The sequence below is a fragment of the Eptesicus fuscus genome, chromosome 11 (assembly GCF_027574615.1).
Source record: "Eptesicus fuscus isolate TK198812 chromosome 11, DD_ASM_mEF_20220401, whole genome shotgun sequence".
Classification (NCBI taxonomy): Eukaryota; Metazoa; Chordata; class Mammalia; order Chiroptera; family Vespertilionidae; genus Eptesicus; species Eptesicus fuscus.
In genome coordinates, this window is record NC_072483.1 from 68,720,775 (window position 1) to 68,773,528 (window position 52,754).

The 52,754-nt window shown below is 42.4% G+C and overlaps 2 protein-coding genes across 3 annotated transcripts; one reads left to right on the forward strand and one right to left on the reverse strand.

The window, feature by feature from the left end:
- Positions 1 to 1,579: 1,579 nt before the first annotated feature.
- MRPL44 (mitochondrial ribosomal protein L44) lies at positions 1,580 to 8,196 on the reverse strand. The gene is made up of 4 exons (XM_008145100.3): positions 8,003 to 8,196; positions 5,492 to 5,960; positions 4,239 to 4,417; positions 1,580 to 2,136 (listed from the first exon to the last, which is right to left on the reverse strand). The coding sequence occupies exons 1-4, from the start codon at positions 8,176 to 8,178 to the stop codon at positions 1,965 to 1,967; spliced, it is 996 nt and encodes a 331-aa protein (XP_008143322.2). The 5' UTR covers positions 8,179 to 8,196; the 3' UTR covers positions 1,580 to 1,964.
- Positions 8,197 to 10,949: 2,753 nt separating this feature from the next.
- WDFY1 (WD repeat and FYVE domain containing 1) lies at positions 10,950 to 46,003 on the forward strand. 2 transcript variants are annotated; one of them, XM_008145101.3, is made up of 12 exons: positions 10,950 to 11,170; positions 25,137 to 25,204; positions 29,309 to 29,382; positions 32,352 to 32,406; positions 34,200 to 34,350; positions 36,120 to 36,232; positions 38,219 to 38,345; positions 39,482 to 39,587; positions 40,056 to 40,157; positions 43,538 to 43,668; positions 44,774 to 44,882; positions 45,601 to 46,003. In XM_008145101.3, exons 1-12 carry the CDS (start codon positions 10,995 to 10,997, stop codon positions 45,658 to 45,660), a joined length of 1,272 nt encoding a protein of 423 aa, XP_008143323.2. In that variant the 5' UTR covers positions 10,950 to 10,994; the 3' UTR covers positions 45,661 to 46,003. The 2 variants fall into 2 exon arrangements, with proteins under 2 accessions (XP_008143323.2, XP_054578877.1); XM_054722902.1 differs by lacking the exon at positions 10,950 to 11,170 and adding an exon at positions 20,521 to 20,614.
- Positions 46,004 to 52,754: the final 6,751 nt, after the last annotated feature.

A 52,754-nucleotide genomic window follows, 5' to 3' on the forward strand; every position in this document is an offset into this window, starting at 1 on the left:
TGACATCCTTGTAACCCACACATTCCTCTTGCCCACACATCAAACTCATGCAGGATATATCCTGTTAGAGCAAATTATTGTCCAGATTGGTTCCAAGTTTCAAGCTATTTCATATAGAACTGCAAGAGTATGTTAATAATTTGTTTTCTACTTTACAGCCCATCATATGTTCATGGGTGCTTTTAAAAAGTACTGCTTAATTCAGGTTCAAAGGAGACTTAACTTAGAAATATGTTGAACTCACAATCTCCATAAGGAATTTGGATCTCTTTGCTTGCAGAACAGTTTTTACAAACCAGAACTAGCTTTGCTCCATATGTAAACTTAAAAGCATTCAAGGTTTCAAAACTTGAAAGCCTAAGGGTGAGGATACTTCCCCTCCGGCCTTGTAGGTTAAGGTCCTGCAAACTGCCCTGAACAGGAGAATTTTGGGATCCCATTATCAGCACTGCTAATGGGGCGGGGCGGCGGGGGGAGAGAATTACTGAGTTTGCAACTAAATTCTTTTAAAAACATTCACCTAATATAAAATTCGAACACTCAGCTAGAACCTGAAGTTTTGCATATGACGGCTAAGTGGCTGGAGGACATTTATCACATTTTGCTTCCCAGAAACCTTCTGTAATCTCTCTTCACTTCTGGTGTCACTGGGCTGCTTGTCAAATCATGTTTGCTTATTGTGGGTGACACACTTAAGTGCAGCATTTTACTACTGAGTTTGGTCCTCTGTCCCTGTGTTCAATTATTAGGAGTTAACTCTCAAAAGGAAGGTGAAATAATTTACACCAATGCAACGAACTACGTAATTGTCAAACCTTCCACTCCAGTCTCTGTGTTAGCTGTGATATCTATAAACCCTCATACATGTGACATTAAGTTCCACTTTCCTAACCTGTCTCAGGAACGTGTCAGAGGTCCTTTATCTTCCCTTATAAAAAAGATTTCATGGCAACAGTCCTATCCGTTTAAACATTTTACCTTTTCTATTCCTGACTCCCCATTCCTACTTTTCTTATTAACCTCTGGGAGTGACTACTGGCAAAATGAAATTGAAAATTATTACTGCTGCCAAAAAGTTAAAGAGAAATAAATCAAAGGGAGTTTGCAGGTGGATTACGGAACTGAACACAAAGGATTAAAGAGCCAGAGGACACTCTTAAGATTTGTCCTCTACCAAATTAAATGTTACAGTAAAATACGAAGAGAACAGTGCTTGACATATAGTAAATATGATTATTATTATTATGAAATATTAAATTGATAAATACATACTTTATTTTTCCATTAGCATTGGCATCAATACTTTGAGCTGCTTTTTGATCTTCGTGTTTTCTTTTAAAAACATAAAATGTATCTTTTCTTCCATTTACATTATAGAAACGGAATAGCTATGAAATGCATTACTATACAGATTTTTAAACCTAGATAGAATCTAGAGATCATGTAAACACCTAATTGCTGTAATATGCACCCTACATTTCTAAAGGTTAAGTAATAACATTACTATTTTAGCTAAAATTATATTAGAGAGGCAAAGGTCACTCACCTGGGTATATCAAATTAAACTACAATGAAACAATTAGAGAAAGAGTACCTTTTTTTTATTGGTATTACAGCAAAGTTCACATAAAACAAAGAAAAAAAATACATTCAAATTATACCTCAAAGCTAGAAGGGAATAAACTACACCTAATTGTACAAGTTATATACAATAATAAAACCAAGGACCTAGAAAAAATTTACTGGGAAAACATCAAAAACGATAATGAAACAAAAATTATTTAAAAAAATCAAAAAACACAAAACCTGTACCCTGATGAATACTTGTTTAGAAACTGTTTTAGAAACTCAGTACAAGGAATAAAACATATTTCTTTACAATTTAAAAAATGTAAAGGTTTAGACATCTGACTCTTGTCTCAGTGTTTTGCTTACAACTTTCAGGTTCCCACATCTTTGGCTGGCTAGATGGCAGTGATGGTCTTTACTGCTCTGAAATTCCTTTTGGGTTTGGAATAGTCCCAAGGCCGTCTGTTCTCAGTGAATCCGTAGAGTTTCCTCAGTGCCACTCTAGCAGCTTCTTCTTCTGCAACCAGGACTGTCTCCCCAGGTCCTTCTGCAAGCAACTTTTTATCACTAGAGTAAAAACAACAGCAGTCCGAAATTATCTGGTGCATCACAAAGCACAGCCCACAAATCAGTTTTGCTTTGTAAATCTTATTTTGGCAATATCACCCACCAGAAGGAACAGAAATATTGTACTATTTTTTCTTTCTACCAGCAATAGTATGTGCACTGCTGATAAAGGATGTGTTCAAGGGTTGCCGATATGAGGAGTAAAGGAGTATCTTACATTTTGCTTTACACTTTAATTAAAAATAAAGGTGAAACTTTATATCACCACCCATATTCTCCTCTGTAATGCCCTCCGTTGCTTTTATAGCTAAAAAGCCCTACATCATATACGGTTAGAAAAATATTTACCTAACTTCTTAGTAATCTTAATATTCACTGTTTACAGTTAATACTCAAATCCACCTGAAATCAATTTGGGGCAGGTCACTGTTCCCTAAGGAAACTAAAAAGTTCTGAACATGAGTCGATTTATACATTTTGATGGACAACTAACCATTTCTTTTTTCAGTTCTTGGCTCAGCTAAAGCTGTTACAAGTGTGGTTTACTGTAAATCTGCAAAACTTGAATCAAAACTTTTTTCTACAGAAATATTTATATTAACATATATTCCATGAAATGTTATAGTAATAGTTGGTTATCAAAAGCTACTATTAGCCTGAAAAAGGTGAAGGGATTAAGAAGTGCCAACTGGAAGTTACAAAATAGTCATGGGATGTAAACACAGGATAGCCCAGGCAGTGTGGCTCAGCAGTTGAGCATCGGCCTATGAACCAGGAGGTCACAGCTGGGGCACATGCCTGGGTTGAGGGCTCAATCCCCAGTGTGAGGCATGCAGGAGGCAGCCAATCAATGATTCTCTCTCATCATTGATGTTTCTCTCTCTCTCTCCCCATCTCCCTTCCTCTCTGAAGTCAATAACAATATATTAAAAATAATAATAATACAGTACAGCATAGGGAAAAAGCCTAAGTGGTCATCATGCCGTGATACCCTCATGCCGTCACAAGATGACTGTGCGCACAGCAGGCGCACACAGGTGGGTGGGGGCTGGGCTTGAGGCTGCATGAGCACAGAGCCTGCCTGGGAGTCCCACCTCCTCCCAGCTCTGCATGGGGACCGGGGAGGAGGCGGGTCCCCCGGCTCCATACAGCGAGACCTGCCTGGGGGTCCCCCGGCTCCACGCAGCGAGGACTGCCTGGGGGTCCTGGCTTCATGCGGCAAGGCCTGCCTGGGGGTCCCACCTCCTCCCGGCTTCACGTGGTGAGGCCTGCCTGAGGGTCTGGCAAGGCCTGCCTGGGGGTTCTGGCTCCCCACAGCACAGAGGTGGGACCCCCGGCTCCGGCCTACCTCTTTGGGGCAATCCATCGAGGAGCCCGGGATGGGTGGGTGGGGCCTATCTCTTTGGGGCAATCGATCGGTAGGCTCCTGCACTGTGATAGGACACAGGCCAGGCTGAAGGACCCCTCCACCCCCCAAGTGCACAAATTTCATGTACCGGGCCTCTAGTATAGTCAATAATATTGTAATGACTATCATGGTGCCAAGTGGGTACTGGAAATATAGGAAGATCCCTTTTAAATTATATAACTGTCGAACCACTATGCTGTACAACTGAAAATAGTATAAAATAATATTGAATGTCAACAGTAATTGAAAAATAAAATAAAAATTAAAAAAAGAGCCTGGCCTATGTGGCTCAGTGTTGAGCAGCAACCTATGAACCAGGAGGTCTAGGTTTGATCCCTGGTTGGGGCACATGCCTGGGTTGAGGGCTTGATCCCCAGTAGGAGGCATGCAGGAGGCAGCCAATGAATGATTCTCTCTCATCATTGATATTCTCTCTCTCTCTCTCTCTCTCTCCCCCTTCCTCTCTGAAATTAGTAAAAATATATTTAAAAAAGAGAAAGAAAATCCAGGGTGGAAAGAATGATACTATTAGCAATCCACAGATGACTTACCTTTCCCTAAGTAGTACATAATCACAGGAATGAGATTTTAAATAATTTTTTTAATACAATTAGAGGTTATACTAAGGAACTATGAAAGTCATTTTTAAGGCTTTCAATCAATGTAATGAAATTAAGATTAAAATGTTACTAACCAGTATAAGCCAACAAAATACAGAGGCACAGCTGTGGTGCTTCCAGACTGCCTGGTAAGTCTCGGTTCAGGAGCTGAAATATTCCTTTTCTTCAATTCTTCCACCAGTAGCCCCATGGGATTGACGACCTTCCAAATCTCAAAGAGTTCTTTCCCAGTCAGTTGAGTAATTAAGAAGTCCTGCATATAAAAATAGAATTTATACATTTAAATTAGTGTAAAGAAAATAAGGACCATAATTCAAAGTACAATTTTAAAACCTGAATTAAAAACTGAATGGGAAATGAAAAAAAAAAAAGTACTATTCCTTTACATTTGCATGTAGTTTTCTCATATAAATTTTATTACAAAATCATGGTTGAAGGTAAAATCCTGTCTCATAATTTAGAAATATATTTGTCAGTAAGAAAAATAGTTTTACAAAGAGTTTAATTAATGAATAAACTAGTAACTTCTGACAGAAACTCTTATAAAAAGGCACTAAAGGTCTTCTGGATAGCAGTACTTCTTTGTCTAAGTTCATGATTTTAAAAAATCATTTAAATAATGATTTCAGGATTCCGGCAACTGTGAAGTTGGGAGATCACGGCCAGGCTGAGGACATGGGATCTTACTGTCCTCCCAGCCCTCGAACCTCCCCTGAACGCCCTCAGTAAAATGCTTTGATTTACCTCCCTCAACATATAATTTCACATTAACTGCCTTTTAAGTGTTTATGACTTACATACTTTCAGTTTATAAAACTAAAAAAAAAAAAAAAATGAGGAATAAATTATGATCATTCAAAGCACAAGAGAATTTTTTGGCAATAAATTATATTGTATGGAATTATAAAAATAAACATTTTCATAATACACTGCAATCAACTTGTGTGAACATTGCGTAATAGGAGGGATAAATGGGGACAAGTGGGAGAAAAAAAAGAGATTCCTCAGTTCACAAAATAGAGTCAATTTCATTACAACACTTCCCCAAGCTCTAGACCTCTATTTCAGCTTCATTGATAAAAAAATATTTCTAAGTTCATTCTCAGTTGGGGATTTTGAATATCTTAATGTACAGAGATGCCTTAGAAGACAAACATGGTTATTCACTATTTGCCATCAGTAATTCTCTGTCATCATTGATGTTTCTCTTTCTCCTGTCCTCTCTGAAATTAATTATATATATTTTAAAGACATATTTAAAAAAAAAGAAATTTTTCTTTCTGTCCACCTCAGTATGTCCCAGTATGTGCAATTAATAATGACCTACCCTGATGAAAAGTGCAGTCCTCCCAGGTCCGCTGCTCTGTAGCAGGGCTCCAATTACGGCAAAGAAAGTCTGCAGTAATACAGTCGGGGGCACTGGAAATTCTGCACTCAGCGTTAACTGCTCCACAGCCAAGTTTCTAGCCACATGACACACGACTTCCTCACCAGTGAGAAAGTCAACAAGACTCTGAATGCCTTCAATGGGCAAGTCTGGGAATTCGTTCTCAAGAAACTGTGTGAGGCAAGCTTTTGAAAAAGATGACCCCTGTTCAAATAGTTCTTGATTATCTTTAATATTCAGAAGAACAGCTTCTTTCTCTACTCCAAGTTTTTGGCGTTTGGCCTCCTCACTTTTAATATAGCAGCTATTAACAAATGCAGTTTTGAGAAGATCTAAGGAAAAGGTTTCCTGTAACCGATGTCCAAATGCCTGTATTTCAGCATGGTAATCCCAGTTGGGCTTCTCTGAACTGGAAACGTAAAACAGAAGACAGTAGTAACACATGGTAAAAAGGACAAATCCCACTTCTAGGAATATATCCCAAGAAACTAGAAACACCAATCAGAAAGGATATATGCACCCCTATGTTCATAGCAGCACAATTCACCATAGCTAAGATTTGGAAATAGCCTAAATGCCCATCAGCAAATGAGCGGATTAAAAAACTGTGGTACATCTACACAATGGAATACTACGCTGCGGTAAAAAAGGAGGTCTTACCATTTGCAACAGCATGGGTGGAACTGGAGAGCATTATGCTAAGTGAAATAAGCCAGTCCGAGAAAGATAAATATCACATGATCTCATTCATTTATGGAATATAATAAACAACATAAACTGATGAACAAAAACAGATCCAGAGACAGAGAAGCATCGATCAGACTGTCAAACCTCAGAGGGAATGTAGGGGAGGGTGGGGATAAGGGCGAGAGATCAACCAAAGGACTTGTATGTATGCATATAAGACTAACCAATGGACACAGACAACAGGGGGGGTGAGGGCATGAGTGGGGGAGTTGGGGGGGTAATGGGGGGATAAGGACACATATGTAATACCTTAATCAATAAAGAAATTTAAAAAAAGAGAGAGGACAAGATGTTGCTATCGTGCAAAAATTTTTGTGTTGCAATTTTATTAATTATATAAAGGAAATTTTAAAAGATTTTCATTTTTAATGCCAGACTTTGATTTCCTAAAAGTTAAAATTCAAGTCAGATAATGACTTGTTCTTTGCTAGCTACACTGCTGGATTAATTTTCCCTTTGAGCCAATTGCTACATTAAAGTGCTCTAACCATAGAACTACACTTAATATCTGGGTGTGAAATACAAATTATTAATTTCACAGATTCAAGCCATAAACAATAAGTGCATTGTATTTGTCTTATATTTTATTGATTTAAGTTTTGAAAACATCCATTTAAATGAGCAATTAAGTAATTTAGTACCATTATAAGTAGGTTAAAAGTTCATACCCAAGAATGACAAAAAGCTATTTTTTTTAAAGACAATGAACCCAACATAAAACTTTTAAATAAAAGAGGGCAGCAAAGTATAAAGATCTGGGTTGTAAATAATAAAATGTATATATAACCCTTAAGTTTCTTCCAACTATAAAAGCCTAAGATGACTAACTACATAATAACAAAGAAATGTGAATTAAAAATGCTATTTTTTTTGCCTATTAGAAAAAGAACTTAATATTTGTGTTCAAAGAGTATAGGAATATGAACATGTATATTCCTACTGGTAGGTATATAGACTGGATTAGGTTGTTTTTTTTGGGGGGGGGAGGGCAAATTAAAGTAGCTATCAAAATCCCATATTAAATCTTCACAGGAGTAATAGTTCAAAGCTATTCACTGTTACTTCGGTTGTAACAGCAATAACATGGAACTTAAATACACATAAATGGAGCCATAAAAGAGTGAAGTGCATCTATTTGTACTGGCACGACGACGTCAGGCACATTATTAAAGAGAAAAGGATGCAAAATCTGTGTGCAGTCGGATCCGATTTGGAGCTGTAAAGATCTTCGTCCCTTTCCACGGACCTTCTATTACTGGAGCAAGAACCCAAAGCTAAAATGTTTCTATTTTACGCTGGACAGTGGGTTGTGGTGGAATACACTTAATTTTTTTCTTCCTCTGAATCGCAACGCCCTGGAGTGTTTTCTCCCCTCTTGTCCGCACCCACAGACACCGCAGACATTACAAAGCAGAGGCCCGGTCACCCAAGGCCACCGGAAGGTCGCCCTGCAGCCGGCTCACTTCCCACGACTCGCGGGCTGGCGTCTAACGGGGAGTTCCCACGCGTCGGCCAGCCCCGCGCTGCACGCGCGGCCAAGTCCCACTTCCTCTGGCTCAGTCCACGCGTCTCCATCGCAAACCTCCCAGCCTCGAACCAGGCGCGCAAGAGCGACCACCTACCCTCCTCGCCGCGAGGCCGAAGCCCTGCGGGAGGCCCCGGGTCCTCGACCGCCACCCTGACCCTTCCCTAGGCGGCTCCTACCGGCGCACGGGCGGCGGCGGGTTCCGGAGCAGGCGCCGCCGCTCCAGCTCCTTTTGGAAGCGGACGGCGGCACGGAAGGTCTTCAATCCCCGAACCGGCGGGGCGAGAGCGGGGGCGACCGGGGCCAGGAGGCAGCGAGGCCCCTGCAGCAGCAGCCTTCCCAGCCCGGAAGCCATTGCAGGGGAGAAGGCAACGGAGGGCGGAAGGAAAAGCGGCGGGTCAGTGTCGCGGTAACGCGGTCCCCCCGGAATCCGAGCGCTGAGCCGGGCCGGGCCGGGCCGGGCCGGGCCGGGGCCAGCACGCGGTGGGAGGGGCGGCTGTGTTTTCTTCAACAAATAATTGCTGGGTGACAAAGAGGGAGGGAGGATCTATAGACAAACAGGGTCTTAGACACAACCAAATATGGACCTAGTTAGGACCCTGGTTGGAACAAATCAACTGAAAAAAATGAGATGTGCGTTATTTGAATACTGAGAAGTTTTTTAATAATATCAGATAATTAGGGGGGGAAGGGGGGAGAAGCCCTCAATGGTAGTATTTTAGTTTTTTCTTTAAGTCTTACAGATTTACACTGAAATATTTACTTGTGGAAAAGAAGGTATCAGATTTTCAAAATAATCAGGGTGGCAATAGGTGGGGTTATTCTTAAAATAAGCATGGCCCTGAGTTGCTATCAGACATAAAGTAAAGCCCTCACCAGGTATCTCAGTTGGTTAGAGCATCGTCCTGATACACCAAGGTCCCAGGTTTGATCCCTGGTCACCGCACATACAAGAAGCAACCGATGAATGCATACATAAATGGGGCAACATACAGATGTTTCTTTCTCTCTCTGCCCCCCTTCCTCTCTCTCTCTCAAATTAGTAAATAAAAATTTAAAAATAAATAAATAGGGCTGTTCCTAAAAAATAATAATAATAATAAAGTAAAATAAAATAAAATCAAAGGCAGATTAAGCCAGTCTGTTCAAACCCTCCAATGGTTTTCCATCTCACTTAAAGTTAAAAAGTCCTTACCATTCCCCAGGGCTCAATATGGTCTGCTTGGTGACCTTTCTGTCCTCATCTCCTTCTGCACTCCTCACTCACTCTGCTCCAGCCGCCTTGCTGTCTCACCAATCCTAGAAAACCCTAGGCATGTTCGCACCTCAGGGCCTTTGCACTTGCTCTTCCCTTTCCCAGGACAGCACTTGTCCCTTATTTCCGCACAGCTACTCCCTTCTCTCCTTTTTTGCTCAAATGTCACCTTCTCCATGAAGCCTTCCCTGGCCATTGTCTCAGGTTGCATTCTCTGCAAGCAGATGCTGACACGGAGGTTGGCGCACAGAGTGTTTATTAGGATCCATAGCCGTGAAGGAAGGGAGGTGTAACAGGAGTAGGCAGATAAAGTCAGCTGCAGTGCAGGCCTGGCAAAGCCTCATCCAACCCAGAAGAGAGTTCTGGAGCCAGTGTTGCCCATCAGAGTGTTCTGGGTCTGGTTGAAATGGCCAGGCCTTTATATTCACGTCTCATTTAGTTACCAAATTCAGGCTGCCTGTGGAGGGCATGGCTGAGCCACAGTGGCTCTCTGCAGCTAAGGCAGATCCGAAAGAGAGGAAAGCTAGAGACTACCTGCTAACCACCCTCCTTCCAAGAAGTCCCACGTGTGGAGTGTATCTCCGGATCTACCACACTATCCTATGTAAAATTGCAACACCTCCTAGAGTCCCTATCACCCTGCCAGTGTTATTTTCTCCACAGCATTGGGCATCTGTTAATATACTAGATGATTTATTTATTTTATTATCTGGTTCTTTCACTGGAATGTAAGTTCTAATGATAGAGCGATTTTTGTCTCACTTAAGCACAGCTGTATTTAGAGTGGTGCCAGGCTCACAGCCCACATTCAATAATAAATACATATTTGTTGTTGGGGGGGGGGGGAGTTGTTGATTAGCCTGTTTAGCCATTATACTGTACAAGCCTTACAAGAACCACATCTTATTCATCTCGTCAGTGCCTGGCACATAGTAAGTATACAATACATTAACATCTCTGAAATGAAGATGCCTTCCAAATAATGGCTTTTTAGAATGAATACAATGTAGTAGTATCATTTTCTGGTTTGGGGGACAATTCCTCTTCCTTGCCAACTGCTCAATCCATTCTTGTATAAAGGACTTAACTTTTTGTGGACAAAACAAAGGGGCCACATAATAAACCTGACAAGCTCAGGGGAGGCCTGTATGTCAGGCCTTACAAACTCAGAGATCGAAAGTAACTACATAGGATCGTTGAACATAAAAATTCCTAACTAAAAGTGACTCTTGGTGGGTAGTCACACAAAGGTCAATCTTTACCTTCAGTGAGCTTGTCTATTGTCTTTTTGCATCTAAATAATAGACTTTTGAAATGTCAGAGTAATCTCCTTTTCCAGATCCCACAGGGCACGAGACAACATCTTATTTGCCCCCCAATACCATCTCTGTGTGCTGTAAATGTTTACAATGCTGTACCCACCAATGTGAAAGACATATGTATATGCCTCTCCGTTTTACTTTTTATCTTATCCTAGAGATTTCCTTACATTGCTTTCTTCTGCCGCCTTAATCTACCACCCAATGGATTTCTTGTAACCCTCTTTATGTTTCCTCCTTTTATTCTAATGTGTAAAATAAGATGCAAAACTGCCATTCTTTGGAATATTTTCTCAATCTGTTGAGATTTTGCTTTCCGGAAACTGTCCTCAGTTGGGCTTAAATAAACCCCTATAATACTTTTCTTTAGGCTGGACTTTCTTTCCTCTACCTTTTCAACCTTTACAACTTTCCCTCCTTCTGGGCGGGCGTCCCCCTGTGGCTCTCCCTGGCCTGGTAAATGTGGCTGCGCTGCTTTCCCAGGCAATACGGCGTCGTCGCGCAGCACTCGGGAGCTTACGGTAGCGCGGCGCCCACGCGGCCGGGAGCCCCAGCGAAACCGGCGGGTCTGGCCGCCCCGCCCGCCGCGGTCAGCTGATGGGCCGCCCTCCCCGAGGCCGCCGCCGCCGCGCGAACATGGCGGCCGAGATCCACTCCAGGCCGCAGAGCAGCCGCCCGGTGCTGCTGAGCAAGATCGAGGGGCACCAGGACGCCGTCACCGCCGCGCTGCTCATCCCCAAGGAGGACGGCGTGATCACCGCCAGCGAGGACAGGTCTGGCGGCGCGGGGCCGAGGGGCGCCGGGGCGGCCCGTTCTCCCGCGGGCGACGGGGTGCTGGGGCGGTGGGGTCCGGGGGGCCGTCCCTCTGCGCGCGGGGGCGGCCCCGTTCCCAGGACGCGCGTCCCGCTGCGCCCCTGTCCGCCGGGACCCCCGGTTCCCACCCGCAAGCCCTCCAGTTCCCATCCCCGCCGCTCGGTCCCGGACCCAGGTCCCTGCCACGCCCCTCCACTCCGGGACCCTGACTCCCGGCACCCCCGTTTTCGGTCCCACTCCGCCCTTCCCCCCCGGCACCCCCCGTTCCTGGTCCCACTGCGCCCCTCTAGCCTGGGATCCCCATCCAATGCGCCCAAGACTCGCGTTCCCGCCGCGCCTCTCCAGTCTGGGACCCCCGCCGACCCTCTCCCTGACCCTCTCCCCGCTCCTCCATCCCGGACCCCAGTTCCGCCTCTCTTTCGTGGGAATTTGTTTGACCTGAGGGGGCTTTCTTTGCCCGCTCTGGTCAGTTCCAAGCCTCCTGCTGTGGGAGCCAACGGGAGGGGGGGGTGGGTAGGGACGGGCGGCCGTTCCCGCGGGCCCTGGTGTCTGGGATTCCCTGAGGGCGAGGAGCCTCCAGGGCTTCCACTCTCTTCCTTCCGCTTCACTCGGCTTCGCGGGTCTCTTTCCGCAGCACCAAGGTCCCTAGAGCATTTATTTTTGCACAGCTGCAAGAACCACCTGAACTCTTTTTTTTTACTAAATAGTGTGTGTGTTTTCTAAAAGGGACTTCTTTTTTTTAAGTCTTGGATGTTTTTATTTTCAAGGAAATTTTACATTCGCACCGTTAATGGAAAACCAGCATCACTTGTAAAGAATTAAACTAATAGCTAAAACATGTTAATCTGTGTGCACCTAAAGTCAATTCTTTCTTGTATTAAGACGTCTTGCATTGAATGCCCACTGTTCTTTGGGAAACACTGATCCGATCAGATTTTTCTCATTTTACCCAAGAAGAAACTGAGGCCCATGAAGAGACACCGAAATACTGAGATATTGGTGAAGCCAGAAATGCACCCTGGCACTCCCCACTCCATCCCTCTCTCTGGTCTTCCCAGGGCTGTGTGATTGATTGGAGAAATATATGTTAGAACTTGAGCGTTTAGAAACCATCTACATTTGAAGGGTTACTGCTTTACTGTGGGAATTTGGAGGAAATGACTTATGTTTATTGCGTTGAACTGTTTCCCTGGTACAGTGAGTGATATTCCAGAAGTTAAAAGGCTTTCTTTTGGAAGACAGAGATACTGCTGTTCTCTGAGAGCCGAAGGCATAGTGTCCAGCCTTTTGTAATCATATGTTTGGGAGTAACTAACATTGAGAGCCTGTCCAGAACTGGAAGCTCCCGGCGCCTAGTTGACCTCTGTATTTTGCTTTTGAGTGAGTTTATTGTGAGCAGGTAGCGGCCTCTTCCTGCCAGCTTACAAGTCACTGACCTCAAACAAAGTGGGGAGTGATTGGTAGGACCCGGGTGTGGGAGAGAGAGGGGTGCATGAGTCCTAAGGAGAAAAAGGGAATGTAAAAAAAGGTAAAGGACCGAATGATATTTGCATGATATGAGCGTAGGTGGATGCACTCCATAAAAGTTAGCTGGGTTTTTTTTTTTTATATTTTATTGATTTTTTTATAGAGAGGAAGGGAGAGGGATAGAAAGCTAGAAACATCGATGAGAGAGAAACATCGACCAGCTGCCTCGTGCACATCCCCCACTGGGAACGTGCCCACAACCAATGTACATGCCCTTGACCGGAATCGAACCTGGGACCTTTCAGTCCGCAGACCGACGCTCTATCCACTGAGCCAAACCAGTTAGTTAGCTGTTTTTTATTCAGTAAAATATTGTATTTATGACTCATGCAAGTTGGGTAAATTGCTGAATATTTGAGATTATTGGCCAGGAACAGTGCTGATAAATGTTTTATGGGAAGTGATTACATAGCTGCCCTGGGACAGAAATGTTCTGGGGCAGTGGTCGGCAAACTCATTAGTCAACAGAGCCAAATATCAACAGTACAACGATTGAAATTTCTTTTGAGAGCCAAATTTTTTAAACTTCTTCTAACGCCACTTCTTCAAAATAGACTCGCCCAGGCCGTGGAATTTTGTGGAAGAGCCACACTCAAGGGGCCAAAAAGCCGCATGTGGCTCGCGAGCCGCAGTTTGCCGACCACGGTTCTGGGGGATCCTTAGATCAGCTCACTTTTCCACTCATGCTCTGTAGGGCCCTGGTAGACGACTGGACCAGGTGAGGGTTGACGCTTTGGGATTCTGATTTGTGTTTCAGGCCCATGGAGCTTCCTTGGAGGTAGGACAGCCTTTTTAGCCAGTGCCACATTTTATGAGATTTAATGAAAGCACATGCTATGGGTTTGTGTTTTGCTGTTGGTCGTGGTGGTTTGTTTTAATATTGTCATAAATATGTATCATACTCTTCAATCATTCACCCATTCACTCATTCGTATATTTAGAAAAGCTGTGCTTATTGAGTAGCAGGCCCCGGGGACACAACAGGGATCAAAAACCTGCCCTCATGTAACCCCTGATTGATTGATTTTTATGGCCCCCTGACCTGATGGAACCAACATATTGAGGAAACAGACTGCTGACTGCCCTTATTCACCAAACAAGCATTTATTGAACACTTACTGTGTACGGACCTTTGGGATAAAAGACATCTGCCTCCAAAATTGCTATTTCCAAAGGGCTGGACAGTGCTCTCAGTTTCTAGCATGCTGGGAAGACAGAGGGAGGAGTGTCATTAGGCGAGGGCCAAGGTTCACGGAGAGCCTCCTAGGAGAGATGTCATTGGATAGAGGAGAGGTCGGTGTGAAGGAAGGAGGTTGGATATCTACCTTCCACGCCGAGGGAAAGAACAGGAGGGAATAAAGAACCAGTTATTTCTACGTGACCAAAGCAAAAGGTGTATTGGTGGCCATGGCAGGAGAGAGTAATGACAGCCGGAACGTCCCGTGTCCAGTTTTGGAAGGGACTTCGTTGTGGGCCACTCCTCGGAATTTGGACTTTATTTTGTAGGTAGTGAGGAACCATCAGAGTTCAAAGCAAGCAGATGACATGGTCAGAACTTGCAGTTTCGCAATAACAATAGCTAGCTAACCTTTTAAAAGTCCCTTCTCTGTGTCAGTACAGAATTGGACCTTATGTATGTTACCACGTCCAATCCTCACATCTCCTCAGGGAGTGGGAGCAGTCACCTGCCCTTACCAGCAGTTCCAAGACCCAGTATATTCTCAAAAGGTAAAAGTGTGGGGTTTTTTTTGTTTGTTTTTTTTTTTTTTTTTTGTAAATTGGGCCTGAAAACTCATTGGTGCTAAAACTTGACCTGAATAGGTGAGACTATTTGTAATCTTTATCCCATGCAACGTGAACATATGTTTTACTGCAGAAAAAGCCATGCATTTAATTGCAGGGTCTGTCCCAGGCCCCCTGGGAGTGTTATTGGATACGCATCCTATTGCAATGGACCTTTGACAGTTTAGAAACTTAGGTACAAAAGACATTGAAATAGCTGCCTAAGGTCACATGGCTGGTAAATAATAGGACTGAGATTTGAAACTAGGTCTGACTTTGAGGCTCTAGTTCTTTCTGCTATGCATCCAGTTTTTCTACACATTTGGAGAAACGGAGTCTAGGCAATATCAGTAAGTGACTACTCTGGCAGGAAGTATAAAATATTAGGATTGTACCTTTTGCTGTGAATCAATTATCCTTCCTTTATCCTAGTTTTCAGGGTTTAAAAAGATTGGCTCACACCTTTTCTCTACAACTTCTGCTTTAATGCTCAGAAAAGTAACATAACTTTTAACCATTGAAGTAGGGCCAGCTGAAGTTAATTCATTTACAAAGTTAAAAGCAGTGAGGCCCAGCTGGCATGGCTCAGTGGTTGAGTGTCGACCTATGAACCAGGAGGTCACAGTTTGATTCCTGGCCAGGGTACATGCTCCGGTTGCAGACTCGATCCCTGGCGTAGGGTGTGCAGGAGGTAGCCGATCAATGGTTCTTTCTCTTCATTGATGTTTCTATCTCTCCCTCCCTCTCCCTTCCTCTCTGAAATCAATTATATATATATTTTCTATAGTATATAGAAAAGCAGTGAGAATGGCTGATAGCATTTGGAGAGGAATAGTGGAAGATGTAAGGGTTATCTTTCTAGTCAGGAAACTGTAAAATAAAATAACCACAGCATTAAGTTGAAGAATTTCAACTGTAGCTGTCATTTTCATGGTGGGGAAACAGAAAGAGACTCTGCTTTCAGAACTGAACCGAATGTGGTGAGGCGGCAGGAACCGAGTCCCTCGACAGAGACTCGTTTGCCTTTTGAACTTCTTTCCTGAGGAATGCACCAAAAATTTAAACGTCAGTTGGTTGAAGGATAGAATTTTTTAAAGGTAAAGCTTTATTATAAAGCAGCATAAATAAGGCTGTAGATTGACTGTCTTCATGTTTGAAAATAGAGTTTGGATATGAGTGTCCTTCGGGGACAAGACTGATTTGCAGAAATCTTGCAGAAGAAACTCAGTTTTTCCTGGCCTAAGTCAATCATAGACAGACCTCGTGTTTGTTAAAATATTTTAGGATATTACACTTAGACTGATAAGATTACAGAAAAACAATTTTTAAAGCTATCCAGGTAGCATCTTTTCTGTTGTTATACCAGCGATTTAACTTCAAGCGATTTACCCCTTAGACATTGCTAATGATATGGAGACAGCTTGAGGGAAAAGTTGTATATTTACTAACTGTTCACATGGAAACAATCTTAAATAAACAATTTGATTGTTAAGTGTTTTGCTCAGAAGGAAACTGGGAGTTGCTAGTTTGTACAAAAGAAACCAGGCTGCTAAGTGCTGTATTTATGTCATCTCCAGTGCGGGAAAGTAGACCCCTAATTTGTGTTATAAAGTAAAGTGAAAGAGTGAGAAGTCAGGCAGCCTGGGTGGGAATGCCCTTATTCCTCTGTTGTGAGAGGGGCCCCACATTGTTCATTCATTTTATTTTTATTGCATGGTTAAAAAAATATATTCTGGATCCAGGATGCCTGAGTTTGAATCCCATGAGACACTGGGCTGGTAACTTATAGTTTTCTCATTTGCAAAATGGAGATAATAATAGGACCTACTCATAGGGATTTGATATACTATGTAAAGCACATAGAACAGTGCCTAGCACAGAGAACGCACTGATGTTTTGACTATTATTATTTTCATTCCCACCTATTTTACATTTAATTACTGGTGTTTCATCACAAATAAAAATTTTCCTTCTGATGAATAGGACAGTACCATTTTGGGGGTCACTTACAGACCTGAGTTATAACTGAGTCATGCCTTTTCATCATTTCCATATTTGTTCGCTTACAAGTCACATCAGTCATGTTTTCCCTTGTGGAATCTTTGCCCTGATGCGCTAGGGCCGTGGTTGGCAAACTGCGGCTCGCGAGCCACATGCGGCTCTTTGGCCCTTGAGTGTGGCTCTTCCACAAAATACCACGGCCTGGGCGAGTCTATTTTGAAGAAGTGGCATTAGAAGTTTAAGTTTAAAAAATTTGGCTCTCAAAAGAAATTTCAATCGTTGTACTGTTGATATATGACTCTGTTGACTAATGAGTTTGCCGACCACTGCTCTAACCAATTGATCTTTGACTCTGTTGACTAATGAGTTTGCCGACCACTGGGCTAAGGGAAGGTATGGGTGAAGTCCAGAGGAAACCAGGCTCGAGCTTCCAGGAGTCCTCACCCCATGCAGTCACACGGGAGGGGCTTCTTTCCTCCAGGATGGAGTTCTGACCACATGGGTGAGAAACTCTCCCAGGAAGCTCATGAGATTCTCAGGATCCACAGTGTAGTCGGGGCTGGTCACATAGACACCCTCCGCTAGCACCTGCGGAACTCCAGACTTTCCTAGGACAGCGGTGTTCAGCGGTCTCTCAAATGTGAACTCTGAACCAGCCAGCGTACCTGTAGGAATAAGGAAGCCTGGAAGGTGGGAGTTTAAAACTGGATCCTCTTCCTTTCTGCCTCAAGCGGTCTCTTTTGGCTGGTTTAACCTTGTGTTTCAAGACTTCTAGCTAGACTAGGGATAGAGTTGGAACTTTGTTTTTTTTGTTTTGTTTTGTTTTGATTGCAAGTTAAGAAACCTTGTTTCCTGGACCGCACACTGACTCGGTCCTATCTGGATGGCTCCTGCTTTTCAGAGACGGGGATGGTTTTTAGCCTTCCTGGTGGCACAGAGCTCACAGGAAATCACTTCGTTGCTAAGTGAAAAGGTAACAGCAGGATTTGTTTCTCCAGTGAAAAAGAACAAATCTGTCTCCAGGTAGATAACCAGCCATCTGGCTTTAGGAGAGGAGTTACTAGTTTAGGTTCTGGTGCAGATGCCACAAAAGTGGTCCCCACCACCTTCACCCCCATAAACATCTGAGAGCCAGGAAATCCACAGAGTGTCATCATTGCCATGGGCCCTCCAAGCTGCCCAGGATTCCTTCCCCAGACTATGAAAGGAATGGGAATTCTAATTTTTCATCTCCAATCTAATTCTCTATAAAAAGAGGCTAGTTTCCCTCTGCCTTTCCATTTAGATAATCGATTCAATAAAAATCTTGTGCTTTCCTTCTTTGTTGCCAAAGGAGAAAGCCTTCTTTCTGCGTCAGGAATGCAGAGGGCAGAGTTCGGGAGACTTGGCTGAAGGAAATTGCTGTTTATTTGATAAAAGCAGACTGTGCTGATGACCCTGTCTGTTCCTCTCCCTTTCAGGCTAACATCCTGATGTTATAGGATCCGTCCAGGCTGCCAGAATTACACCTCTTTGTGAGACTAGGAAAAAATGTCCTTTTCAGTAGGTAACAGAAGTGTTTGGAGATTTACCAAGATACGAAATAGTAGCAGCAGCCCTAAGAGTGACTGGAAAATACATTTTCCTCAAACTTACTATTTTTGTTCAGAGTTTAAAGAAATCAGGCCTTGGGCTTAATTTGTAACATATGTTCTACTCTGTATTCTCTTTTTAATTCAATAATCCCTCTATCAGTTTATAATTTAAATATGGTTAAATTGCTTTAATTTAGCTGTTTGGAGGTGATTAGGATTTTTTTGAGGAATTTTAAAAATATCTGATTTTAGAAATGCTGATTCCTCAGGCGTGGTGCAACTTGGCCTTGTAATTTTACAGACAAACTTGTGTACTTATTGGAGTCTGTCTACTCAGGTGTAGGCACGATTTTCACCGTAATCATACTGGAAAGTAACACGTACTGAACCCAAATGTATGTTCTTATGGAGTTATAGGTTTAAACATGATATTGAGCATGACACCCACAGATGCTTCCTGGCTTGAGAGACAGTGCTTTTCAGAAGAAAATTCATCCTTTAAATCTGTCATTGCTCCCACTGTGTTTAGCTTAAGTAGATGAAGCTTTTTAGATGTGGTGATTCCCTAAAGTACTGTATTTTTAACTTCCTTTTAGTCAGCTCTTTGAGGGAGTGAAACAACGGGGCTGGAAGAAATTTAAAGGAGCCTCTGTACCTAGTCTGACCCTCAGGCATATCTCTGAGCAGATCAAAGATTAATCTTCCTGGAATAAATACTTTATTCTTAATCAGAACTGGGGGTTTTAGTCTACTTTTTATGTATCTACTGCAGTGAGGTAAAAGAACATACAGAATTATTACCCTTGGTAGAGAGGGTGAAAAATATTGAACAACATTTGAGTGATTAACTTCATTTATGCTTTTACAGAAATTTCTTCAGTTTCTTAGGGTTCAAGTTAGTATCTGTGCAAAGTGAGGATCCTGTATTTCAATTAAAAGTGAAAGTGGAGTTGTTTGTTTATTAAGTACTTTGGAATCCTTAGCACTCAGTTAATAGCAAAGGCTATTTTTCATTTTAATATCAGATTCCCAAGTATTCTTAAAGGGATACTATTTGGAACAGATGACATTGTATCAGTTAGCTATTGCTATGTAACAAACCACCTCTCAATTCGGTGACTTAAAACAGCAATTATGATCAATGTTCATGAGCTGGTGGGTCACCTGGATAGCCCTTCTGGTCACACAGCCAGGCTCACTCACGTGTGTGTCTGCCCTGCGGGTCTCAGCGGGTCCTTTCCCCTCTGAGGGGTTAGCTACTGCGAGCTGGTGGAGGATGGCTTCAGCTGGCTCCTCCGCAGGTGTTGAATTGTCTTGTAGTGCTTCCTGAGGGGGGGCTGGGGACCTGCTCTTTCCCCCCTTTTCAGCTCAGCTTCAAGTCTTTCCTCTGGGGGTGCCCACAAGGAGCCAAAGTCATTGTCTGCCTCTCAGGTATGTTACCTTCTGTCCTACCTGCCCCTACTCAGCCTGCTCACCTGCCCTGTACAGCCTGACTCATTGTAGGTATGGAATTTAGTTATATCATTTTATAGTATGCTTTTTTTAAAAAAAATAATGTTTCATAAACTTTTTTCATGGTCTTCATAACTAATTTTAATGACTTTATAAGCTACTGAATTAATATGTCATTGATCTATCATTATTTAACATTTTTCCCAATTTTTATTCCTTCAATGATGCTTATCCCTACACAATAATACATTTTTAAAACATTTAAGCCTAAAATATTTAAAATAAAGAACTGCAATCTAACTTTGGGATTTCATTTATCTAGAAAATAAGTGGGTTATCTTCCATGCTGAACATCAGTAGACAAGGAATGGTAGTGGTGTGTGTACATTGTAGTTATCCTATGTAATAAAAGGCTAATATGCAAATCTACCGAACACCGTACTGACCACCAGGGGGCAGACGCTCAATGCAGGAGCTGCCCCCTGGTGGTCAGTGTGCTCTCACAGGGGGAGCACTGCTCAGCCAGAAGCCGGACTCATGGCTGGTGAGCAGAGCAGTGGTGGCGGGATGTCCCCTGAGGGGTCGCTGACTGTGAGGGCATAGGCTGGGCTGAGGGGCACCCCTCTCCCGCCCCCCAGTGCACGAATTTTCGTGCAGCGGGCCTCTAGTGTATACATAACATTACATAGAGATGCCTTTCCTTGTCTCCCCATGGAAGATACTGCAGCTACATGTGAGTCTGACCTTCTCTGACTAGAGGGCAAGGAGGTTGGTGGTAGAGTTCTTTACAGGAATATTAACAGCATGGGGAAGTTGGGAAAACATTTATGTAGGCCCTGAAAGAAATGACACATTTCCTTTCTAAGTGCCTTTTGGAAACATATCAGACTATTGTTTTAAAATAACTTAAAAATAGAGCTGGGCACAGAATGACCATGTTCCTCAGGTTTTGGTTTAAGAGAAGACTTTTTTTTTTTCAGAGAGACATGGTCTTGGAATATCAAAGAAAATCTGTCCACTAGAAATATGGATAGAATAAGCAGCAAGAAAAACATAAAATGAGTTTAGGTGAGTGGGTGTAAAGTTGTCAGAATATTAAAGGAAAAGTTAAGCTGTTTTATCTTAGTAGAGAGAGAGTGGCTTAGATATCCATCAAGGTGGAATATATTGTGTGTTGTGTTTTTTTTTAAACGAAGCCATCTGATCTTAACACTTTAGTGATTATATAGTTTATTAATATCATCCTAGAGTTTTTAATAGTTTGCTCCTGTAAAATGTTACTAGACTGTATTATTGTGTTGCTTTCAATTTTTTTAATAGATTTTGCTTCCAATTTACTGAATAGTAAATTTTTTTGTGTCTGTGAAATTTGTTAACTTTTTAATAAGCAGCCAAACTTAAGCCTGTTTTTACAACCATTTATTAAACCAGTGAAACATAGTGTGAAGAAAACACAAAACAAATTTCTATATTACTTAGTAGTAATTACACAACTTCATTAGGTTCTTGGGAGTGCTAGAGTGTTAGGGGTCAAATTTAACATTGTTTTTACTTAATCTTGGAAGTGGGAGATTTTAATGCATTGTCTAAGGAAGGGAAAGATTATGGCTTGAAAAACTGAAGGAAGGGAATTCCAGGTAGAAGGTGTGAATACAGAGGTAGAGCTGACTGTCAAGGTCGAGTTCCCAATTTGGAACCTGATTCCTAAGCAAGGTTGGTCTTCTCTCAGCCTGGATGTGATTAACAATTTTTAAATGAAACACCCCAAGAAATAACTTAAGTCTTGCTAATTTCCTAGTGTATTAGCTGGATACAGACTAAGTTGTAGTACTGATGCTTGTCCCAAGGGATATAATACTATTTCAGAAATGCTGGGGTCTAGGCAGGTTCCACTTTGACTTTGGGCTAGTTTAAATATTCTAATGCTGCATGAAATTAAAATTTGACTTTTCTAAGTTAGATGATTGGTTGGAACAGACAACCTTTAAGGCTTCCAGCTCACAGCAGACTCCTTTATTGTCTGAATCAGCTCTTCTCTCAAGGGGACACAGGGAAGAGCATGTGACCTCTATTGAGTCCTCTATCTCTATTGAGTCCTCTGTTGAGCTCCCTGCGAATTCATGATCCACACTTTGGGGTTGATTTGAAGGATGTTACAATGCGCCAGCATTCTGTTCTCTACACACTTAAATAAACCTAACAGATAGGTAACTAACAGGCTGAACCCCTTTGTGATCCTGTGTGAGTGAAGGCCAGTGAACTTGATGAGGCGCTGCGTGACGCCCTGACCTTCAAGTGCCTTGGTTGGCCTTTCCATCTCTGGAAATGGAGCAGAGTTCTTGATCAGAGTTAATGTTTCAAGGGAAATTGGCCTTTCATTTACTGCAACTCCTTTGGCTGCATCCCCTATGTTGAACGTAAGTAATAAGATGTATCCATAAGCGTTCTATGTGAAGTGACATAGAATATAGTCAACAAAGTGTGATATAGTGTTGGTAGTTCAGGCCTAGGGATCATCCTTGTGAGCTTCTACTGCATTATTTTTGATGAGGGAGTCGTCCTGCAGTGGTACCCAACCTGCAATGTGCCCAGATACAGGAGAGGAAAGTTCTTGGTGGGCAAGGACGGCTTAGAAATATAACCTGAGCTCCTCCTATTGGGCCACTTGAGGATCACATCTCCCTGGAATGCAGGGTCTGGGTCGGTTGGACCCCTGATTTGAGACGGCCAACCCCTGGTGGGCTCTGAGCACAGGGCAGTGGGATGCACAGCTCCTCGGGAGATGCAGCTGCTAGTTGTCATGTCCAAGGTGGACCAGACAACCTGAGAGGAAGCTGCACTGTGTTGGGCATGCTGAGAACAAGGGCCAGCGTCTTATTTAGGAATTATTGCTTCTTAAAAAACAAACAAGCAAAAATTGGCAACACCATTATCACACCTAAAGAACAGTACCTTTTAAAAAAATGAAATATATAGTCAGTGTTTATATTTTCATTTGTTTCATAATGACATATGTGTACTTAACAGTTTGATTGACTCAGAATCCAAATAAGTCTGTGCATTGTGGTTGCTTGATATGCCTCTTAAACCTCTTTAATCACAGGCTGGTCTTATATCTCTTTTTTTTTTCCTCCCTGGCAAATTATTTGCAGAAAAAACTGGGTCATTTATCCATAGACTTTCCTGCAATCTCGATTTCTGCTAAATGCACCCCTGTGTTAGTGTTTATTATGTTTCTCTGTATTTCCTATAAAGTGGTAGTTGGATCTAGGGGTTTGGTCAGATTGCATTTTAAAATAAAGTTGTTATACTGCATTTATCAGTTTTCTTTCACTTAACATCGTGTTGTGAATATTTTCCCATGCCATTAAAAATATTTCGTAACTTGGTTTAAATGATTCCGAACTGGAAAGAGGCATATTATGAAAAAGTTATAATCTTTTAGATTTGTGAAAGAAGAAAGCCAAGTAGTCATGAACAGTAACCAAGAACTGACAAGTAACAGGAGTGGTTTAAACGTTACCTCAAAGAGTGATACATTTTGAATGAAGATGTTGAATTACAAACTGTAAAAATCAAAGGTCTGTTCATACATGCTTTAGTCTGATCGCCCTCTCTCTGTCTTTTAATTTTGGATGCGAACGTGGACTTTCTAGAACATCCTGTTACAATATAGGTACCTCAGAAAAAGCCTGCCTGACTATCTTACCTTGTTAAATGGTATTTGAATGAAGAGGCTGTATTTGGGATTTTTCTTGGTGTCTCATGCAAAGTATATTAGTACGTGCAAACAACAGAAATAATGCAGGCTGGGTTAAGCCACTGGGGGTGTTTATAGTAAGGATGTTGGGGGTCATAGCTTGGCCTCAGGAGCAGTCGGCGTGATGGATTTTCCACCTCAACTCTCTTCAGCTCTTTCCTGCTTCTCTCTATAGGTCAGCTTCGTTCTTTCTCCTTTCTTGATATACACAATCCTCCAGTCCCAGTTGCAAAACATATGACCACAAACAGCCATTTCAAGTACTGGAGACACGCTGATCTTTTCTCTCCTGGTTTTCAATTTCCCAGGGAAGGAACCGATTTATCCACCTGGGATTAGACGTCCATTTCTGGTCTAACCTGTTGTGATTAGGGGTGGGATATAAAGAAAAATTCTGAGCCATTCAGCTTGTCAAAGGTCCTGTTGTGACCAAGGCGTGCTGTGCAAATGCCTGCTCCTACAGGAAGTCCGTATGCACTTCACATACAAAACAGCGTCATGCCCACTGTGCTGCTGGGTCATCTGATTTATCATCTGATTTATCTTGATGACTGAAGGTCAACATCTAGTCTTTGTTTTCTTTTATTACAGCCTAATCCTATGCAGTAATCTGTACAGCTCCTCAGTGTGATTGGACCAGTTCTGACAAATGCAGGCACCCATGTACCCATCTCCCCACAGCTTGCCATTCATCATCCTAGCAAGTTCCCTCATATTCCTTTGCATTCTGTCCTCCCCCGGGAGCAAACATTGTATCCTCCTGGACCAGTTTTACTTGTCTTAAACTTCAATCAGAACAGACACACACAGTGTCAACTTTAGTCTTAATGTATTTTAGTTCAAGGTTGTGAACAGTGATCCAGTGCTGGCTGGGTGCCGGGATCTGTGTTGCTGTTAGGGATGCAGGGATGATGGTGGCAGCGCTGACAGCAAGGGACATAAGACAGGAGTCATGCAGAGACAAAGCATGGCTGCACTGGGGGCAGCGGGAGGCCTCGGGTTCAGGAGAGGAAGAGGCCCAGAGCTGTGAGGCGGTTCTGCGAAGGGACGAGCCAGGGTGTCAGGGTCACAGTATTCCCTGTTGTTCTTGAGGCGATAAGCCGAAATATTTAACTTGGGCGATTTGTCATTTTCCTGCCTTATGCACCGGATTTCCTGGTCTTCCTGTGTGTTCTCTGATGAAAGCGGGGCCCCGAGGCCTGGGGTGGAATGGCTTCCTCCCAGGGATGGAGACTGGGAGTTCCGCTGAGCCAGCCTGGCCTGGGCTCTGCTTTGTCCACACATCTGCTTCTCCAGGAACGTCCCCTTCCACGCAGATCTACGGCTCCCCTCACTGGCTCAGGTGTCAGGCGACCAAGTTCACACTCAGTTTTACTAAGAAAAGCAAGTTAATGCTCAGGTTTCTTTATATGTTGATCATTATATCATGAGTATTTTTCATACATTAAAGTTATTTCAAACCTGAGTCCTAACTACTACATAACTTACTACATATGGTCATACTATATGTAACCATATTTAATATGTATGTATATATACACGTATATATGTAGTTATGTACTATATGTAGAAACGTACTATATACTGGGTGAATGTGTGTGTGTACAGGAGTGGACAAAAGTAGGTTTACAGTTCGTATGGAAAAAGACATGCAGGTTCTGATTAATACAATAACTATTAACTCTGACTTGCATACTCATAACTGTAAACCTACCTTTACCCACCCCTGTATGTGTTTAAGGTCAGCTGGGACATAGTATTAAAAATAAGTAAGTTTTACAGGAGCATAAAGAAGATAAAATTACTGTGTGCTTTTTCTTTCCTCCACAGAACCATCCGAGTATGGCTGAAGAGAGACAGCGGCCAGTACTGGCCCAGCATTTACCACACCATGGCCTGTAAGTAGGGAACTGTTTCACTCGGTGAACATGTCTGTAATGTCTTTGGTGATTTAAATTTCAAAATGTCTATTAAAAAGTGCTGCTAGATTTCAGAATGAGTTTCTCAGTTGTCTAATCCCTCCCACTGGCGGTGCCTAACTGCAGGAAAACTGCTTTTCTTTTGCTAAGGAAGTTGGGTCTACTGGCTTAACTGAAGCAACCTTGAGCAAAACTGTGGGCGGCGGCGGGAGGAGGGGGCATGCCCCTCCCAACCCCAACCCCAGTTTTCCTTAATTTTTGCCAACTTAAACTAGTAGTGACTTAGTACTTAGTAGTAGCTGATACTGACATTCTGTGCCCTCATAACCAGCCTTGTGCCCAACCTTTTCACAAACCTCTGGGTTCCAGTGCGAGATTTGGTCCAAAGTACTGCACATTCTAAAAAGAGAATTTTCTCAGGAGCTAAATGTGTTCTAAAAATAAATCTAGATCAGTCTTTTGCATTGAGGTTTTTAAGACAGCCCTGAGCTAAAGTGCCATAAAATTACATTTAAGTTCCAGCCCGTCATGCAGATCTAAGCGGCATCACCATCCTCTCCCACTTCCTTTCTCCATCCTTTCTGCAAAAGAGAGCCCTGTGGAGGATGCCTGGACCCCACCAGGCCCAGCTGGGGTTGAGCCCTGCTGTCCCAAATGGCCACACAGAAGCATCCAGAGCTGCTCATTTCCTTGTGGTTTGGTCCTGAATAAGGGATTTTCCTCAGTTAAGTGTTCCAGTGTTTAGAGGGCCCCCTGGGAAAAGAAGGAAAGAAGAAAGGCTGTGCGGCATGCTTGATGGTTTTACTCCTGAAGACCATTATGAAGTTCTCCTAAAAAGACCTCTTGCCAGTTGTTCCAGACACTGGAGACAACTTTCTTGAGAGCTGTCGCCGAGGCAGTGGAGTTGTTGTACACACAGAGTAGCCCGTTGTTCAGCACATTCCCACGGTCAGCGTGCGCCACCCTCCCAGGCACCTGCACTTTTATTCCCGTGAACATGCATTGTCCGGGCCCTGTGGTCAGTTACTACAAAACACGAGTGGTTTGTCAGGATTTTCATTTGTTCTGTCTTCCCCTTGCAGCTTGGGCAGCCTCCTCAGCTTCTCTGTCTTGGTAATCATTCAGTGAAAATGAAGTAGACTTTTTGGACTACTGCTATAGAGATAACTATTATGAAAGGCACCATAAAGCTTTATAATATGGAGTGCACTAGAAGAAAACCCAATCACATTGATGGGAGCCAGCAGTAGTATCTCCTGTTTCCGTATGCTGTGGCTGCATAACCTTGGTCACTCCTCTGAAATACGAAGGACCAATGTCTTAATAAAGGTGCTCATGGACCCATTTGATAAATTCACTTTGGGATTTTGTTGGGAGCAGGGATCAGAGGTGGGTGGGACATCTTGGGCCTCTGAGCCCACCTTCTACCCATCCAAAAAAGGGGTTTCTTTTAGACTTCCAGTGGCAGTAGAAGTGAGTACTCTTCCGTGGCTCTGAGGTCTTGGGCATGTGGCTTTGGCCATCCCTTGCAAACTTGGCTTAATGGTACCTCCTGGAAGTAGCTCCCAGAACATTGTGGCTGCAGAGACCAGTAAAAACTGGAACAAACAGGCCCAGCATCTCTGCTGTTGGTGGCTGACCCCGCATGTTTATGTCTACACATATTTGGCTTGTTGCTTCTGGAAGCTTCTTTATTGCATCCATCTGGAGATGTACCTGCTGATAAAACTGCAGAACATTGCCAGAAGAAAACAATGAATGAATTATGAGAAATAATTGCTTGTCTATTTTAGGATGACTTTCATTTTAAAAATAAATTCAAAATAGGAGAAGCAAAGTGCCATGTTGGCTCTTAAAACTATCTGTAGATTACCCAATTTAGGACATTTTAGTGGTCAGCCACCAATTTAGACTTTTTCCTGTGACCTGACTGTGATCAACGAGCTGGACCTTAGCATATTGCTCTATGTGGTCCGATTATGTTTCAGAAAGTTTCCTCCCATAACAGATAACTTTCAGAATCTGCTTTAGCTGAAGAGAAATGGTAACTCTTAGTTCCTGTATCTACTGTGTGCCTCATGCCTTTATAAAAAATAACATCACTTTATGAATAATCACAGCAACTTGGGAAGGTAGATGATATTTTCACCATTAGTAGATGAGGAAACTGAGGCCAGAGGGGTTACATTGGTTGCTTGTGGTTGGAATTCCAATCCATGCCTGTCTGACTCCAAAACTATGCTCCCCACCACAGGTATGGGGTGTATCCATGAGCTTTTCCTGAAAGGGCCAGACAGTAAATATTTAGACTTTATAGGCCAAACAGTCTCCGTGGCAACTCTTCAACCTTCTGCCCTTGGAACATGAAAGTGGCCATAAACAAGGCTAAAAGGAGGAGCCTGGCTGTGTTGCAGAAAAACAAAGAAACAAAAACTTTATTTACAAAACTAGACTTGAAGCATACTATTTGGGACGGCAGTGATGCCTTTTTAAAAGGCCACAGATTTGTATTTTGTTTATAAAACTATGTGAGTATCCAAACTTAAAAAAAAAATTGTGTTGCTTATCTCACTAGAAGCTTGTCTTCTAGGGAAAAGAGCCAGGACATCTTTATATACAAAACAAATAAACTAGGAAAGCTTTCTGTTTAAACTTCAGAATTCTATAGCCTCATAAAATAACTCAGCCCATTGTAATTTTTGCATTCCTACATATTTATGAGTAGTTTGTTAGAGGGTTAGGCATAAAAAGAATTGAAAAGTTTTAAAGCATTAAGATTTAGTACCAACTGAAAAGTAAAAATGATGACAATGAATCTTTGTAATGATCAAAGTATGATTTGATTTGTCAGTGATAATTTTATGCATGGTTATTAAAGAGCACTGTGTATGAAGATACATACATCTTTGTGGTTATAATTCTTAAACATGATCATTCTTTGCAGTTTCAACAGCAATATGGGACTAAGGGGGTACAGGCTTCTTGCCACTTCTCATTGTTCTGTTTACAGGCAAAGGCAGTACCTGCCTTTCTGCTAGATGGTTCTTTGCCGTTCAAACAGTTTCTTTCCATCAGCTGGTCACGCAGGTAGCTGTGTTCTTGCCTTTGAGTACAATCCAGTACTGTTTTATAGTTTATTCTCTACCTTTGGTGGAGAATACCAGCCCATTGTAGAGAGAGAACTTCAAATTAAACAATTTTCAAATGGTGACTCCACGTATAAGTTTTTTTTTTTTCCTTACTTTTTCATATGAAGTTTTATTTCAAAGCAAACTCAAGTTGGTTGTTTTTTTCCTGGCACACATTTATTTCCTTGTTATGGTTCCTTCCTGGGCAATTACAATTCTTAGGATGAAATGAACCCACACATTCTTTTTACAAATGCTCCCTCTTCTAAATCACATTAATTCTGATTTGTAGCAGAAGGAGACAAGGTGGAGCTACTCCTTTCTGAAACTCATTCTCTGGCCCTTGCTGTCTAGAAGGGTAGCCAGAACCTGGAGGGAAGCAGGTGCTACCCAGTCACATGATACTGCTGTGGACAAAGAAAAGTATGCACACAACTTCATGGACTACACACTGGGGTTGGATGTCATTGCACAAGAGAACATTGTTTGGCCATTGAGGGGAAAAAAGTAATTCCAAAGTGGCTTTTCCAGCCTTCTCACATATGCCTTGGAATGGGAATTCTTGTGCCGGGAACCCCTCTCCACAGATCGCAGCTACTTTTACCTGTGATAGGGAAGGGGGTCGGGGGCAGGATGACCCGTTGAGTTTGGAGTGCAGATCACCCACTGTAAGCACTGGTCCCCAAACCTTTCCAGAAACAGGTAGGAGTTTCAGTCAGATGAAACTTCAGGCTGGATCGCTTGACCCAAAGTTTTAAAAATAATCTTGTGTAAGAATTTTAAACTAAAATAACAGAACTTTATTAGCATTTTCAATTTACATCATTATTTTTTATAAAACCTTTTTACCCTCTTTTTTTTTAACCTCAGTCATATAGCTCTTTTTTAATAATGAATTTTGCACAATGACACAATGCTTAGCTTTGCTGTAATGTGGTCTTTGTCTTTCTGGTAGCTCCTTGCTCAGCTATGACTTACCATCATGATAGCAGGCGGATATTTGTGGGCCAGGATAACGGAGCCGTCATGGTAGGTACTTTCCAGAATGTATGTATTATATCAACCTCCCCATGTTCATGTCTGTTGGACAGTTTAAATAAAGTTAGCAATAAATGCCTGATTGGCATAAAAGTTTTTGAATTCAGTATAGGTGTTAGACCTAAAAATGGATTAATTTTATTATTATTTTAAAATATATTTTTATTGATTTCAGAGAGGGAGAGAGAGATAGAAACATCAATGATGAGAGAGAATCATTGATTGGCTGCCTCCTGCACACCCCCAACTGGGGATCGAGCCCGCAACCCGGGCATGTGCCCTTGCCCGGAATCAAACCCAGGACAATTCACAGGCTGATGCTCTATCTACTGAGCCAAACCAGCCAGGGCAGAATGGATTAATTTTAATGAGTGCTTAATTTTAAACCAGTTTTGTGGAACTCAGAATGCTGTCATGATGGATGGTTGGGTGCACAGGCTAGGCACAAGGCACAGTCTCCATGCAGCCCCTATCCCTGAACCACAGAGAAGGCCAGGACAAGGAGGGTGCGATGGAGAGCCTGTGTGTGTGTGTCATAAGGTATCTTTGGTGAAGGATCACATATTTACATTTTTAATTTATTATAGGTATTTTTGTAGGTCAGATTGTGTGTGTGTATATGTAAATACACATTTTTTCTTAAGGAGACATAATTCATATACCATAGAGTTCACCATTTTAAAGTGTGCAATTCTGTGGTTTTGTGGTATGTTCATAAGATTATGCAACCATTAACACTCTCTAATTTCAGAACATTTTCATCACACCCCCTCCCCCAAGGAAACCCCAGCCCATTAGCAGTCATTCCCCACTCTCCCCCACCAGGGCCCCCTCTCCCCCAGCTCCTGGCAATCACTAATCTACTTTCTGAGTCCAGAGATTTGTCTGTTCTGACATTTTATGTGAGTAGAATCATATAATACATGTTGCCTTTTATGTCTGGCTTCTTTGACCTAGAGTAATATATTAAGGTTCATTGCATTGTAGTTTGAATTAGTACTTTTTTTTTGTTTGTTTATTATGTAGATAGACCACACTTTGTTTATCCACTCATCAGTTGATGGACATTTGGTTGTTGCCACTTTTTTTATTGTGAATAATGCTGCTATGAACATTCGTGTGCAAGTTTGTGTGTGAACTTAAGTTTTTCATTCTATTGGGTCTATATACCTAGGAGTGGAATTGCTGGGTCATATGGTAAATCTATTTTTAACTCGTTGAGGAACCCCCAAGCTGTTTTTCAAAGTGGCTGTACCATTATACACTCCCACCACCAACGTGTAAGGTTCTAGTTTGTCTACATCATTGCCAGCACTTGTTATTTTCTGTTGTTTTTGTTTTGTTTTTACTATGGCCATCCTAGAAGGTGTGAAATGGTATCTCATTATGATTTTTGTTGGCATTTGCCTAATGACTAGTGATGTCAAGTATTTCAGTTGCTGGTTGATGATTTGTATATCTTCTTTGGAGAAATACCTATTCAAGTCCTTTGCCCGTTCGTGTGTGTGTGTGTGTGTGTGTGTGTGTGTGTGTGTGTGTGTTTAATTGTTGAGGAGTAAGAGACTCAGACTTGCAGCTTGGAAGAAGTTACCAGAGAAACCACCTGATGTCCTGGGTTTTTCATTGTGGAAAGTTTTTGGGACTATTAATTTAATCTCTTCACTTGTTACAGATTTTCTATTTCTTCCTCAGTTCATGTTTATTGTTTATGGTCTTTCTGGGCCGAGAAGGGAAGAGCCAGTACAAAGATAGGTTCTCTGCCTAAACAGTCCATCCAGCAGTAGGCAGGTTGTAAGGACTTGGGGGCTACAGAGTTAAGGTTTGATGAGTTCTATGCCCTATGAAGTTGGGGCTGCTGTAAATACATTATGTAGTAGTTAAAGCCAACATTCTCACTCTTCTTTTTCTGAAAATATTATAGGAATATAATGGTGATGTGCATATACAAATATAACAGGGAGCCATGAACTGCAAGCCTCAAATAGTTTCTCCAGTGGTGGCAATGGTTGAGCATTTCTTTTTTTAGGGACCCTTCTTGTGGCTCCTGGTTCAAGGACATCAATAATAGGATAGCCTACAGAAACCCTTATAGCTCTTCAGTGGAAAGGGGCAATGTAAATCCAACTTACCATTCGTTAGCTATTGATCTATTGATTTCCCACCGAATACAGATTAGTATCCTTAAGACGCTAAGACATATTTGTAGTTTGCAAAACCAGGATGGAGAAAAAGGAATTTATGTATATATTTTTTCAGTCTGAGTAGTCAACAATTTATAAAGTCCATGTTACCTAGAGCCTTAAAAACTTATCAATTTAGCATTGGTCAATAGAATTTTTTATTAGGGCTTTTTTTTTTAAAGAGGTTCATCTTCTTGGTTTTGTGTTGAAGCTCATTTTTTTCATTAAGCGTATACTTTTAACTATTTCCTAGTTATAAACTATTACACAGTCTGTAACAATTTAGAAAATGCAAGAGTATAAGAAGAAACCCACCCACAACCTCTTAATGTCCTTTTTTTGTGTATTTGTATATTAAATATGTATAATTTTCCCCTTACATTACTTGGAATACCCTATGTTTTATTTTCACTATAGTTGAGAGCTCTGATAGTAATGGGTTTTTATACTTTCACTTTATATATATCATCTGAGGAATTTTTGATGTAGCCCAGAGAGAAAAAATGAGCAAGTTGCCTCCTTTGCAGTTAGAAGCATAGGGACTTCAAAGCTTTCACTGCGGAAGAACTGGATAGAAATGCTGTGCTGGTCAGCGGCTCTGTTCCATCTGGTCCCCAAAACAAAGGGTGGCCTGAGGACAGGTCCGCGTTATTGTTCTGTAGCTGATCTCAGTCCCAGGTCTGGTGATAGCTATTTTTGGATTTCACTTAGTTTTGAAAGTTAAATTCCAGTTGTTTTTAAAACCATGACTATTTTCTTATTGCATGTGTTTGCTTTTAGGAATTTCATGTTTCTGAAGATTTTAATAAAATGAACTTTATCAAGACTTACCCAGGTAATTATAATACACACACACACACACACACACACACACATTTGCTTACATAATACATGTAGATCTGCATACACAAAACTAGGACACCATCTCATATGATCAAAAGTAGGTTTGGTGAAGTCCTGGGGAGGGGGGCAGGGACGGGCTAAAAGGGGTCAATGGGCTAAAAGGGGTCAATGCGGGGAAACAGAGGGACATATGTACCGTATTTTCCGGCGTATAAGACGACTGGGCGTATAGAAGATTTTCCTGGGTTAAAAAGTCGTCTTATACGCCGGAAAATACGGTAATACTTTCAGCAATAAAGATTTTAAAAATAAATAAAGTTATAAAATAAAATAAAAATGTAGGTGTTCATATTAACTTTTTAGTTTTGTTACCTCAATTAAATAAGAGGCTATTAGTTCTTTGAAGTTACTTACCATTCTTTTCCTGCTTATTAATATTTAAATTTTTGTATACGATTCCATTTGGGTGAAAGTATCAGATTAAATTTAACTATTGCTCTATTTTTGAACATGAGTACTGCTGCTTTTTGATATCGCCCACTCACTAACATACATGATAGTGTATGTGGATGTACTAGTATGTGTATATATATCTGTGAGTGTATGTATTTCATATCTATGTATATACATGTGTGTGTGTGTGTGTGTCCTTGACTGTTACTATGACTCTAATTACTTCTATTTAAGACAAATTCATAAAAGTAGAGTAACTGGGGCAGACATTAAAATGTTTTTTAATGCTCTAGATTTATTTGCAAACCTCTTCCAGCAATTGTGCAAATTTTGCAATCCTGTGAATGGTGGTTGAGAGCGCCTGCTCTTTAAATGTTTACAGCATTACTCTTTATAAATGCTTTTTGCCAGTTTGATAGTCAAAATAGTTCTCAAGTTAAAAATTATTTAAGCTGTATTTAATGTTAACCCTTTTCATCTTTTATGCATGTCTGTTTCATGCTTTGCCCATATTCCCAGAGTCATTTTCTAATTAATTTATAAGAAAGAGAGTTCCTCAGTGCTCCTGAAGCAGCCTGTACAGCTGAGAGCAAGTTAGAAGTTTCTCTGTCTAGCCTCAGACTTCATTCATCTGCCTGGGCATTTACTAAGCCCCTGCTACATGCAAGGTGCTGTATCAGATGAAGTAGACAGGTCACTGCCCTAGTGGCTTACAGTTAATCTACAAACACAGATATTTCACAAGTTAGGTCACAGACAGAACACTTTCCTCATTCTCTGCTCTTACTTTGGTATTTTGGAATATAGAACTTCACAATATTTTGTCTTTATAAATAGTAAAAAGTTACACACAAATTGCTTACACTACTTTTCAATTACAGAAAACTATAGTTGCTCTTGTTTACAAAGTCTTTTCTAAAGGGTCAAAACACTGAAATTATGGACAATAAAAAAATTTTTTCTTTTAAGAAGACTCCTGCTTTCCATATGGAACTCAATGGTAGGTAGGGTTTTTTAGAGCAAAGTACAAGTCTGTTCTCTAATCTATTATTGGAATCCCTCTTGAGCATTACTCTTTAACGATTGGTAGCTTCTGACTGTCTGCCATGTAGCAGGCAGAGAGCTGGGCCCTGGGAAGCTGGTGATAGGGAGTCAGGGAAGGGCAGATTATCTGACACCCGCTCACAGTCGGGCATTCCCATGATGGGATGTTGTGCCTCCCCAGGCCAGCCAGGTTGAGACCGTCAGCCTCAGTTCTCACCCCACGAGATTAAATTCTGAAGGTCACATTTCTTCCTGAAGGGCGCAGACTTTCCGTTTCTGTTCCTACAGCTCATCAGAACCGGGTGTCTGCGATTATCTTCAGCTTGGCCACGGAGTGGGTGGTCAGTACCGGTCACGACAAGTGTGTCAGCTGGATGTGCACCCGGACCGGGGACATGCTCGGGAGGCACCTCTTCCCCTCCTGGGCTTCGTGTTTGCAGTATCCTTTGAAGGGCTAGGCCTTCGCCTCCTTGTCTCAATGATTAATTTCTATTCTGATCATAAATTGTTGATTGACAAAAACATCCAAAAAGTAGAATAAAAAATATGAAAAACAAAACAAAGAAAAAATGTGAAAAAGAAAGAAAAAAAATAAGATAAAAAAGGAATAAATTGTTAATTGAGATCCAAAGACTGAATGATCCCTGATATTTTACACAAGATCTAAAATTTGCTGTATTTACCTTTATCGGTATAAAATTGGTTTATTAAAAATAATTGCGTGACTTACCATTCCCTGCTGGGAAGTGCTGTACGTTTAATACAAAATCTTGGAAAACCCAACCCTCATTAATGCAAAGTCCCCTCATTCCTTTACATTTCAAAGTGAAAGAAAAGACTTTTTGTATAAAGATAAAAAAGGAATTGATCTTCTAGTAATTGGTTATTTACAGACCCTGCAATCGTATATAACAAAAGGGTAATATGTAAGTTGACCGAACAGTGGAATGACCGGAATGCCTGCAGCCCCTCCCCTGCAGCTGGATCCCACCAGTGCATGAATTTGTGCACTGGGCCTCTAGTAGAATATAAATGCAGTAAGGCTTATGACTCTGGAGTTCATAAATGGGCTATAAGTTTTATAGTTGTTTTTTTGTGTATAGAGAGGGTTCATAATTCTTATAATACTCTCAAAGGTGCCTCAGCATCCCTAGAATTCCTGCTTTAAAATTTTTTCACTGGTAAATGGAACCTTTCACGTGGAGTTCGCCCTTGCTTAAGGCTAGCAGTGGTAGTTGTGTATCTTAGTGCCGGCAAGATCAAGACTGTCAGCATCAGTAGTTCTCTTGCAGAGTTGGACATCTGGCCTACTAAAATTCCTTTTTTCCATTGAAAGCCTTCATAGAAAATGTTTGCTACAAATGAATGTACATAGAACATGAGATATTTAAAATAAGCATATAAATTAGTACCATACACTTTAGAATCAAACAAAGGAAAATATTCAGACACGTTATGTGCTAATTAAGTGTTTCTGTTCCGAGTTAGGCTTTTCATATGGATTGGAAGAAATTGGCACAGAACCACAGTCATGACCTAGCCCACAGTTGTCCTTCTGACCTTTAAATAGTAGTATCCTACTGTGTGTCAACTACCAATTTGCCACAAATTTACATGACCATAATGTCACTGAGAAAGTGATAAGTTAATATAGTTTTAAAATTTAAATTTACTATTGCCCAAAATAACTGCCTTTTGGTTGAATGAACTCTCCACAGCAATTTTAAAGTGAACCACCCTCTTCACTTAAAGCTAAATCATCTAGGCCAAAGGAAAGATGGGTCATGTCCATATTGGCTGTCAGTTTTACATTATTTCCAGAGATATTTCACAAATAGCCATTTTCTTCCAGTTCTTTCTTGCTTTTTTCATTACTGAGTAGTTCACCTTTTTTTGCGTTTTATTATCATTTGATTATAACTACTTGCTCTCATGTCTGTCTTCTCTGTTAGCTGTTACCTTTTTTATTGCCAAGTTCCAAATATTGCTTAGAGTAATGACAGATATTCAATGAATTCTTGTTGAATGATTAAATATTAATTTTCTCCATGAGTCCAGCTTAAAACTATTTTCTTCTTGCATGATTTTCAGTCGGCGATTTCCTTTCTCAGAGTTTTGGGCTTGTGCTTATTCTCTTTAAAGAGAACATTTTCTACTTTACAACTTTGAGATAGATTGTGTTGGAGATCTTTGACTGCTTCCCCACAGATACGATTTTGATACCCAGTATGCTTTTGTTGGCGATTATTCTGGACAGATCACCCTGCTGAAGCTGGAACAGGACACCTGCTCAGTTATCACAACCCTCAAAGGACATGAAGGTAGTCTGCGTCCTCACCCACAGCTTTCCCACCTAATTTGGGCATCCGAATTTAGTTCTCAGCCCTGTGGTTTCATGAATGATCACCTCCCTATGATCTGTCAGATTTCAATTTGCTTGGCCAGACAGGGGATTCAGATCTCAAAAGAGTGAAGGCTAAGTGAAGGTAGCCTTTGTTTACCGTTTTCAATGAAATTATTTTCAGAAGACCTTTTAAAATTTTTTGTAAATGGTAAAACCTTTCCAAGAATGTTATTATTTTTAAATTGCCAGTTTCTAGGACACTGAACAGGACTAGTGGATCAATACAATGAAAAGGAATGTATGGGCTGGGTCAGCCTCTACTTGGGAAACCTCCCCTGGGTAGGGACTGAGGAAAAAGGTCAGGTGGAATTTCATTATTTCTACAGTGCAGTGAGTTGGCAAGACTCCAAGAAAGTGTTTTAAAACGCACTTGGCTGTATTGGGTAACAAATTAGAAGCTTTGAGGCCATATGGTTTAGATTGAAGAATTGGGGATTGTTAAAAAGAATTAATGATGGACTTTTGTGAAAATAGTGTCTTAAGTCTAACAAATTAAATGTTCTCCACGCTGCCTAAGTAATCTGTTTAGGTGAAATCAAGTCTGTCAGACAGGGACCTTGAAGAGGAAAAAGGAGAAAGAACAGTAGGTTAGAGTAGACGTGGGCAGGAAAGCACAGCCCCTGAGGACACCTCTTTCCGTTTATGACTAAGAGTCTCATGACTCCAGCCTCATAAGTGTTCTCCAGGTTGCTAGGTTAGAGTGGGTTCTGGAAACTGCTTAGTCGTGTCTGTATAGAAAGATCCTGTTTGTCTGCTATTAGGCCTCTAGCTAAAATGTGTGGGGCATCGGTTTAAACAGGGTAAGGGTTTATACAAAATTATGCCTGAAGCCAGTTTTGCGGAATACTTCCCCACACACACACACTTTTGTTAAGTTTCTGTGGGAAACCGCTTGTGTTGTTTGCTTTGAATATGGCGTCATTCATTTTCTATATACCCACAAAAAATATTATGAGCTTTATGACTGGTTCAGTTTTATTAAGTTTATTAATCATTTTCTTCTAGGTAAGCAACAGTCACTGGAATAATGAAGAGTTCTGTTGAAAGAGAAATCTGTAGAAAGAAAGATTTTCTCAAGAGTTACATAATTTGATAAGTTTAGCCAATTTGAATTTTTTACCCAAATTTCTGAAATACCTGCAAACCTTTCCTTCGAGACACTTAATTTTTTCAAACATCAGCATCTCGGGCTGTAAACCGCCTGCCAGGTCCCAGAGATCTGCAGTAGTCTAGCTTTCTAGCTTCTATAAGATGACCACAGTAATCCTAACAGCCTGTTCTCATTAAATGTCAATGGCTATATTTTTCAAAAGTTTTTTTTTTTTAATGTATTTCTTTATTGATTTCAGAGAGTAAGGGAGAAGGAGAGAGAGATAGAAACATCAATGATGAGAGGGAATCATTGACTGGCTGCCTCCTGCACGCCCCCCTACTGGGGATGGAGCCCGCAACCCAGGCATGTGCCCTTGGCCGGAATCGAACCTGGGACCCTTCAGTCCGCAGGCTGACACTCTATCCACTGAGCCAAGCCGGCTAGGGCCAAAAGTTTTTTATAATCTTTTCAACAGCTGTTTTGTAATTTTGTGGTACGGAACAAGGAAATGTTTATTGGAACATCTTTGCCCTTTTGTACATCTTTGATGTACAACTGAAGATCTTAGTCTTATGACCAGGAGAGTGGATGTACTGTGTCTTCTCATGACTCGTGATGAAGTGTTGAATGGCCCTTTGTACAGTGAAGATACACGTTTCCTGAAAGACTCAGCTGTGCTGGTTGGGTCTTCAGCTGTCAAATGTGTGTGCCCTGACATGGAGTTATATTTAACCAATCCTCTCTCTCTCCCTGCCCCTCCTACTGTCTCCCTCCCTCCCTCCTTTCTCTCCCTCCCTCCCTTGCCCCCAGGTAGTATTGCCTGCCTCTGGTGGGACCCCATCCAGCGGTTACTCTTCTCTGGAGCCTCTGACAACAGCATCATCATGTGGGACATCGGAGGAAGGAAGGGCCGCACGCTCCTGCTCCAGGGCCACCAGTGCGTGACTGTTCTGGGGCTGGGAGAGAACCTGAGTTTAGGGAAAGCAGGGGAAACATTAGTGTTTAAAAAACAACCATTTGATAGGGCTGACGGGGTCCACTTCTAACTGCTTTTCTGATAGTCCTGAGTGTCTGGTGTTCTGTAGCCAAAAGGGAAATAAAGAGCACAGGATCTTTTTTTCCTCCTTGGCCCAAAGGGCACTCCCCACATGTCTCTCCCAGTGAGTCACCTTACTGAAATAAGCTGCTGAGGCCTGGAGCTCAGGCACGGACTTTGACCATGGGAGAGTGTGTGTAATGTGATACTAAGCTAAGCTATTCTCCAATCAGATGCCTAACTCATTTTCTTAAATTATAAAATGTATTTAATTAAGAAGGAACATGTGGTTTGATGTAGTCGTATGGCCATTGCTATGACAGTGTAATACTCAGGCTCTTGCCGTCTAGTCTTGAAAGGAAAAGGAACCCTTTCCCCTTTGTTGGCTATTTAGTCGCCGTTTACTATAACCAGAGTCAAGCCGAAAAGTAGCCAAGGAAACATTCTCTATATGAGCCTACAGGCCAGGAGATTGTTTCCCAGAGCCTCCATGGTATCTGCTTGTGTACATGTGTGTATGCACATGTGAGCATGTGTGTGTGTGCACGTATGAGCATGTGTGAGCAAATGTGTGTGGGGGCACTGTGAGCATGTGCGAACATGTATATGAACTGTGAGCTTGTGTGTGTGTGCACATGTGAGCATGTATGTACCAGTAATCTCTGTAGTGTGTGACCACTTGTTATGGTTGGGTTCAGGCAAGGCAGTTTCACCTCCTTTGTTCTTTGTGTCTGAACGAGGAGGTAAATCTTGTGCACCTGACAAGGGAATCATGGTGATTGGTCCAGAAAACTGTAGTCATCATCTCATCTCTGACCTGCAGTTCTTAGTGACTAACTTGAAAGTAGTGTTTGTTTTATAGAAACTATTGTTCTTATAGTAAGTTACAGAATGCCAGGTAGTTTACACCAGAATCCATGTTCCCATACCAGAGTCAGTGATAAAGGCCAAGGGCTGATTCTAACGGGGGAGGGAGTTGCGCCTCCATGAAGACTGTTTCCCACACTGAGACCAGTGCTGGTGTGTGTCATCTGCAGTGACCGGGTGCAGTCGCTGTGCTACCTTCAGCTCACGAGGCAGCTCGTCTCCTGTTCCTCGGATGGTGGGATTGCTGTGTGGAACATGGATGTTAGCAGAGAAGAGGTAAGAGGAGGAGCAGGCAAGGCTGGGGGGCGGGGGGTGGAAAACCTGTCTGACCTGGTGCCTAGCCAGAGGGACTCCCCTGTTAGCCACCTTGTGGTCCCACCATGCGCCTCAAGTGGTTGTTTGCCAGATTCTGTAAAAAGGGGTTTTTGCTCAACTGGTTGAATAATTTCAAACAAATTTGGCATAACAAAAGAAATATACAAAGACAACTCTAAGAGTTCAAGTGAGAATTGAATAACTTCCTCTTATCTATAGGTTGAAAATTGAGCAATCCTGTAAACATTACTAAAATGATAATGATTACTCAGAACACAGACATAGCAGTGGGAATGGCAATAGCTATAAAATATTGGGGAATTTTTTAAAATGCTAACTCAATTATGTTTAGAACTGTCGTATGGATTTCTGAAAAGCCAGTGTGAACATGCGGCCGCGCTGACGTTGGCTCTGTCTCTCTCCGCCCAGGCTCCTCAGTGGTTAGAAAGTGATTCATGCCAGAAATGTGAGCAGCCCTTTTTCTGGAACATAAAGCAGATGTGGGACACCAAGACACTGGGGTTGAGGCAGGTACGTAGCCAACTTTGAGTCACCACCGGGTTAATCATGCATTCTGTCATTTGTGTACTTCTTATTTTGTTTGGAATCATACTTCTCTAGAAGTGCTGTTAATTCATACTTTTTTTGATATGACCATCACTGGTAATAATGAGCAAGACCTTTCCTGGGCCAGTGATACTGTCCCCTAACTGTCCCATGGCTGGTCCAGCACTGGAGACTGTCCCCTAACTGTCCATGGCTGGTCCTGCACTGGAGACTGTCCCCTAACTGTCCATGGCTGGTCCTGCACTGGAGACTGTCCCCTAACTGTCCATGGCTGGTCCTGCACTGAAGACTGTCCCCTACCTGTCCCATGGCTGGTCCTGCACTGGAGACTGTCCCCTAACTGTCCCATGGCTGGTCCTGCACTGGAGACTGTCCCCTAACTGTCCATGGCTGGTCCTGCACTGGAGACTGTCCCCTAACTGTCCATTGCTGGTCCTGCACTGGAGACTGTTCCCTAGCTGTCCCATGGCTGGTCCAGCACTGGAGACTGTTCCCTAACTCTCCATGGCTGGTCCTGCACTGGAGACTGTTCCCTAACTCTCCATGGCTGGTCCTGCACTGGAGACTGTCCCCTAACTGTCCCATGGCTGGTCCTGCACTGGAGACTGTCCCCTACCTGTCCCATGGCTGGTCCTGCACTGGAGACTGTCCCCTACCTGTCCCATGGCTGGTCCTGCACTGGAGACTGTCCCCTAACTGTCCATGGCTGGTCCTGCACTGGACACTGTCCCCTAACTGTCCATGGCTGGTCCTGCACTGGACACTGTCCCCTAACTGTCCATGGCTGGTCCAGCACTGGAGACTGTCCCCTAACTCTCCATGGCTGGTCCTGCACTGGAGACTGTTCCCTACCTGTCCCATGGCTGGTCCTGCACTGGACACTGTCCCCTAACTGTCCATGGCTGGTCCTGCACTGGAGACTGTCCCCTACCTGTCCCAGGGCTGGTCCTGCACTGGAGACTGTCCCCTAACTGTCCATGGCTGGTCCTGCACTGGACACTGTCCCCTAACTGTCCATGGCTGGTCCTGCACTGGAGACTGTCCCCTAACTGTCCCATGGCTGGTCCTGCACTGGAGACTGTCCCCTAACTGTCCATGGCTGGTCCTGCACTGGAGACTGTCCCCTAACTGTCCATGGCTGGTCCTGCACTGGAGACTGTCCCCTAACTGTCCCATGGCTGGTCCTGCACTGGAGACTGTCCCCTAACTGTCCATGGCTGGTCCTGCACTGGAGACTGTTCCCTACCTGTCCCATGGCTGGTCCTGCACTGGAGACTGTCCCCTAACTGTCCATGGCTGGTCCTGCACTGGAGACTGTCCCCTAACTGTCCCATGGCTGGTCCTGCACTGGAGACTGTCCCCTAACTGTCCATGGCTGGTCCTGCACTGGACACTGTTCCCTAACTGTCCATGGCTGGTCCTGCACTGGAGACTGTCCCCTAACTGTCCATGGCTGGTCCTGCACTGGAGACTGTCCCCTAACTCTCCATGGCTGGTCCTGCCCTGGAGACTGTCCCCTAACTCTCCATGGCTGGTCCTGCACTGGAGACTGTCCCCTAACTGTCCATGGCTGGTCCTGCCCTGGAAGAGTAGGATGCATAGAAAACCCAAGCCTGCTGGTAAATAGAGACAGATCTTTCACTTTGGGACTGTTGTTAAGGTCACTGTTTCATACTAGCCGAGCACCAAATTAGAATGAATTAGAGCATACAAGCCTCATGCTTTCACAAACTGATAAAAAGTAACAATTTAGTCCTCACTGGAATACGGTGGCTCTAATAATTTTAGATTATTTCTGAATTGTTCCACATAAATCTACCTGGAATATTTTTAGTAAGCATGTATAATATTTTTAAGCATATTTCAAGTACAATTTTTGTTTTTTAAATTAAAAATAGCCTATAGATTTCAAAGATGTTCTTCTCACTAGGTATGCACATATACTAAAGTTCCACAAATATATATATATATATATATATATATATATATATATACCAGAGGCCTGGCACATGAAATTCATGCACAGGTATGGTCCCTAGGCCTGGACTGTGATCAGGGCCATCTTCCCTGGCTGCCTGCGGCCAGTCCCCCCCCCTCCACCACCACCACCCCTCCCCCCACCATAAGAGCCTGCCAGCCAGGGGGAGGGACCAAGAGGTCAGCAATTCCCACCCAATTGCCGGCCCCGCCCCTGCTACAGGTCTCCCACTGTGTGTGCAGGGCAACCAGCGGGGCGTGGGCCTTGGCCTGGTGCCGCCCACGTCCCCTGCCACCCACCCTCGGTTTCCCATTTGCCATTGGGTGATGGGAGCTTGCTGGCCAGGGAAAGGGACCAAGAAGTGGTCAGTGTACCTCATAGTGACTGGTTGAGTGGTCGTTCTGGTTGTTCCGTCATTAGGGTCAATTTGCATATTACCCTTTTATTATATAGGATTTTTATAGCAGACTTAAAGGTAACCAGTCACTCAGGTTTAATATGAATTTGTGCAAGTAAGTAAAAAGGAATGCTGATTTTATTCATTTTACTACTGGTTACACCTCTATGAAGGATTGGCCTAAAGTTTGTGTGTGGTAATAAACTTTGATTTTACTTACAAAATTGTTAACCTGCAAGGTTTAATATGAGACTGTCAGGCAATGCAGGAATTATTTTAGCACTTAAAACTTTCTAATGCTCTGAAAATGGCACCTGAATTGTTTCGTTAGCTAGTTCTAACAATGTGTGTCTGGTGGAAACTAGTGCAATGTAATTGATGGGTGAAGAAGTCCCTACTTCTAAAGGAAACATGAAGAGATTAATTTTACTTTTATGATTAACAGCTAATAGCAGAGGAAATGTACAGTTCTTTCAGTATAAAGAGTATGTCCGAATCAGTAATAATAACTGGGCTATTTTGGATGTTCTTGAAGCTTATTTCCAGAGTCACAATTGAAAGACTAAAAGAGATAGTAAAACATCTGATTATGGGTGTTGGTTTCTTAATGAGGGCATATTACATTTAAAACCTTATTTCTTAACTTTCCTTTGACATAGGAATAGATTTTTCCATCCTGAACTCTCTAGTCAGTTGGGCTCTTAAGTGAACTTGAACTTGGTTTTTATATGTTTTCACATCGAGACACAAGATGAATGAACAAAAAGCAGTATCTGACCAATATAGTAAGGTGTGTGGAAATCCTTGTCAAATACTGCAATTGCCCACTTTTTGGCTGTTAATTGCTACATTAACTTGGAATGTTTGTAAGTCAAGGCAAGACTTCCCCACTCCAATCCGTTTCCCTGCTCTGAAGGGAACCCCGTTCATTAAAGCAAAAGTGAAACTCCTCCTTTTCCCCCCCGGAAGCACCACTGCAGGAAGTGCGGGCAGGCCGTCTGCGGGAAGTGCAGCAGCAAGCGCTCCAGCTACCCCGTCATGGGCTTTGAGTTCCAGGTCCGCATGTGTGACTCCTGCTACGACTCCATCAAGGATGAGGAGTGAGTGTTTGCGTGTCTCAGTCTTACTATGCGCCTGAAACAGGAAGTGACATGGATATACTGCTGCCCACGTGTTTGTGTCTCCCAATTTCGTAGACGATGTCTAAAGAGAGGATCCTATTCTAGCTTTACAACATAAGACAGATTTCTCCCCAAAACTGCGAGGAATGATGTTGCTAGGACCAGCCCAGTCTTGAGCCCCCGGCACTCAAGGTGCTGTGCGGGGTCAAGGCCATGTGCACACTGACACAGTGGCTAGCTGGTTCTCTCCAAAAGCATTGAATGCTCTCATCTTTGCTCACCTGTGCGTGGAAATTTAATTACTGGGAAAATTCTAGACACCAATGGTTTTTTCCCCCACCAAGATCTGACCTAGCAATCAGTTCTTAACTATTTGTGTTCAGACATTTCTGTCTGTTCCCCATTCTGTCCTGACTCAGGCAGTTCCACTAGGGCAGAACCATCATTTTCGTTCCCTTCCCATTGAGTCATCTTTCAAAGTAGTAGACGGGCAAACCTTGGCAGAGGCCCAAGTTGGAAAGCCAGTGGGCACCATTGGTGTTGGTCGGTGAGTGCTGCTCCCTGGGCACCAGAGAGGTCTGGGAGCCTGCAGCCATCTCGTGCCCACACTGTGTGATCTCATGCAGGCAGTTTCTCTTCTACATGGAAGGCTCTATAAGTACAGTTGACCCTTTAACAATGTGGGGATTTGAGGTGCTGAACCCCTGGCAATTGAAAACCCACAAATAACTTTTGACTCCCTCAAAAACCTAACTACTAGTAGCTTACCGCTGACCAGAAGCCTTACTAATAACATAAACAGTTGTTTAACACATATTTTGTAAGTTATATGTATTATATACTGTATTCTTAAAACAAAGTAAGCTAGAGAAAAGAAAATGCTATTAAGAAAATTATAGGGAAGAGAAAATACATTATAGTACTGTACGTATTTATTGAAAAAAATTTGCATATTAGTGGGCCTATGCATCATATCCATGTTGTTCAAGAGCAGCTGTATTTCCTTTCTGTTGCTAAGAAAATGTGTCCCTCAGCTCTAGGTACAGTCAGGTGACTTCTAAATGGTCCCTCTTCTCTTTGTTAGTCGGACTTCTCTAGCAACCTTTCATGAAGGAAAACATAACATCTCCCATATGTCCATGGATGTTGCCAGGGGACTGATGGTGACCTGTGGGACCGATCGCGTTGTAAAGGTAACCACCATAATTGTCCCAATTAGATCTCAGCGTAGAATGCTCCCTCATCATGCTACGAGTGAGCATGACATTTCTAGTCCAGCCTCACTTTCTGATTGGCAACCTCATCTTCCCTTTTCATAAGCAACTGATAGCCATTTGAAGATCCGCAGTAACAAACTGCATGCCTGTGAGTTTCCACGCCCTTGGCCTTGGCGCTTCCCAAGGCATTTCCCTTTGCCTGGCACCCCTGTCGCCATCTGGCTGAGCGAGCCCAGGGCTTCCCCTCCCCAGCTGATCCCACGGCTGACCCTTTGCTGGAGCCATTCCTTCCCGTGCTAGTTTCCTTCCATCCTGGGCAGAAGGCTTCTAGTTGTAAGAAACAACCATACTTTTTTTTTTTTTTTTTCATGAATTCCCACTAACACAGAAACTGAAAGTAAGTGTTTTATACTTAGTACCACTCTTGAGTTGTGAAACTCTGACATATATTATTTCATAATAAGGTATAGTAGAACATCATTATGATGTAATTTTCAGGTGTCTAGATACTACTGAAAAGCTTTCATCACGTTTAGTGTTTTATCACTGTTGGGGTCAGGAGGCGGTTTTGCACTGAAAGAGGAGAATGAGGTCCTCTGGCCCTTTCCCAGTTCCACGCCTGTTTGTGTCAGCGTTGGCTCTCACGGGCAGACCAGGTGACCAGTGCTGCCTCCCGGCACCTTCTCTCTTGCAGATATGGGACATGACGCCCGTGGTGGGCTGCAGCCTGGCGACCGGCTTCTCTCCACACTGACCCGGGTCTGCACCTTCCCAGCGGCAGCCTGTACGAGCACCACCCTTCCCTGTGGTGCCACAGTCACCGTCACGTGGACGGACAGTAGCCTCTGAAACACAGATCAACACTTTTCAAAGGAAAAAAATGTAAAGATGTGTTTTGAGGCATTTGTGGACCTATCTGTGGTTCCCAAGGAATGGAATCCCTCCAGCCAAACTTCCTCACGAACAGTGAGCTGATGTGGACAAGATTAATCTAGCAAATAGAGTTTTAGAGAAAAAAATATTGAACTAAAGAGCTGATGCCTAGAACGTTCTTACAACAGCTGCGAGGACACACACACACACACACACACACACACACACACACACTCCCCTTGACCTGCTGGGCCTCCGGGCCCTGTGGCTGCTGTGGGAGCAGGAGTGGGGCAGGGAGGGCGCTCTCTTGAGGGGACACAGGAGGAGCTTAAGATCCCAGAGACTCCTCATGTGCTGGCAGGATGTGCACCTGCTTTACACTTAGTTATTGACAAACTCATTAGAGACATCTGTTCTCTTCAGTGCCACCTGCACCTAGTATTTGGCTCACTTCACTTGTTTGTCCTGCGGGACAATAAGCCAGGGGCGAACCTCACGGTTGTTGTGAGTGGCTTGTGAAATTCCTCTATTAACCAGGGCAGTCCAAGTTCTTCCCTCCCCTCACACATGCTCTGCGGACAGAATGTTTTGGTGTTGCCATTACCATGGGAGTCACACAACCGCCCGACTGTCTGTCATTGCAGTTAGTAACGACTGCTGGAAAACCCGGCTACCAGCCTGTGTGCGGTGGGAATGATCATTCTGTTCCATGGAACAGCCCAGTCCTCCTAACAGACACTTTCTATTTCTAGTTCAAGGTGAGCCCCATGATATTGTGGCAATTAATATACACCTCAGACAAGAACTGCAAAACTTTTTAAACAATGATGACTTGTAGTCATTGTAACTTATATTAAATATTCCATAGAAGGAAGCTGGGAACCCAGAGCAGTAATTGTTAACCAGGTCCTTTGCAGCAATTCCCACCTTGTAAATTGCTTTCGCAACAACTTGCAAAATCTGTTGTATCAAATGGTGTTTGAAAGGGTTTTGGCCACTTAGTACCAGAAGGGGGAAGAGGTGGGAGAAGGGGCACCTACTTTTAATATTCAGATATTTATTGTTTGTTTTTAGCAATAACACATGTATCTATTACTTTACGGCTATGGAAGTGAATGGAGAGAGTCCTACTTTTTTTAAGGATAAATTTAAAAATAGCACAATATTTTTGTTAGTCTGACTGATGGATATTGATAAAGGCTTACTACTGTGTAACTCTGTTGGGTTCGTATGAAGACCACATGTTATTCTACATGATACAAGTAAGAGACTCACCCTGTTTCTAACAGCAGCTAAGAGGAACTATAACATTTGACAGGCAGTTAAACTGAAATGTCAAATGGTGAAGGGACACAAATGCTACGGGAAAGGGATGGGGTCAGGCACATCCTGTTTTAGAATAATCTGCAATGAAAGTTGACTTGGCTTCAGAAATAAGACTGAAGGGTGTGTTGCTCCTTGTAATTTTTGTATTATATCACCTGAAAAAGATGTTTTCTCTAAAAACTTTCCCTAGGCTTTCTGCGAAATGTACATTACTAATATAATCTGGAAGGAAAATCGAGTGATGCTAACTTCTAAATGGCATCATTGACTGTTGACTTGTGTTCAGTTAGGGTTCAGCCCCACAAAGGTGCTATCCTGGGGATTTTCTGAAGTCCTAAAAGGAAAATAGAATGTGATCAATTCTTTTCCACAATGAAGAGCACTGAACTGTGGTTCTGTTTTTCTTTATTCTGTAAAATGTGACTTTAAATGTCTATGGTAGACTGAGTAGAACATCACAGCTGCTGAGAATATGCCATAGCTTTCATACTTCTTTTTATTTTATAAAAAATTTTTAATGAAGAACCCCAATGCTCCATGGAGACTAAGATTGTGATAGTGCCTCCTAAGGGGTTAAGCTAATAATATAAATCCAGGAGGAAATGCATATTTAAGGAAGATTAAGAGTGTGGTATCGGGAAAGGGAAGGAGATGTTTCCATATTGTTTTCTCTCTACCTGAGCCTGTTACCTTTTTTCTGTATGAAAACACACATGGTAGCCTTGTCTTGTCTCTGTCACAAACTAGCAAATGAGGGCATATTTTCTATAGAGGTGGGCAAAAATTATTTTCTCAATTTTACTGACTGGGCACATAAGGATAGTGCAGCTAGGCTTATAGTTATTGCCTTACTTTGACTGTGTTCATCTTAAACGGGTCACTTAAGATAGTTCTTCAAGTAATGTTTACTGGTTTTTCCATTCCTGGATACTCACGCTCATTTATACAAACAGGGGTTAAGAAGTACAGAATGTTAGAGAAGATCCTTATGCTTAGCCCTAGTATGTAGAGGACATGAAAATGCCAATTCTTCATTTTAAACATGTTTTTAAATTGCCCTTTATTAGTGCAGGTGATGGAATATCCCTATAGCAGTAGGTGGAAACATTATTCATTTCATTGTAAATCTCTGTTTGCCATGTCCTAGTCCTGTCCTGCTCCTGGTGGATATAAACAAACATATTGCTCTAGAAGGTGTCACTTTGTCCTCTCTGTACAGAATTCAGTTTGTTCGTGTCCACATTTTTAAGTTGAAACTGGCCCAAGGTATGTAATAAACTCAATAGTGGCTCACACCCAAGGAGCTATTTTCTAAGATCAGTTTTTTAAAATTAGTTTCTACTTCCATTACTGGATTTGGTGTTCCTTAAAATGTAAGAAACCAGTTACTATTAATGATAAACCATCTGCTCATTATAAATGTGAGGCTTAACAAATAAGTAAGACATGCTATATTTATTCATTGTGAGCAGATTACTGAATGCCTACTCTATTTTCTGCAGTTTATTATACAGTAACTCCGTGAGTAAGTTGAAGTTTAATTGTGCGGCAAATTTGCATTAGAATATACCATTTAAAGTGTTTTTCTCTATAGCCTTTTTGACTGGGGAGGCAGGGCAATGTTGATTAGTACATTTTGTCCCCGTACTAGCTATGTTTCTATAAGATACGGTGCCCTACGGATCCCAGAGAGCTAGAAAACTTTGTCCTTTGCTCCTATTTGTGGGTTCTGTTTTTGTGGGTTTTTTTGAGAAAATGTGTACAATAAAATATTCCTTGCTTGTTACTCTCTTGCTTAATTTAGCTTTTGTTGTTTGATCTGGACACAGGGCAATAATAGTAGCTGCCACGTGGTTAGCACCCTCAGTGTGCTGCGTGCTCCGCCGACTTTATGTTATTCAGTCCTGGCAACACTTCAGCCAGTCATTATTGTCCCCATTCACAGAATGGAAAACCAAGAAGGTCCTGTCTGTCTTTCTGTCTGTCTGACTTGAAGCACTCACCATCTTCATACCACCTGCCTTACTGTGCTAGTGTGTATGTGTTACATAAGGGAGGCAGGTGGCGGTGCCTCTTTTGGAGTTAGTGAAGCCCTGGGGTCAGGTGGCTCAGCAGCCCAGGCTCTCAGCCTGCACGGAGCTATGAAGAGATGCCAGATCTGTGCCCCTGTCTCCCCCTCACAGCTGTTTTGTCAATAAACACGGTGATTCTGACCTAGAAGAAGTGATTCTTGGCTTACCTGATAACACGTTGATTTGGAAACCAGAATGGCCGTTTACTATGCTATTAAAGAGATAAGCTTTATTTTTTCTCATCCTCAAAATAATATGTTTATTATAATAAAAAGAAACTGAAAATAAATAAAAAATACAAAAAAAATATGAAAAAATATTTTTTTAAAACCTGGTGGCACTGATAGGTGGCTTTTGTGATGACATAACTCCAATCATTTCGTTTCCCATGCATTCTAAAGAGCACTGAGCCTTCATCTGTATTTTATGACACTATTTTAAGTCACTTTATAACTGTTACAAAATTTCTTTTAGAAAGTAAATTTTTTTATCTGAACTAGATTAACATTAATGCGCAGAAAAGAATATAGAGTCATCCCAAAATCAAGCTAATTATTTGAAATAACTTAAGAAATCACTCTTCTAAAGTATGCCTGTTAAACTTGTAACACTCTTACTGGTAAGAAACTATTACCTAAATCTAACTTCATAACAGGGATTGTCATCTATACCTATAATATTAAAGAATAGCCAATAAATAGCCTGTAGACTCTACCATGAAAATCAAATCCAACTAATAAAGTCACAAAACAGTCACATGATTTTAATATTTCAGAATTACAGGTATCATTCCCTTATTAAATAAATGTGATATTAAGTTTTGGTAAGAGAATGGAAAACAATCAGATATTTCCATAGCTGTGAATTCTCTCAGTTAATTCTGTTATGACAAGATTTGCCTGATTGCAGTTTGTTGAATTCAAGATAAGCCATAGACAGAAAAATTGAATTTGAACAATTGCAAGTTTATGTAAACCATTCTTCTGAACCCACTACTGTGATTTGACTCACATCATGAGACTTGACAGGTGCATGGTAACGACCTGCTAACCATCTCTGGTTCCAGCCTGAAGCTCTGTAAGGCAGGGACCAACCTGTATGTCTATATCCTCAATGCCCTTCACACAAGACCTGCTCAATCCTTAAAGTCTTCATTAGCCCTTTGATTCTCTAAATCTTTTCTGTGTTTCATTTATTGATTCAACAGATTGGAGAGCACACCTAGGTATGTTCTTCCCATCCTTTGACAATTCACATAAGGCTGAATATGCAAAAATGTGTTATGTGCACTTCATTGAGCTGTTACCTGGAGTTAGAGGAACTCATTGGGGAGCAACTTCTATAAATAAGTAGGAACATCTGTACTAAAAAGAGGAAGAAAAGGAGAGGTAAAAGCATATGGCCAAACCGAAATTTGTTCACTTCTGGATTTACTTGGTGTAAAAATAATTCTTTACACAAGTAATGTGGGGCTTTATTTCCAAGTTATTAATGTACTTTTGCATTTCTTGTATTTTAAGGTCAGATATGCCCTCTTACATCTCTTGCCTCAGTAGTCACATCTGTTAATCTATCAAATGAATCCCAAGTTGCAAGCTGAAAACATAAGCAAACTTGCAGGCACAAGCGTTGGCACAAGCCTACCTTCAAATGTATTCCAGAACACTTGTCACCATTCGACTAATGTTAACCGTGGCCCAGTCCTTCCACCGTCAACTGGATTGTTCTAGTAGCCTCCTAACCAGTCTTCCTGAGCCTGCCTCTGCCCTACCAGCTGGATCTCAACACACAACTCAGATCATGCCATTTCTGTACACAACCCTCACAGTTCCCATCCCAGTGGAAGCCCAAGTTTTATAATGGTGCCTTACCTCCCTGACATTTATGATGCTCTCCTTGCTTGCTCCTGTCTAACCACACTTCTTGTTTTCCTCCCATCGTTGGCACTAAACAAATAATGATGCTTGTATGTGTACAGTTTGGCTGCTATGTGCCTAAATGAAAAGGAACTCATGTGAACTTTCTTAGGGAATAAAACAGTTTGTCATGGCTGTCCCCTCCCCTGTCATTTCTACCCATCTTATTCCACCTGACAAGCTACCGCTACAGCTTCCAGAGACACTTTATAGAGGATAAATACACGAGGGACGTGATGAGAGGTTTCTTGCTTTTCTAAAACATCAACTGCTAGTTCTGAGTGTCCAATCACCGTAAGACTTAACTTGAAGACGACTCCACTTGAGTGGGTATGTTGGTTTTGAAGTGTTTCTGCAAATTCTTATACTGTGTTATTGAGTGTTTTCTTCCCTTGAGTCTGGGCCAATCTTGGTGACTCACTAATAGAATGTGGCAGAGTGAGAAGTGACACTGTGCGACCTTGGAGGTTAGATCAGAAAGAAAATGCTGTGCAGCTTCCACCCACTTGTCCACGGGGAACCAGCTCCCTCTGAGACCACAGGAGTCCTGCTGAAGCGGAGATGGGACCTGCTTCGGAGAAGTGGATGGAGAAGATGAGAGTGCTGTGTGGACATGCTGCTTGAGGCAAAGCTCACTTTTGGGTGGAGAGTTGAGGTATGTTGTCTAGCCCATCCTGAGTTCCTGGATCGTGGGCTAAGAAGAACATAGAGGCTTTCACAAAGGTCGATACTGGACAGTACCACACAAGGTCCACTGGCCCAGACCCTAGGGCACTTGTTACCAGTTAAAGAAGGAGCTGGTGAAGTCTGAACGAGCAGGGTTGAGGCTGAGGGTGAGACTCGCTCTTCAAGAGTGGCCAATAGTGCTCTGTAGACACGGAGGGGAAAAACTCCCAGGGGCCTGGGATAGAGCTGCTGGCCGAGAATCACTTAGGATTCAGAAAAAAAAGGGAAGATGCTAGAGGAGTCTGGAGCCCAGGGCTGTTCCTCAGTGGGGTCTGAAGTGAGTTTTATTTTTACTCATTAAAACATTTATACAACATTGATTCATTCAACATGTATGCATTTAGCACATACTCTGCAGCAGCTGTGGTGTGGGGGGCATTGGAGGGCAGCCAAGAGCCCAGGCTGTAGAGCTGGCCACCTGGACTGGAATCCCTTTTAGGAGCTGTGTGGTCTCAGACCAGCTATTACTCTCCCTACCTTACAGACACTAATTATAAGGAAATCCAATGCCAGATTTCTTTAAGTGCAAGGTAGGGAGAATAATTGCCTCCAGGGAGTGTTGTAATGAAGATTAAACGAGTTAATGCATATAAAGTGTTTTAAACACTGCCTGCCATATACTCAATACCCAGTAAATGTGAGATATTTTGATGTGCCAGAGTGGGCCAGGAGAAGAGAAATTCAAAGACTAATAAGTCTCAAGGACTTCAAGGTACTCAGAGGCCCCTCATCCCCACAGGTAAAGTCTGTGTATCCTCATCAAGGCAAAGATAGTGTCAGACCTGGTTCCCAGTCCTGCTGGATGAGGTGGTGTCTGAAAGCCCAAGTTGCACCCGTGATTTCATGTCTGAATCTTTCTTCTCTGGTTTCTGATTGGCCCTTGTCACTCATGCCCTATCTTTTGGGGACAGAACCCACCGTGCAATGAAAGCTGC

Excerpts from the sequence above, each read along its gene's own strand:
- MRPL44 (XM_008145100.3), bottom strand. The coding sequence starts at position 8,178 with ATGGCTTCCGGGCTGGGAAGGCTGCTGCTGCAGGGGCCTCGCTGCCTC. Across the intron at positions 4,418-5,491 it reads GGACTGCACTTTTCATCAGG|GACTTCTTAATTACTCAACT; the intron begins GTAGGTCATTAT and ends TTTTATATGCAG. Across the intron at positions 2,137-4,238 it reads TATTTTGTTGGCTTATACTG|TGATAAAAAGTTGCTTGCAG; the intron begins GTTAGTAACATT and ends TTTTTACTCTAG.
- WDFY1 (XM_008145101.3), top strand. The coding sequence starts at position 10,995 with ATGGGCCGCCCTCCCCGAGGCCGCCGCCGCCGCGCGAACATGGCGGCC. Across the intron at positions 29,383-32,351 it reads AGGATAACGGAGCCGTCATG|GAATTTCATGTTTCTGAAGA; the intron begins GTAGGTACTTTC and ends GTTTGCTTTTAG. Across the intron at positions 40,158-43,537 it reads AGACACTGGGGTTGAGGCAG|CACCACTGCAGGAAGTGCGG; the intron begins GTACGTAGCCAA and ends CCCCCCCGGAAG.